Source organism: Columba livia, chromosome 1, assembly GCF_036013475.1.
Source record: "Columba livia isolate bColLiv1 breed racing homer chromosome 1, bColLiv1.pat.W.v2, whole genome shotgun sequence".
NCBI classification, from domain to species: Eukaryota; Metazoa; Chordata; class Aves; order Columbiformes; family Columbidae; genus Columba; species Columba livia.
Window position 1 is genome coordinate 143,972,296 of NC_088602.1, and position 59,288 is coordinate 144,031,583.

At 40.4% G+C, this 59,288-nt stretch overlaps 1 protein-coding gene across 3 annotated transcripts; it reads left to right on the forward strand.

Moving 5' to 3' along the window:
* Window positions 1-857: 857 nt before the first annotated feature.
* DYRK4 (dual specificity tyrosine phosphorylation regulated kinase 4) lies at window positions 858-27,856 on the forward strand. Of its 3 annotated transcripts, none has more exons than XM_005503036.3 (14): window positions 858-1,211; window positions 5,061-5,144; window positions 6,438-6,587; window positions 11,692-11,821; window positions 13,004-13,167; window positions 13,573-13,709; window positions 14,550-14,690; window positions 16,722-16,860; window positions 19,236-19,317; window positions 21,065-21,237; window positions 22,373-22,433; window positions 23,008-23,137; window positions 26,759-26,913; window positions 27,367-27,856. In XM_005503036.3, the coding sequence occupies exons 1-14, from the start codon at window positions 1,188-1,190 to the stop codon at window positions 27,603-27,605; spliced, it is 1,809 nt and encodes a 602-aa protein (XP_005503093.1). In that variant the 5' UTR covers window positions 858-1,187; the 3' UTR covers window positions 27,606-27,856. The 3 variants fall into 3 exon arrangements, with proteins under 3 accessions (XP_005503093.1, XP_064890734.1, XP_064890727.1); XM_065034662.1 differs by lacking the exon at window positions 858-1,211 and adding an exon at window positions 1,853-1,912; XM_065034655.1 differs by lacking the exon at window positions 858-1,211 and adding an exon at window positions 2,125-2,442.
* The last annotated feature ends 31,432 nt before the right edge of the window (window positions 27,857-59,288 follow it).

The window sequence follows — 59,288 nt, forward strand, 5'->3', positions numbered from 1 at the left end:
GAAAATGGAGAGTTTCTTTTGTATGTAAGGGGTGATATTGGGGAGGATTTGTTGAATAGAGAGTTGCCAAGCTTGGGAGAAAGGAAAAGTGGGAGTGATGGAAATGGGAGTGATGTGCCTTTGAGGACAGTGCACCTCGGCGATTATATTAGGCAAGGGCAAGGGCATTGCTTGCACTGCCATGAGTGCAAAAGAAAAGCTGCTAGTCCTTTGACCACACTGTGAAAAGTGGTGCTCATTCCAGGAGCATCATTAAAAGTGGTAGCCTTCTAGAATAGCTTCTGTGGGTGAGCATCTATTTCTTCTTTGAAAACCCTGGTTTCTGAGTGAAAGTAGAACTATTCTGGGTTGTTGACAGATTTAAGACCAGCAGGGAACATGCCATTGCTTGGCTGTATGAAGGAGGTTGTAATTCTGGTTTTAGATATTTAGATATTCCCTTAAGATGGTTGGGGGGATACGGGTGCCTCCATCAGTGTTCCAACACAGGCATACAGGCACAACACCCAGAAGAGGAAAAGGAAGGACAGGATGGCAGATGAGTTCTGTCTCACTATCCACACAAAAATGAGAGATTCAGTATCTCACAAGGCAGAGGAGCTCTGCACTGATGCCAACAAGAGCCACAGACCAAGGGACCACACTTTGGTCTTCAGTAAATGAAACAATGTCCAATGAGAAATCAATCCTTGAGGTATTAATTTATTTTCATTTTTCAGGCTGGCAGTCTTGGTGAGTAGATTTTACTTACTGTATAGCAAGGTTGCTGTGACAATTTTTGAAAAAATACAAGTTCAAGTGATTTTTGGTTTCACAAGCACATGAGCTCAGTGAGAAAGAACAGACTGAGACAGCAAGGAGAACAGCCAATCCTGTTATATTTGTCTTTCTTATTACTGACTTGCCATGATAAATATGGAAAATTATATTTGGCTAGAAGGAGGCTGAGAAAGGGAACAGATGGCCACCAAAAGAATACTAGAGCAGCTAATAGTCACTGGCATATTTCCGGGATAAAAATTTAAATCTGAAGCCAAGTAGAGGGGTTATCCATTTTTTTTCTGATCAGGGAACTGTGTATGAAACTGATCCTGCTACGCTCTGACTAGATGAAGGTGGGCTTCCTGAAATGCATTCACCGAATGGAATAAGCAACCTCTATCCTGCAGTAAACGGCTCTTGCAGTTATGCTGACAGAAATAGTTGACAAGGTGGGGAAAATGTTTATGTTCCTACTGTATTTTGCGTGAGTGAGAGTGCGTTTGCTATGGCTTTTTAATATATAGCGTGATTTAACACCTACATTGCAGTCTCTCTGTGTTCTACAGGCTTTATTCAGTTTTGATAGAGGACAGAGAGAAGAAAGTGGCCATTTATATGAGGAGACAAAGGAGTCTATATTTTACATAGTTGTGTGGTTTATAGTTTCTAAAATTCTAGTACATTTCTGATTTCTTTGGTAAAGTAGAAACTGAAAAAAATAAGCTGACATTTCAGGAATTATAAAAATGTGTCACAATTTCTGATTTTGCAGAATGCTGTATGCTCAGTGCCTAAAACTCCTTATGACTGCAGACTAGGCAGTAAATGAGGACATTGTTCTGTTTGTTGAGTGATAACTGGAATTATCAAGGTAATGACCAGTAATATGTGATTTGAAGGGTTGGAAGAGCAGGAGATGATAGTTTGGGGTTGAAGTGCAATATTGGAACTGTAGGACAGGCCAAGTGCTATAGGAGTTGGACAGCCAGGGGTGAAATGGAGTGGAATAGTAAGAGTTGCTGCAGTTTTTCTTTAGGATGCATCCACCAGAATTAAACCAGTCACAAGAGCTTAGTTGTAGTTCCCATACTAGATATACAGGGCTATGCTGGAGCAGCAGCTGATGGGTCATCTGGATCATTATTATCAAGTAAGTTACTGTGCAGACTAATTGATTAATGCACCTGCTCCCCATTCAGCCACTGGCAGGACTGTTATAGGTACAGATGAGTTTTTCCATGGATAAAAGATTATGCTATTTACTTATTTGTGAGGAATGTTATGAGGATGATAAATTATTGATTTTAAGGGGTTTTGAATTAATTACCCAAAGAGTCCTGAAGAACTATAAGCCCTTGATAAGCAGGTTTTGAGAGAGACAAAGAGAATCACAGATTTCCATTATTAAAACAAGGCACAGCTATGGGCTGATGGACTGACTTTGCTTTTGCAGAGTAAAAGGAGAAATGTCCATCTCAAAATCTTGCTAATCCTTCCCCAGTGAAGGGACATCAGATAGATTCTGAATTCTGGCAGCACATTTTCATGCTCACTTACCTGCTTCCTTAGTTCTTGCTGTGTTTTAAAGACATTTTGTGAATGGTTCATGCTCTCTTAATAAATACAATATATTTTGAAATACAATGCCATTTTGGAGTGAAGACTCTGCAGTCTCTACAGGTATGTACTGTTTCTTTGGTTTTCAGTGATAGCTGTTTCTTTCTAAAATCCTGTCTTCATAATGACTCGTATTTACAAAAGCACAAAGTGGTCAAGAAACTGTCTTTAAATGGAGTGTAATGTTTTAATCAGCTCCAGAAACTGAAAAATGAAACTAGGTGGGAGTAAAATACACATGAGTTGTGAGAAAAAGTATATAATGCATTAAAATTAATAGTCCTATTAGGAGCTCAGTTGATATATCTAATAGAGTTATGAATGTGGATCACAGACTCATCTTTGTAACAAACAGGATTCTCCCTTGAAATGCAGAAATGTAGTTTGCATGTGAAGTGTTTGTCTGTAAAAATAGTCTGGTACTGGGTTTTCTGTAGGTCATCTATGCAAATTCACACTGAAGGATAGTGACCACAAGGATATTTGGTGCACTGGGCAAAGTATCTCATGCTCTAGGACATTCATATGTAGGATGCAGTAATCCAGTTATTCTCTTCTGGGGACATTTGTTGTGGTGACCCTGGAAATGTTTTGTTTTTACAGCACATAATCCCTTATCCCTGGCTAGCTGATCTCCAGTTCCAAAGATGGGAATTACTATGTCCTGCAAAGTCTTACTACCTTTCCCTTTGCTGGTATTCTCCTCTGCTCCACAGATATCAATAACCTTTCATCTCAGACTGTACTCAATCAGCATAATAAAGCTAAACCCAGAGCTGTTCTCAGCTTGCTGTGATTATGAAGTTTACCCTTTAAGCTTTCAGAAAGCTTTACTCATTTGTGTGGGTTTTTTTTTCTCCAACTTTTCAAGGAAAAGAAAGAGAAGATACCTGCAATGGACACTAACAAGCACAGTTGTCCGAAGGGCAGTTTCTAGCTGATCCGCCCAGTGTTAGTGGTGTCTTCATGGTTGATGGTGAGACAGTTGAACCTGCATGTCAAAGAGCAGCATTTCCCTCATGTGATTAAGTAGATTTGCAAAACGAGTTTTCTCTCCACACTTAGTTTGGAAGTGTCTTCTAGAGGTCTCTAACCTCATCTCCAAGGATGAACACCCCACAGCCTCCCTGAACACCAATTCCATACTTAGAAAGCAGGATGTGTCACAGCCATTGTACATGAGTCTTCAGCTTAATTTGCACCTTTGCAGCAATGCTGCTGTGCCCTGGATATATTGAGATCACTGTATGTACACAGACCAGTTTGTACACAAGCATCCCTCGCCTGCTACAGCTCCTATATATATATATATGTATATGCAGTGTATCAGCACAGATGCAGCAGTCTAATCTGAGTTGTCCCTTCTTCTTTCAGGATCAGACAGAGGCTCTTTCAGTGTGGCTAGGCTGCATCTTGGCAGATGTTTTATGACACTAGCCAGCACAAAACACATTAAGCATATTCTTCCAGCATGTAAACATCTTTTCATGTGGACTAACGGAAGTTCATAACAAAAGCCTTTAAAAATTGATGCCCTGGCAGTTATACTGGCACCGGATAGGCTAAAAGTCATTGCAAAGAGCAAAGACTTTATCATCAGCAGGTGCTCTGCCCATGAAAGACTGCATGGCAGGTACAGGCCATGGCTGCACAACAGATAAACAAAAACACCCTGCTGCTTTATTTAAGTATTTTTAATCTGCGGCTCACATCCATAAGATAATTTTGACTGCAAATTTGTTATTTTGAAAGTCTAAATTAAAGTTCCCTGCTTCAAGTTCCTCTGCTTCTAAAGAAAATATTGCTGTTATACAACTTCAGAACACCAATAGTGGAGCTGATGTGTCTACATGGATAAAGGTGTTTTTTATTTGCTGTGAGTGGAATGACATTGCCTCAGAGCCCAGGGACAAGGGAGCATTTTTGACCAAGCCCAGTGGGGTTTACACCAGCCTCTAGAGCAGAGCTGCAATCTGCTTTAGTCACACAGTTTTCAGTATCTTAAATTATCATAAAGATTTCTGCAATTCACTGCAGTCTGTTATTGGACAGAAATGTACAGTGCTACTTATCGTGTTTATCTTTATAAAAAAGCTGCCAAAAGCAGCAGCAAAAACTTAAAAATGATGCGCTGCTGAGCACTTTCCCCATGTTTCTTTTTTTTGTATTTGTTGCTGATATTATCTGTCCATTGGAACCAGTGGATTTTTTTCTATATCTCAGTAAATTTAAACATTGATTTGTGTTTTTATAAAATTTTTACCACAAGTTGAATCGGTTTAATGCTGCTATTAACAGTGGAAGGGCTCACAGTCCACCTTGTGACACAGTTTCAAGCTGCCTTTCCAAGCAGACCCACTATCTGCTTTCAAGCATATATTTAGGGGTTGCAAAGCCCCCCCCTTCCCCTCCGCTGACCACATGGACATATCAAGCCTGCCGAGAGGCATAACAGGGAAAGCAAGCTGTCTTTGCACCTGCCCACAAAACAGCTGTTCAACTGGGAAAGGAATTGCTGGAGCACAGAGCGTTATCAGCAGCTTTTGTGGTCCTCTCTCACATACTGTGTTGGCACAGGCATTGCCACAAAGGAAAGAAACACAGAAACCATACAGATATTTTAGGAGTTTTTATTTTTTCCCCAGAATAATTTTTATTAAAGCATCGTTTAATGTTTGCAGTCTTCCCATGTGGATGCATTTTCTCAGTCTCAACTGACTGTTCAAGAGAGAGATCATCTGGGATCTAACAGAGTCTTCCATCAGGTATGTGACTCTTCAGCTGACTTTAAAAATATCTGAATGCTTGTTTTCTAAAAGGCCCCTTATGATAAACAAATCTGAGCAGAGGGGAGTCCTTTATTCCCTGCCCTCTTCCATTTCTTCTGTAGCTGTATGACTGTCCCAAGTGCCTGTTCAATAGCATTTGAGGCATTTCTTTTGCCTGGCCACTTTTGTTTCTTGCAGCTTTGATGAAAAGTCCACTGGAATCTCAGTTCTAAGGTTTTAAAGATTTTCTTACAGTATTGGAAAGGAAAACTTACTCATTCAGGTTGGCTGGATTGAGAGCTTTGTTTCTTTGCTTTTTGAGAAAAGACCAAACCTCTCCTTTGTTGTCAAAAGCTTCACAAATATGTTTCTGTCCTTCCCCAATGACAAAAATTTCACAGGCTTATATGGGTTATAGCCTTAACTCTCTGGATCTTGTTCTGCATTTGATAGTGCATAGTTGAACTATTTCAGATGTGTTTTAAATAATTTCTTATTATTTGCCAAAGAAATAGTCTACCTCAAAAATTGGTACTAAGAGTTAGATTTCTCTCACTTTAGATATCCAAGAGCATCCTTAAATAACTGACTTTAAAGAATGAGTGGTATAGAAATGTTTTGCAAATAATAAATGGGAGAAGTCTAAAGGAAGGACTACTAAACCTGAAGTTTTCAAATGAATTTATCTTTCAGTAAATTTTGCACAGAGCTTGTCTTTTCCTCACTAACAAAGAATACAACAAAGGGGCCTGGTCGAACTGAACTCCATGGGAAATGAGGGGAAAGGAAATATTGAGACCTCAGTGCAGGGAAGACCCTCCCACTGTCTTCCCACCCGGTGTTTGGCAGCAGTCCAGTTCCAATTTCTCTTCTACCACTGGGAATAGCTAATGGCTGTCATTTACTCTTCATGCCTGCTTACTGTCCTACATATGCTTGTTTTTCCCACTTTGAAGAGTCCTGCTGCCTGGAACAGCTCTTCAGTTTCCAAGCCCAACCACCTTTTCCAGCTGAAGGAGTCACTGCTCTGATGCTGGGTGGAGATGCTCTTGTGGGGAAACTTTCATGCCCTAAAACGTGCCAGGCTGCCCAATGCCTGGACAACCTCTCCCTGCCCATTAGTACAACTGGGAGCTGCCAGGGAGTATCTGCTCTTTTCCCCTTAGCCATTATGTGTCAGAAGTGAACCATGCACATTTTCAAGGTTTTAAATCCCTCCGGTTTTCGAAGGTGTTACACCAAGTTCCTTTGTACGTCCTTATATAATATTTACTTATGCTTTCTGTTTAGAAAATCAGTCGCAGTGTTCTTTCCCTCCCACATCTGGAAGGTCAAGCAAAGCATGGTTTGGTTGCAGACACTGCACACCCTCCCCCCTTTGAAAGCAGCCTTCCTCAGCTAACAAATAAGAGCTTGCAGAATGTCCTCCCTTCTTTTCAGGTGAGTTATAAAGCTCTTACACATCTTGTGTTTGACTGGTTAATCAGCCTCTCTCTAAGTACTGCTACGAGAGTGTCAGTGGCAAAGCGTCACGTGTGTGTGGGAAGAGAGAAATAATTTAGTGTCAACATATGCATCAGTTTCTGTTTTCAGCAATAGTTAAAGAGAAGAAAAAAAAAAAGGAAGAACTATAAAGAGTCAAATAGATAAATTGCTTACCAGCATGGTTGTGTGTATCTCCAAATATTTTAATGGACATCCAGCATCACAGGAAGTTTTTAAATTCTTCTTCACTTTTGGAATTCCTTCTTTCTAATTTTTTTCACAAATCCCATGTACATTCACTGTCTGTACTGTTCTTCATTTGCTTCTTGTCTCCCCAACAAATCTGGGACCTGCACTATTCACCACCACTACTCCCATCATTCCTTTTTTCACCTTGCCTCTGCTTCAATGAAGTCCTTTTATTGAGGGACTTGATAGCCTCTGTAGGGCTCCAATATGAAGTCTTTTCAGACCTCTTGCTGAAAGTCTCCACACAATGCATTTTGTTTTGGAAGTCAGGAGTCTTCTGAAATACTATGACTTTGAAATTGGCAGCTCGCCACCACTACAAATTATTTGATTTAGTTAGGGTGGTCTGTATGATTGAGCAAAGCTACAAGATGCAAAATAGCACTAGTGATGAAGTGGAATGGGTTAGTCTCCGAAGTTATTTAAATTTTCTCTAAAGCTTCATTCTGTGGCCTTCATAAATCCAACCTGCACTCAATCACTACAAAAGCCAGTGATTAAGTTTTGCATCTGAAAATGAACCATCTTTCCATTTTATTTTCTAATAAAATATTGGAGCCAAGGATTTTACAGAGTTTTTATTATTATTTAAATGTAAAATGTATAATTAATACTAATAATTAATATTATTAATAAATTTTTTAATAATATCAATAATAAATGTATTAATAATAAATTTATTTATTATTTAAATGTAAATTCTATAAGAAGCTGTGTAAACACCAGTAAGAAAGCCTTTTGCTTGGCTTAGGAATGCCAGGGGACAATAAATATTTCAATCTAGAAAGTGTAATTATGTGCTGTCTGCTTTGAAGACCTTATTTGTTTACCCTTCCTTAGAAATAACACAGCATTGCTGAATTGAGAGAGTGTGTGTTGGAGCGGGCGGAGTGCAGTTCACAAGCTGGGGCTCAGCAGGAGTGCAGCAGGACTGACCTGTATCAGCACAGTCCTGCACGTGACCTGTTCAAGTGGTGCTGCTGATACCTGTTTGCCCTGCTTTTGTAGCAGTTAATACTGAAAAAAAAATATATAAAATAAAGTAGAAAGGTTACGTGCAAGTGTGGAAAGATTATTTTATTTTAAAACAAGCCCATTTTCACTTGCAGTAACACATTATTAATCCAAAACTCACAAGCACCATGAGGCATGTATCCAAGTGGCACCAGGCAGGACTTCGTGTAAGGACATGGTGGACTAGAACTGCCCACTGGTCAGTCCATATTACATCATCAGCATTCTTCTTTTCTTGGCAACCATGCACTGATTTTTGAATATAGCTTTTGTACCCTCCTGACACTGACAGAGACTGATCTTTCGTGTCTCCATCCTGTCCCACTTCTGTGAGTCATCAGGGCTTTCACAAACAATGAGGAATTATAAATAAATTTAGGAATAACTTGGGTTGGAAGGGACCTCTGGAAGACATCTAGCCCAACCTCCCACTGCCAGCAGTGCAAAATTGGAGCAGGTTACTCTGGGCCTTGTCCAGTTGGGTTCTGAATATCTCGAAGGATGGAGAGTCCACGTCTTCCCAGGGCAACCTGTTGCAGTAGCAAACCACTCTCATAGTAAAAATGTTTCTCATAATATCTAATCAACATTTCCTTTGTTGCAACTTGCATCCATTAGCCACATACACATCTTATCCTAGGACCATGCACCTCTGAGAAGAGTCTGGCTTTGCTTTCTCTATGCCATCCTGTAAAGCAACTAGACAGCCATAAGATCATTCTCTGCAGGCCAAATGAATATATTTCCTGCAGCCTCTCCTTGAACATTATGTGTTCCAGGCCCCTGGACCATTCCTTGAACTCTTCCCTGAATTCACTCCAATTGGTCACTATCTTTTCTTGTACTAGGAGACACCAGACTAGAAACAGTACTCCCAGTGTGGCCTATCAAATGCTGAAATGGGGGGAGGAGGGGGCACTTCTCCCGCCCTGCTGGCTATCCTCTTGCTGACTAAGCCCAGGATGGGTTTGGCCACCTTTGCTACAAGGACACACTGCTCCCTCATGTTCAGATTGTTGCCAGGCCCTTCCCTGCAAAGCTACATCCTTTCAGTTGTCCCCCAGGCTGTCCTGTTGGACAGGCATATTCTGTTCCAGGTGAGTGATGTAGTATTTGACTGTGTTCAACTTTAGAAGATGCATATAGCCTGTTTTTCCAACCTGCTGAAGTCCCTTTGGATGTCAGCCCTGCTATGGTCTGCAGATTTGAGAGGGTGAACTCATGCGTAGTCCAGGTCATTAATAAAGACACAAAACTGTACTGGCCTTAATATTGATCTCTGAGGGATGCCACCAGTAACCAATGCCAGTCATTGGAACCCAACCATCCAGCCAATTTTCCACTCACATTATGATACATTTATGTAGTTCATATCTCACTTTTTACATTTCAAGCATACTGTGGGAGACTGTCACAGGTCTTGCTGAAGTCAAAGTATATAACATCCACTCATTTTCTCTCATTGGCCAGGCCAATCACATCACCAGAGAAAGCAGTCAAGTTGTTCAGACACTATTTGCTTGCAACTTATGTTGGCAAATCCATACTGGCTGTTCCAAATTAACTTGTCTTTCATTTGGTTGGAAATGGCTTCCAAGAGGAACTGTTCCATAGTCCAACCAGGGACTGAAGTAAAGCTGACCAGCCTGTAGTTCCCTGAAGCTTCCTTCTTGCCCTTTTTGACCATAGATGTGATGTTTACCTTTTCCAAATGGTCAGAAACTGCTTCCAATTGCCATTGACTTTCAAAGATGACAGTGAGGTGCCTTGCAATGACATTGGCCAGCTCCTTCCACACCCTCAGGTGCATCCCATCTTGTCCTGCAGACTTAGGTATATCCAGCTACTTAAGTGGTCCCTAATTATGTTCCTCTACTGCAGGTAAGGCTTCTCCACACAGATGCTGCTTCTAGATTCCAGGACTTCAGAGGCCTGAGGGCAAAACTCACCAATGAAAATCATTGGGTACCTTGGTCTTTTCCAAATCCTTGCTTATCAGGTCCCACATTCCACTGGGCAGTGGATTCACATTTCCCTTACCCTTTTTTTGCTGGTGATGTTCTTACAGAAACTGTTCTCATTGACTTTCACATCCCTTAGTACCTGCAGTTCCAGCTGAGCTTTGACTTTCCTAAACGTGCCTGCATGTTCAGGTAGTGTCTTTTACATGTACACCGGATAATCCGTCCCTGCTTCCACATTTTTTTTGCTCTTTACTCTGTGCCTTGTCAGAAGTTCCCTTTTCATCCATGCAATGTTTACTCAACTTTCTGCATGTTGGAATGGACTATTCTTGTGCTTTAAGGAGACTGACTTTGAAAATCAGTGAGTTTTCCTGATTTACTTTACTCTCCAGGGCAGTCTTCCATGGGTTTATGATGAAAAGATCCCTGAACAAGACAAAAGTTGCTTTCTTTGAATATCAGGGTTTGTAGTTCTACTGCTTGTCTCACTTCTCTGAGGATTTTAAATTCCACAATCACATGGTCACTGCAACCAAAGCTGCCCTTCCCTGACCTTCACATCCTCAACCAGTTGTTCCTTGCATGTGAATATCAGGTCCAGCAGCACATCTCAGATCACCCGCATTAAGAACACAGTTCAGAAACCTCCCAGAATGATTTTGCCACTTCAACAGTATTGAGGTGACTCAATTACCCCATGAATATCAGGGCCTTTAGGTAATGATGACTCTTCCCTAATGTACCTAATTAAACACTGCTCTCACGAAGTTAGCAAAGCTGTTTGCAGACACTCTTGCCTGCTTCATCAGATGGATCCTGTTCATGCTCAGCAGTTCTTGTTCCTCATCCTACATTCATAGAAGCCATAGCCCTCTCTGAAGCTTCAGCCAGGTATTGATCCATTGGATGCAGTGTCTCCAGCTGAGTCTTTTCTCCTCAATGAAGGGACTGATGAGAACATGGCCTGGGCCCTCACACACTACACCCTTATCCCAGAACACACTGTCTTCTGTCACCTTCTCTGGCTTTCTTTTATCTCCGACCCTCCATCATCTCTTCATGGTTGGATTTTGTAGCCTGTTCTTTGTTTTCCAATTCTGGGAGCCCTGAGAATTGACGTTTGCTGCGATCTCGATGACATGATGATACAGGTGACATCTATATATCCTTTCTTCTGCAATTTGTTCCTTCAAGTGCTTCCATACCCACACAGGCCAATTCATTTCCCATTCATGCCAATCTTGATGTTTCTGTTACAAACGTGCATGTGCAGACCCAAGTTGGTGTCCCTGCAGTTCTGTGGGCTGCACAAGCCATCTCACAGATTCTAGCACAACTCTCCAGTGGATGTGCCAAATAAAATGTGAGATGGTTGATACCCATTAGATTATCTTTCCTGCCCTCTCTACTAGGAAGACCATACTCAGACACTACCCTAGCTCATGTGAGTTACTGCAATTTAATCAAACCACAGCACTTTGTAGCATTTCTATAAAGTGAGTGCCCATGTATTGAATGAACCTGAAAGATTAACTTCCTTTTCTTATTTAGAAATTTATCTTTCCATCATCTGATAGCCTCTAGTGCTATTGGCAGAATTTGCTCTCTGGGTAAGTAGGGCTTTCTAGTCCCCAAGCACATTTGTTCTGTCTTGTCACAAGGTTGACACTCAGCAAATCCAAAATAAATATTTTTCAGCTTTGTCTTTGTGTTGTAGCATTTTTAATATGTTTTTGTATATATTTGTATAATTGCAAATCAGCTGACTGTTCATGAAAATATCTGAAAGCAAAATTTACAAATTTACTCTTGTTTTTTTTTTGGCTTGGCAGGAAAACAGAACTCAAGGCAATTTTTCCCAGTTTAACCTTCCAGACATTCTTTCTGAAAGTGATACCACAGTCCAGACAAAACCATCAGAACTGGAAAGCACCAGCATCAAACTGCCTATGACAGCTTCAGGTAGAATACAACAGAGCATGCTCAAAAGGCTGGAGTGATAGGCTGTCTGCCTAGACAGGGAGCGTGTGCAGTCAGGATACTCAGTGACCAGAGGTCCCATGCTAAATGGTTACTGAAACATTTAGTAAACAATTTGGAGGAATGGAATATGGATAGGATCGTTGATTTCTCAAAATCCTGCTTAGGGATCTAAGCAATAGGGGAATTAATAGACTGACACAAATATATAAATGAGAGAAGTTTGCATTATACAAAAGAATGTATATTTGTCTGACTCATGACAGGTCATGTAAGTGACAGCAATATTCTCTTACGGTGATAAGACACTTTCCCCGCTTGCTTGTAGCTGTGTCACATTTTCTCTATGTGAGCTAAATTGCATTTTGGGAGTTCTCAGATCTAGAAAGTTTCTGGCAGAGTTAATTTATTTTTAGAAGGAGTATAGGGAAAAAAAAAGTAACGGCCTTTTGCTGTGAAATGATTTAGCATCCCTGCATTAGTGGGTGAAGATCTGCCACTGTGTAACAAAACACCCACATGCATGCCTAGAGAACACGTTGATTTGTAGTGCTACTGTCTGATTATTTATCTAGATTTAAATTATGTAAGTGGAGGTGTTAGGATAGCTGAAATGTTTCTGTGCGGGAAGAATCTGAACTAGGAGAACAGTAGATTTGGGCCCCATTTAATTCCTAACCTCATGCATCTGAATTTGACATTTTCTAACAGAAAAACAGGTATTTGAAAGCTTTGGTAAACTAAAGCTTACTGCAATTATATAAATATGACAATCAAATTAATGAAAACATACAATTTTTAACATGTAAGCTATGAAGCTTGCTGAAGCAGACAACTGATGGGATTTTCAGAAACATTGAATTAACTGACTTTCCTCAGAATCAAATAGTTTTTACCTAATCTTAGAAGTCTTGCTGACAGATGATGAACGCTTTGTTGAATATGATACTATAAGTCAGTAAAAGAAACATAAATTTGTGCAAAATGTCAACATTGTAGAATCATAGGAATGTTGGTTGGAAGGGACCTCTAACAGTCAGCTACTCAACCTCCTGCTCAAAGGGGCATCCTCTACTGTAAAATGTGCAGTTGTAAAAGCAATTTGCCATCAGGTTTCTGACATTTTATTGATTTTTGGTTTTATATTCTTTTTTTCTGATTTAGAAGCTTTGAAAAATTTTAGAAACCAGTTAACAGTCTATGAGCAAAAAGAAATTTTAAATTATACAGAGCTATGGTTTCTTGGGCTGGAAGCTAAAAAGATTGAAGGTTTGCCTGAAACCCAGAATAATAATTGTTATGATGATGAGCATGGTTCCTACTTAAAGGTAAGTGGAAAAATTATGGTATTCATTTTCAGCTCATTAAGTTTGTAGTGACTGTCTGCCAACCCTTAAATGATCTATGTGAGATAAATGTTGTTTCTAGAAGATAAATATTCACATAGTGAAAACATCAGTACCAATCACTTTAAAACTCAGAAGAGAATCCTAAAGACAGACCCACTTTGCATCTCATTCAGGACTGATCCAAGGTAGGTGGATTCATGAAGCATGCACTTGTTATTTTCTCTGTCACCCTTGTTTAATATACTTGCTATCAAGTACATGAACTGCACACTTGCTATCAGTCCAGCATCTTTCATAGACGGCAAACTCACACACACACAAGCTACTTTAAAACCTGATCTTTGTCATATTACCTGGACCTGAACTACTTGTTTTCTTTCAAAGGTTTTACATGACCACATTGCGTACCGATATGAAGTGCTGGAAGTGATTGGGAAAGGGTCATTTGGGCAGGTGGCTAAATGCTTGGATCATAAAACCAACGAATTGGTGGCACTGAAAATAATAAGGAATAAGAAAAGGTAAGACCACTGTTGACTTTAAATCAGTACAATCAGCTCTTTGTTATATAGGCAGTGACAATCTGGGATAATGTGAACAAAGCAAAATAAAACTACCTGTACATCAGGCTTTCATTAAGCACAGTGAGAACAGAGTGAACAAAGATGATGTCAGGGACTCAGAATTGGCCTGAGTGTGGTGCACACACAGTCTGTGAAAGCAGGCACAGTTTTTCCAGACTTAGAAGGAGGTCTCTTTGACACAGCTAATGCACAGCCCAGGTAACCAGCCCTGCATGACTGAGACTGGCTATGGTCCTAAGCAACCTCTTCTCTTTATGTGACCAGTTATAAATTTTTAATTGAGTTTAGCTTGAACGAGAGTCAACGGAGCAGATGAGAATGATACTGTTGAGTCCAAGAACAGCTGTATTCCAAGTTATAGCTGTTCAGTTTTCCCCCTCAATGAAAACTGAAGGTAAAGATGATCTTCAAAACTCACTGTCTTACTGTGGGAGGTGTGAAATATGGTCCCATCAGAGTAAACAGAAGCATTCCTATGGACTTTGAAAGCACTAGGATTTTACTTTGGAAGCTCCTTTGAAACTGTTTTTCATTAAAGCATTTTTTCAGACAAGTCAAAATAACTACTCTTAAATGCTATGTCAGGCCAGTACATTTAGACTAGGAAACAACCATAATGAATCAAAGCTACATTAGTTAACAGGGGTGAATGGTAAGTTTTTGATCATTGTTCCATATGTTGAGTTTACACTAAGATTGTGGTGTTTGTAGCATTTGTAGAAATACAAATGCTAGATTGAGTTAATGTTGCCAGTCCCGTGTCCTGTGATATTTCAGATTTCACAGCCAGGCTTTGGTAGAAGTAAAGATCCTTGATGCTCTCCTGAAGAAGGACAAAGATGATACTCACAATATCATTCACATGAAGGAATACTTCTACTTTCGCAATCACTTCTGTATTTCCTTTGAACTGCTGGGGTGAAGTATATATTTTCTTTTACACAAATCTTAAGGAGTATTGTAGATTTTGTGCCTTACAAGCTTTAATTTTTATGTCTTCTTCGGAAGAATTTGTAGCTTTTAATGTTACAAGAAACTAATACTTTCTAAATACAAACTGCATAACTGAACCTTTGATCACCAAAGGTGAATGGAAAAAGGCCCATTCAAACTTCACACAGACCTGATCCATCCCTTTTTTTCTGTGGTGTGCACTGAAGTCTTCTTCCCTGAGAGACCTATGGAGAAAAGAGGAAAACAATGAATTCAGGACTGGTAAACTTCAGGGTATATAAATACAAATAATATTAAGTAATTTTAAAATATAGCTGCTTCTTGCTTTCTGTGAACCTGTGATGCAGGACACATCTTGGGAGGAAATTTGGAGAAATTTTAGAGAAGGTAGGTTATTTTATTCACCAGTCTCCTTGCAATCAGGGCATCAATTGGGAATTATGGAGGTTACCTATAGCTCCCTATCCCTTAAAGTAGAGCTCTCACTGGTGCACACGTTATAACCCTTGTTGAAGATTCATCCTCGAATGGAAGGCTCGGTATCAAGGAGACCTAAATTAATTGTGTTGCTGCATGTGAGTGTGTCGGTCAGACACACAGAGCTAAGAGTTGACTCCTTCTCTTCAGGGAAGACACAGACCAGTCTTTTCAGAAGGCTGCTCTGGAAGCTTGTAGGAAAATGTTCGTAGGATAGACACTATATTCAGCTCTTCACAGAAGAGCTGGAGACTGGTTGCCATATAAAAATATTTTTTTTTGTGAAATTTTTATTTAATCTAAAATACAGTGAAAACTCATTAATTAATGAACTTTCTTCTCCATCAAGTCTGGTAACTTGCTTCTGAAGGAAAGGGCCTTGCTGGACTACGGTGGTGTACAAGCGGAGAAGGCAGAAAGCTACACTTGTTTATGTCCTTGCAGATACATGTGGTCCCGCTGAGGACACCTCTTGAGAAGATATTGCTGAGGACATGCTTATGCATCACTTCCATAGCCACCATCTCTGTGGCCATTTCCTCCTCTGAAGAGTGACCACACATGAAGCACTCAATACTTGTCAGGGTGCAGGCCAGGCTGGGGGCTCCCTGAGGCTCTGGTGCTGGGAGCTATGGGAGCTCCCTCAAGTCCATCAGGACAGGGTCTGACAGGCAGGAGCAGGGTAGCCAGGGGGCACTGGGGCAGCGCAGACCTGGATACAGGGATGGGACAAGGCTGGGTTGAGACACGGGCTTGCAGGTGGACTGCCTTGGTGGGGCCCATAATAGGGCTGTGGGGAGCTGGAGACCAGCACTGCTGTGGCATTGCTGGGGCAGGCGATGATGGCCCCAAGGGGGCTGACATGGGGTCCTGGGCCTTGGGTATGTGGAGGGGCTCCAGGGTAGGCTGGGCAGGAACATCCGGGCTGGTGGTGCCCTCGGGGTCTCAGGGTAGGGCTCACATGTTGCCAGCCACACTTGAGAGAAGTTAGCAACATCATTTAATGCACTACAGGGAGGAGCCAAGTTACAATGGTGACAGCAGGAATATAAAAACCTAACGGAAGCTGAATTTCTGTGGGTATTCATCCAGAATGTTTTAATGCTGATTAAGGACTTTGTAGACAAAAAGGATTTACACGAGGTGGCAAAGACAAATGAGAATGAAAGGAAACTGAAGAAAATCTGTTTCTCCCAGTTCTTTGATGATTGTTGTTCTGCATGAAATACAGCACAGCTGCATAATATAGCACAAAGTTTAGCAAGCAAGCAAGCCCACTGACATTATGCCTTCTTTAGATCTGGAGGCTCAGGGAAATGTTTGTGCATACTACATGCAGAAGAGCATTCTCAAGGAGGAAAATAGCTAAGTCATTTTCTTCTGCATGAGTCCTCTCTCATGTAGGAAGACAGGCTAAATGCCCTCTTAATGCACTGTAAACTCATCATGCCTTTAAAAATAAGTTCCCTAATCTCTTTTCTGCTTTCTGTGTTCTCTTCTACCCTGCAACCTTCACAGAATAAATTTGTATGAGCTGATAAAAAAGAATAATTTCCAAGGTTTCAGTTTGTCTTTAATTCGACACTTCACTCAATGTGTGCTGAGATGTTTACAAGTGCTCTACCAGGAAAGAATCATTCACTGTGATCTGAAGCCTGTAAGTACAGTCATTTAATAACCTGTTATTCTGTACAGAATACATTATCTTAATCTCATTTTTATTGATCAAGAGGAACTCTCAGAAGAATCCTTAAGCTCAATAGGGTATTTATACAGAAACGAGTTTATTTCTGACTGTATTAGTACTAGAGTTGAGTGATTCTTTCCACTGATTCAGTTCATCCACTGCAATATCATATGAGATCATGTGGTTGCCAAAATGTATGCAAATACGAATAAAATTAAGTTATTGACTTTTTGCTGAGAGAAACAAAAAAGTACCCGTGAAATTAAGTATTTCAATATGAGGGACATTATAATGCAAAGAGATATTCACAAAGCAGTCTGTTTCAGGTTATCCCATTAAGTCTATTTAATTTTGTATGCATAATTATAAAATTAAGTAGCTTAATAAATGACAAAGCAGTTCTATAGTATTTTAGGGTGTTCACCTGTTTCTGGAGGAACATCTGTGATCCAATTCCTGCTGCTCTATCTGCTAGGCATTCATGCTAGGTGAAACATTTCCATTCTCCTTAAACCCCAATCTTAAACTTTTGCAATTTTCTGAGATTTCTGAAGTATTTTAATTCTATTTTCATTTCAGGCAGGCTTTTGTCTTGATTTCTTTTTCAAAACTGCAAATGAATCAATAGATAAATAAACAAATAAGCTCTCAAGTAAAAATGCTAAGGATTAAATTCTCCTCTCTCTTTGCTTAATGTATCTTGACTCAGAAGTCAGAAGAGTCATATAGTCTTTACCCATTGTCTTGCCAACATTTTTGCAAGACGAATTTGCAGTGAGAAGCGAGGCTTGCAAGATAACCAAAATATCTTAATCAGAAACATTTTAGTCCAATGGGAAGTCTCTTTCCAGACAGCCACTGACAAAGAGTGAGGTTGACAAATCAATGAGCGTAGCCTGTATTTAAATGGAATAACATATTATTGAACGTTTAGTGAGTTAACTAAAAGATAATTTCATTCTCATTCTACAATTGTACAGTTTCATGAATTTAATTTATGTTGCCTGAAACTCACATCTGTTATTCCATCTGCATCCTATGATATTTCTCAACATAAAGTAGTATATGGAGTTTCTCTGGACTTCATGCTTGGTAATCACTGCTCCCAGGCTCTGGTTTTGCAGTTAATCAGCTCCCTTGCATTGTGGAAGATTCAGTTTTAGAGACAGAGTCCTACCATGAGCATGATGAGATAGCTAGCTGCAGAGAGAGGATACTTCTTCCTATGACAGAATGAAGAACAGCTGGGAAGTGAAAGTCAGTCCTTTACTTTTATCAGTAGCAGCTTCTCTCTCCTATCATGCACAACATTTCCTTACGAGTCCACTAATTACCGAGGAAACTACTTTGTCATTATTTGGCATCAACCTGAGAACTACTCACAGAATCCCAGAATGTTAGGGATTGGAAGGGACCTCAAGAGATTATCTAGTCCAATCCCCCTGCCAGAGTAGGAACACTTAGATGAGGCTACACTGGAAGGTGTCCTCAGTCCTTCTAAGCTTTTATGTATAATCACTTTAAAACTAGTTGATAAAGGTAGCCATCTCTCTGCTGAGAAGTGGCGAAGACTGTATGATCAGAAAAGAAATCAAAGGAAATCCTTCATTTACACAGATTTTTAACGAGGATGAAATTCAGCTTGTCAGAAGAGAGCTAATAGCCTATGTTTACTCATCCATGTGAATATTCCTGAGCTAGCTCTTTAAGAGTTTAAGAGTTGCTTCTCCAGCTGGAGCTGTAGGCACACAGTGCTGTACTCACCTGCACCCACCTCATCACCCATAGAACCCTACCATTTCTGTCCATCACTGCCTTGGGATCTCCACATCCCACTGTTGGAAGGCAGAGCATGGTGTGCTTACAGAGTCTGGAGATCACTGAAAGCAGTAGAGGGAAGAACTGTGAAGTACGACCCATTTGTGGGGCAGGGGCTTTCTGTGGTTACAGAAGAATGGTTCTCGTTAATTTAGCACAGCAAGCAACCAGATGGAGTTTACCTTTTGCTAGATTAACCACAGTGAATTTGAGGGAGCTCACTGCACACACAACAAGCTTTCTCAGTGTGCAGTGGCTGGGACTGTACGTGAGGGATACCAGTGTCCATGTCCAGTTAACCTTCAAACCGGGTAACTTTACAAATCTCCCCTTTGCTTTGGTTAATTGTGCATTAACAGATAGCTAGTCATGTTAGTAAATAAGTTTCCAAGGAAGTTGTACTTCGAAGCTTTTACTACATGGATAAGTGTAAAACCAATGTGTTATGCATTGTTTGTTTTCCAAAATGTTCACTTACCTAATGTGGTGTTAAAACCCTTTTTCCCCTGTGATTTTTTCCTCTTTAGGAGAACATATTATTACACAACAAAGGCCAAGGTTCAGTTAAAGTTATTGATTTTGGATCAAGCTGCTATGAACACCAAAGAGGTTTGCAGAAAAGTCAAGTTGATGTAATTTTCTTAATAAGCTTTCTTAATTTAAAAGAATGGGGAAAAACTTTCTTTGGTTGAGCTAATATAGTGATTTATGCCCCTAATTAGAATCTGATTAACTGTTCAGCCACTGGTGGTGGAACAAACACTGGTAGGAGACAAGTAAGCTATTACCGTGCTTTTTCTTTGTCCCAAACCTGATCAGCTCCTCTACTCCTTTTGAAATCAGAATTGCATTTGCAAGAGTGGTTAGCTGAAATAGGCCTATGAGGATAATCCCAATACTTAACAAGGAGTTTATCAGGTCCAGAGAGCCTTTCTCAACAAGATTGTTAAACTATAATTGGTACTTTTTGGATGAGTGCAATGTGGGGAATAGGAACTATGCATTTAGTTTAGAAAGTTTAAGTTCTGTCTTATTTTATTCTTATCAAATATTGAAGTAGAATATGCAGGAGATAACAGAACAAACTTTGTAAAGGAGAAATGAATGCATAGAAATTCACCTAGTAATAAATCTTGACATAATACACATATTGTAAAGCAAGAATGATATCCTAATCAGGAATGCAAATATGACCTGTTAAAAAAAAGAAAAATAAGTAAAGAAATCTGCACTGCATTTTATTAACTTAGAAAAACAAAACTAGTCTGAAATGGCTCATATTTTTCCTATGAAAGATTGGTATTTAGATTGAACCAAACCAGTCCATCTGTATTTTGGGATTCAAATTTATATCCCAGTGTTATAGGAGTGTGTAATTATTTTAGGTTGGCCCATTGAGTAAAAAGTAATCAGAGAAGTCGCCTGAAATATTTGCAGAGTAACAACTTGAAACATGAAACAGGTGAAAGATGGAGCATGACTGAGGAGACTCGATCAGCTGAGACAAGAATTGGTACAACCCTCAAAGTGGTAGAGGATTAGAGAATAGAAAACAAGAGGTCAGCTGTTTATTTGTGACAAGAATGACAAAAAGCAGACAACAATTATGCAGTTGGTCAAATCCACAAGGGCGCAGATTGCCACCATGGTACTCTAACTGTACAGATTTGGTTTAGTGACATATTGTGCAGTGCCTAATTTTCAGGGCATTTTCTTTCCAGAAAGTTGTTGAACATGTGGAGATACAAAGAAGTGCAGAAATATAAGCAAAGTAACATCAGAAAGATAGGAATAAAAAAATAACAGAGCTTGCATTATGTAATTGTGTTCAATTGTCTGAATGACAAGAGGTAAAAGAATCAGTCTACTCACTATGATGAGGCTCAGTCTTGGAATGTTTTGATGTCTGGTATGGGGCTATAATGCATTAATATGGAAATAAGTAGGCAGTAGGAGATATTCCCTAGGTGTTAGTGAAATCAGTATTTCATACAGCACAAGCCTGTGAAAGTGAAGAACTGTTGATTGATGCAAGGTGAAGATCTTCAAATAGGAAAATGGACATGAAGTAAGCTGAATCACAGCATTAGTAGAACAATTTCTTTCAGTGAAACTTGTAGAACAATTTCCAAATAGAATAGCGGAAAGCATATCAACTGTTGATTTTAGGATGGGGTTAGAAAAGGTTTTCAGAGCCTATGTAAGCAATCCCTTAATGTCACTTAATCAATAGAGTAGATATGTGATGCTCTGTGATGCCTGAACATGTATTTCACTTTTCTGTAATATCTTAAATCCACATTTCTATCCCAGTTATGATATTTTGCCTCTTGTCTAATTTTCTGTTTTGATATAGTGTACACCTATGTTCAGAGCCGGTTTTATCGCTCACCCGAAGTGATTCTTGGTCATCCTTATGCTATGGCTGTTGATATGTGGAGCTTAGGCTGTATCATAGCCGAGCTTTACACAGGCTACCCACTGTTTCCGGGGGAAAATGAAGTTGACCAACTTGCTTGCATCATGGAGGTAATTTTTGTGTTTATCTTCGGAACTGCATACTCATTTGATAAACTACACTGCCAGAAACAAAGAGAAATCTCAAAAATACGGTTGGCTATGGGCTGGCCTTTTAGAGGGAAGTTTATTACAGTCAAAGGGCTCTTTGAGAGGATGACCTCTAACACAAACCTGTTATTTCCATTTCATGTGCCGAATGCCTCTTTGTACACTCACTGTCTGGCTTCTGAAGGAAAAATATAATTATTTGGTCAGAATTTGTATGGAGAAGTTAGAGCAGAAGAACCACATCCACTCATAACAAAACAATCTGCTCATAACAGGCTCATATTTTTGCAGAAATCAAATATGTTTGGGTCAAATCAGATCTCCTTAGTCCAGACTCCTGCTGAAAGAGATATTTTTGCTAACATTTGATTAGTCAGCCATGTCTTTCTGTCACAAAACTTGAAAACCTCAAAAGCTTGAGTAGAAACTCTCTGGGTGACCTGCTCAGCTGCTGCTGTACTCTTCTTGTGATAAAGTTTTTCCTAATAGTCACCCTGAACTTCTCAAGCCATAATTTGTGGATGTTGCCCATTCTTACACTGTATGCCCCTGCCAAGGAGTTTGGCTCTGTCATCTTTGTAACTGTTTTCCAAAGAGTTTTAGGAATGTACCATCCCATCTCCTACCTCAGCTCACCCTCCTGGTGCAAATGTTAGAAGTGGTACAAAACTGACCCACTGTAAGTCAGTTACTTAGTTCCTCCATACTGATCTACAACCTGATGTCGAACTCAGCCCCAAGTTCTGATCCTTCTAGTGCCATGTTAGTTTGTAGAAGATTGTTCAAAGACAATATCTCTCCATATGGCCACCTACATGTGTCATTAACAGAGATGTTTGTTCTTAGAGTCTTCTGTGGTACTGAAGAAGCCAGTGTCATTCCTTATAGTTCACATTTTCTGTATACAGATCTCTCTAATCCATCAATTCCTTCCACAAAAAATGGCACAAGAGGAAACGGTTTGTAGACATTTCACAATAAATTGCTACGTTCAACTTCTTTTCTAATGGGCGAGGGTAAAATACCCCATCTCTCCTGACAGTTGCTATGTATGTTTGTGAAATGTAACTCCATGAATTTGATTTCTGTCTTGAAGGTATTGGGTCTTCCACCAGCTGATTTTATCCAGGCTGCATCAAGAAAGCGAACGTTCTTTGGTAACTGCTTCTGATTGTTTGTCCTTGCAGGATTCCTTCCTTCTAGTTAACCACTAGTTCATGTCATTGGTAGAGAGTAGGGTCAGAGACCCTTAGCTCCTTCTTAGTTGACAAAACTTCTCTCAGAAAGATGTATTGAAAATAAATGGGTGGGTAACATGAAGCCTATAAATGAACCTGGTGGTGTGCTTTTTGTGGTTTATGGGCCTCTCCTTGCCAAAGTGAAAGGGAAAGGATTGGGAAATCCATTCCACTGTTACTCATTGAAAATATTATTGCTATAAGGAATGCAGTGGGCTTTGGGAACTAATTCAGATTATGTTCTTTCCCCTGGGTATAATTTGGTTTGGGAAATCACACAAAATTAACAAAAAAAAAAAAAAAAAATCAGGGTAGGATGCAGTGTCTAGAATATAACAAATATTGTTTGTCACAAAACTGGCAGACTACCAATTCAATCCAACAGAACAAAACTGGAGTTAGTGGGTTTTGTTAGTACTGGTTTTGCAACTCTCTTAACCATATAGTGAGGATTTTTAACATAATTCTCTGAGCACATCTTTATTTTTTTAAGATTCCAAAGGTTTTCCTAAATCCATAACTAACAGCAAGGGAAAGAAGAGATGCCCAGACTCCAAGGATCTAAGCACAGTGCTGAAAACCCATGATGCTGGTTTCTTGGACTTTCTGAAAGGATGTCTAATGTAAGTTCATAGTTTTGACTTACATGCAGCTGGCTAGTTTTAACTTTGCTAACATTGTCTTGTACTTAAAGGCTGGGTGTTTTTTTTTTTTTGTGGGGTGTTTTCGGGTTTTGGGGCTTTTCTTGGTTGTTATTTTTTGTTGTTTGTTTATTCCTAATGGTAGCATTTGGGTAACTATTATTATTGACAGCTTACTGCAGAGAGAAATCATTGCACAAAAAGACTAATAGGCTTAGTGCAATGTACAAAAGAAAGTTGACATCATCATATCTAAAAGCAGATCTTCATCTTCTGATGCTGGAGACTAAACTCTAGAAGCAAAGATTTTTTACCCATTAAGGCCTTTGTATTAAATTCTTTCTACGTTATCTAAGACAAAGGTTCATTCAGATAACACAGGTAATATTAATGCACTGTCCCAAGGCAATGCGTGTCTGGAGATCAAAGTTGGGTTTATACTTACATCTAACTCCCACTCTGGTGGGAAGAAAATCTTCCGTTTTCCTTCAGGAGTTCTCTTGAGAGCTGACTTAGCTGGCTTGAATGTCTTTATATTTTCAGTGCTAGGCCTTGGAAATGCCAATCAGGTGATAGGCTGTGGTATATGTATGAAAACAGTTCTGCTTCTTTGGATATCTGCTTACAAAGACCTTGCTCTCTGCCTGCATATTCCTTTGGGTGAGATTAGATTCTTTAGCTCCAATATCCCATACACCTCCCCCTCAGCAAAGCATAAAGAGGCAAGGTACTTTCAGACATATCTCCACCCCAGAATTAATGGTATTTTTTGCTTGCTTCTTGCCTGTGGTGGCTGATGAAGAGAACTACTGAGCACAGTTACCAGCATGTTACCTAATAGTTTGTGTGCTGATTTAAGCCCTTTTCTCCTTATTATAGTTGTACTTATTTTTCGTTGTCAGCAGCCATGTTGCACATTTCAAGAATTATTTGATAGACTGTATTTTTCTGTTCTTTTGATTGGAATGAATTTTTCTAAATCACTGGAGCTCAGAATGCAAGAGTCTAATGTCTCAGATCCTGTCATTTCTAGGATAAACTGTTGACTTTACTCCAGTCAAGGATTTTGTTACTGAATACCTAGTATGGCAAGTGGTCTGCAGCTATTTTCTTAAAGGAAATTGATGATTTTGTAAACTGCAAAGTGCAAATAACTTGTAACTGTTGACAGGCTTCACAAAAGGTAGAAATCCCACAGATTCTCTATGCCAGGAACTTTTAACCTAGTATCACAGAATAATTTATGTTGGAAGTGACCCCTGGAAGTCATCTAGCACACCCTCCCACTCAAAGCAGAGCAAAGTGGGAGCGGGTTGCTTAGGATCTTGTATGGGTGGGTTCTGAGTATCTCCAAGAAGGGAGATCCACAGCCAATAGTGAACCACACTGACAGTGAGAGTGTCAGTGGAAGTGTCTGTGTGTTTGTGTGGGGCAAGAGAGACATGATTTAATGTCACCAGCGTTATCTGTTATCACAAAGTAAATGGGGCTTTTTAATAGATTAAGTATTGTGAGAGAAGCAAACTATTTCATGGCTCAAACTTCATCATGTGTCTTTTCCAAGGCAGTCGGGTTACTGAATGTTTTATAGAGGGAGAGCCCATGGACCCAGCTGATATGGGGTGTCATTTTGCTAATAGGTCTTTTTGCTTGGGAGATGGTTACTAATGAGGTTTTACCTATCCATCAAACTAAAAGACTGAGTATGCAAGAAGAAACTTTTGTCTGGTTGCCTGAAATACTGATGTCTTGCATAGGTGCAGTAACACTTTTGGGGTCAGCTTGAATCCTAAATTGTGCTATGTAATGGCAGCAGAAACTGATCCCACACCTTCCCTAGTATTACCTGTATCTTATGCAAGGCTAGTATTTTGTGTCTTCTTTAGCACTGATTGTAACTTCCTTTCTAGCAGTTTGGTAGTAATTTCCAAACGAAATCCGAGCTAACTTGTGGTTACAGTAAAAAAAAAAAAAAAAATTAAAATCATCTCTATCTGTTTCACAAGGAGGTTGCTTTTAATATTCTCTGTTTGCTAAATCTGTATGAGTCATTGATCCATTTTGGTTTGCTGGCTGAATCAGAACATTTAGAAAATAATTTCAGTGAAGCGAAAAGACCCTGTAAACTAGTCATTTCAGGCCATGCAGGAAAAAAAAATGTCATATGTTAGACTTGTTTAAATTTTCAAAGGAATGAAGCAAGGTTTGGAACGAAAACCCTTTTGAGACAAAAAGAATTGAACTATTTTGTCTTTTTCAGTTGCCAATCTGTGTCTGTTCAAAGCAGCCTGCTACATTTGCCATGACTTCACAAATAGTTTTGTTTAACTTGTATACACCTGTTTTGTGTATGAAAACATCAGACCAAAAAAATTCAGTCAGATTTTGTGATTACAAGAATCTGGGTTTTTTCCTACATTATTTCTGTACAGTTCTGGACGGCACTGAGATTAGACAAATCAGAACAAAATAATCTGCAACTGATACAGAGATTAGCAACACAGATATTAGGATTGATATGTATGCAGTATGACTGGTAAGATATGTGTGTTCGAACACTGGAAGAAACAGCAGAAGAAGGTTTGAAAGAACGGCCTGCATTTGGAGCAGAAGACACTGGTCCCGCCTGTGAAATCGGGGAACGTGTTGTCCATGTCACAGCCAGGACACCTGTGCTTTGATGAGACCACAACAGTGAAAAATCTCAAAGCTCACAGCAATTGCATGGCAACAAGGTTGCAGAATATCACATGCACCATTAATTTTCCTGTTAGCCCAAAAGGAAAACAAACATATATCCCAAAATACAAGGAAAACCAGACCACAGGTAGCTACCTTGCCTAACATTTATGGAAACTGAATTTAGCAAAGTTCTGATCTGAAGAACCACGCTCAAACAGCAGGTGACTCCTAGAGGATATAGATCTGTCTAAAGGCATCATCACCAATCATGAACAACTTCAGAGATGTTATGAGGACTCAGTAGCTGACAGCTCTTGTCCTCTATGTGACACACAAGTGATCTTGGCCAGAACACTTGGTACTTGTGAGTATGCAGCTGTGAGAACTGAGTGAATTAAACCTGTGAGAGGATAAAGTCGATGTAGAGATTTAAAAAAAAAAAAAAAATTATAAAAAAATTTCACTTCCATAATAAGATCTCACATGTTTTGTTACACTAAGTCTGTACAGTAGTTCCAGGTGCAGTTAAATTAGGGAAGATGTATTTTCATTAATTACCCTATGTCTCATTTGTGTTCCCTTTCTTGGAGCTTGTATAGACAGAACATGAAAAGCTTGAAACAAATATTGCGTAGGATCCCTGCCCTAATAACACTGTGAATTACATATCTTTGTGTTTAAAAATGGTTTGATGCTGCAGAGGGTTTCATTAGCATAGCACACAGTGCCGAAGTAAATAAAAAAGTTTAGAAGGATGGAGAAGATTAGATAAGATTTTTCCTTGTTTTCAGTTAAAATTCTTCTGTTTCAAACAGTGTCGTCATGACATGATTTTTGGGAGACAATATTGAATCTTTTTGCTTAAACTGACTTTCAGCTAGAGCTACTGTTAAATAACTATTTGTCTACCACGGTTTTAAGGTGGGAACCTGCCTTACGCATGACTCCCGATGAAGCAATGAAGCATGCATGGATTCAGGAACCAAAAATATATAGAGCAAAACAGAAAACACAGTCTTCAAGGAATCTGAGTGATGTCTCTTTCTCTACACCAGAAAAGAAAAAAGAGAATATTGGTAAGCATGTGTTACCTGAAGAAATAAGTGTATTTGTGTCAGTGTTTGGTATTTCTTTGTATTTAATATCATCTGTTTGAAGTAAGGTGAGGTGATAGAACACAGCGTGCAGATATGGGATGGTTGCTGGAACGTGGTGGATAAAGCCACTATTTCTCCCTTCTGTAGAAACCCATTACTTATGTTTTGTAGTGGCTGCCAGCAAGAAGACTGGCAGTACTAAAGATGGACACAGAAAGATCTTTTCCCTCCTGACAGCAACATAGTTCTGGTAACTGACACCACACCATAGTGCACTTCACTTTCAGAGCAAAAGAATGCACCAATGGTGGTTGTAAGATCCCAGAGAAAATATTCAACTGATTTTTTTTGTGAATTTATGGTGATCATGTGTTTATCTACAGCTAAGAGTCTGCAGTCTTACTCTATCATTTTATTTATTTATTATTATAGAAAATATCTGGAACGACACAGCTGATGAAGTGAGAAGTGAACTGGCTGAAAGACTGACTCCCACTGGGTCCTCTGCTGGCACAATAGAAAATGATGTGCAGAATACAAGGAAACATGTTATTCCAGAGAAACATTTGGAGACTCAAATGCTGGAAAAAGCTATAAAAAGTGATCAGGCAGAATGCAGTGGTGAAACAGCTCTTCCAAAAAATTCTTTTTTTTTTCCACCAATTAAGTAATACACAGCACAAGCAATGAGCAGTTCAGTTGCATACCTGGTGTATTTTGTAGATATTGTTTGTACTCAGGAATATAAGCTGTATCTGTCTGTACCTGGGCTGTGCACATTGTAAGTATATTTAATGTTCATTTTACCCTGAAATAGTCCAGGCAACCAAAACAGAATTTGAAAACCATTCTTTTTCCTCATCCATAATCTTGTTGTGATCAGAGATCCTTCACAACCAGCAGCAATAAAATGGAGACTGTAGAGGTGGAGAGTGGCTTATTCTTGATGTTATAACAGGCTTTTGAATTTCAGATTTTCCTGGAGCTAAAATAACAAATGCATTGCTTGAAGAATCTGAATCCTTTCACTTACATCAGCATAAATCAGGAATAACTCATGGATAGGGTTACTGAATTTAATTCTGTGTAAAAATTAAGAGAACTCACACCTAGCATCTTCACTTTCCTCCTTCTCTATCTCTTTTTGTAGTGAAGCACTAAAAGGAAGCCATTATCACACCTTCTTAGCAGATTTAGAAATGTAAATTATGTTCTTTAGCTCTTTAGCAGCAACAGAGTGATATTCTGCAGGGACTCCACACAGTATTCATATCAACAAGAAGGATGGATTAAAGCGCTTTTGATTCAGAAAAATTGTCCTCCGTGGGAAGTTTAACTTAATACTCTGAAAAAAAGCAAACCAAACCAAAACAGATTTCTATGACCCCTATGATTTACATGTTTAATTAACTTAAGCATTTATCTCTTGGACAATAGACTGTATTTTCGTTGCATCTGTAAAGCACTCACCTCATCGTGACTCTTTACTGTGGCTTATAGATAGTACCACAACATGAAAGGAAATAATGAGGAAATTGTACTACAAAATGCAGCTGCTACAGTAACAGTGATATTGCAGTAATCCCAAGAGAAACAAGTGTTCGTAGGTGTTAAGAGACACCATAGCAGCAAACTCCCGCAGTCTCTGTGCAAAGGGAAAACCCAAAGGATGCGAAAATGTTCCTCATGCACTTCTAATGTAACAGTGAGTAAACAAACCATAATGTACAGAGGTGACTGCATGACAAAAGGCCTGTAGCAGGTGGACTCTCCCTCTGAATGGAACGTTAATGGTAACAGTAATTTTAGGGAAAATGGACTGCACAGTACAGTGTGAGCATTCTCTTTGCTTCAGGTAAATCCTGGGACTTATGAAGAAACACCTGGAAGATGAGTGACCCAAGCAAGGCAATAGCCCAATATTGAGTGTAATTGAGCAGTGAATTACAAGGGTATTTTGGCAGACAAATACCATCCTGCTGTGATGCAGACATTCCTGACAAGCAGACCATCTTGCAGTAGCAGAATTGTCTGTATCGCTGGCTTCAGGGAGACTCCTCTGCAGCTGAACCCTCCTGGAGACTATGACAACCTCCCATTCATCACCAGAATGATGCACTGGGAAAAGTGAGTTCTGTCATGCACCACGATTTGGAACTTGGACAGAATGCCCAGAGTGGGTGAGCATCTTGCAGAATGTGGGCAGAGCCCTTATCACATTTCACTGAGGAGTCCCACCCCTGGTGGGAGCTGAATGAAGGAATTAGACTCATCATCAGTATTAGGGAATATTCAGATAGGTTTTTGCAGATATTTGGAAAATCTTTTGGCTGTTTGCAAGTGACACAGAAGATAAGAAGAAGAGGGTTTATGTCTAAGTGCAAGGGTTCAATGTGGACTAAGAAGAGCAAGAGTGCTTATCCTGATACCTCTTAACATAAAAGGTTAGATCCTTATATCCTTAGAACTATAATTTGGACTGTTTCCATTTGGCTGCTATTCGTTCTCCATCTCTGTTGTGATATATTCACCTGATTGCTTAGGCTGCTCAAAGTTAAAATATCTGTTTTCTCATAACTGTGCACTTCTGTGTTTGTCTGCTCTATCTCAGATGCAAAGTTTGGCATCAATTATACCAAGCCGCTCTTGATAGTATTTCTTAGTCCTAATGAAGCTGTGAACTTAATTTGATTTATGGGCTCATGTGCTGGAGCCGCGTTTTCTTCACAGTTACTACATTTCAATAGCTTTTACTAGTAAGCAGCACCATATTACATCTCATGTCAAATGCTCATGGGTTTTTCAAGGCATTCATAGAGTTGACAGAAAAGTAATGAAGCCACCTGAAACTGCAATTCAGTTTGATTATCCTTCTATTCACAAAGGGCAGATGGATGGCATTTTACTGTGGCTAGCTGCCTGTCAGGTATTTCCTGTCTTCCCTTCTTTGCTATTCTTTCTTAATTCCTTCAGCCTCCACAGTGATTTTCAGCTTCAAAATTTTTCATAATAAGGGCTTTTTAAGATAACTGTTGGATTTTTTTAGAGACGACAGAAATAAACAGAACTGACTTGGCAGAAAGATCTAGCCCTCAGATATCATCACTGCTTTCACATTCCTCTGCAGAAACAAGTAGATTCATCAGATACAGGTAGCATCCTCTTCTCTGTGCTGTAAGAGAACAGCTTTTAAAATGTTGAGAACAATTCTTTAACTCCTGCTCTGGTTGTGCTATTCTCAGACTGGAAATGGAGCAGACTCATATGGAAAAGAGACATTGAGTAATTTACTTGGTTGAACAGCCCAAAGCATGCATCACGTTTTGTTTCTGTTTGATATAGTACTACCTTTTAGTCACATTTACCAAAAAAACGAGGTGGCTGCTTTCTTATCTGCCTCTGCACATGATTCTGCCTGTCTTCCAGTTGGTGTCCTCTGCTCTCATTAGCTCTTCAGCATCTTAACACATATTAGTTGAGGTAGGCAGAGGAACAGTGTTCTCAAAAGTACTTGCTTCTCTATGCTACAGTTGACAGAGGAGTGAGACCCTACCAGTGTTACCAGTTAAAGACAAACAGGAGAACATGGTTTTGTTCAGCTCTGCTGGCCCACTGAGCAGCACGTGAGCACTTGCTGCCCAGGGAGCACCTTCACGTTTCTGCATCATTGTGAGGATTTGTCGCCCCTTGCCCAGGAGCTGGGCCAAACAAAAGCCCACAGACAATGTAGGGCATAGAAAGAGCTGGGCATTTTACAGCAGAAATAACTGATTTGGGGTGTAAGGGTAGAAGAGGCACCACACCAAGGAGGGAAATCATGTCACTGAGTTGAAGAGAAGTTGCAGGAACAAGTACTGTTGCAACAGTGAGTATTTACAGGTTGTAGGGTACAAAACTGTAGGAAATCAAGCTGTGAGAACACAAAGGCTCGTTGAGCAAACTGTTATACCTATTCTGTCTTTGAACATCCCAGTATTAAAATGTTGTTTGTAAAAGCTGATAATAACGCATACTCCTAGGCCCTGCTACCTTTCTGGAATTTAATGCATTTGGTAAAAATTGCACTTCCCCTTCTAGAGGCTGCCTAACTATAATTGCTATCAGTCAATTGCACAGTGACTTCTGCAGTCCATAACCAAGCCATGGGAATCCTAACAATTGTGCCATGGTCTTCCTCATGACGGATCCTGAAGTTAGCACTTTTATTTAGGGTCGATAATGGTCTCATCTGCAACCGTCTCGAAGCACCACCATCCCAATTCGCATAACACCGAGGTGCAGCTGTTTGTGGGGTGTTGTGTCTGCACTGGTTTCAGCTCCTTCGCTACTGTTCCAGTGCCATCTAGTGTCACTACAGGTTACCTGTATCCAATTTTGAAAGCATTGCTAATGGCTCTTCTTTACCCGCCCCGCTATGAAAGAATAACAGCAACTCCACCAAATACATCTCACGGAACAATGTGCAAAAGCAGTGGGGTCTTTGTTTATATCTAGGATGTTGTATCTTGACCTAGGATTTCAGGGTTATGCCTCAACCCAAATAACAACAACAAAAAAAGCAACCTATGTTATTCAAGGGCACAGTTGAGTCATGAGATTGCAGCAGTATGTCTGTACTAGATCACAGAATCACTGGACAAAAAAGGAATGAGTTTAGCAACTGCTTCACTGAATCAATATAGCTAAGAAGCTCTCAGAACAAAGTACAAGAAACCTAAGCAGAGATTTCGCAGCTTGCTCCCCCAAACCTTGTTTTGCATTGTTTTGATTTCACAATGCACATGTAACACACTGTGACTCCTGTAACACCTGTGTGAGTAAGCAGGGATCATCTACCCTGGGGCAAGGTGCTAACCAGAAGTATAAATTATTTGTGATGCTGTTTTTTCCCTGTGTATCAAATCTTTACTCTCTATTGATGAGAAAACGAAAAAATCCAGTTGATGTTTGTCAGACTGGATAGAGTAATGTCATTTGAATTTTTCAGTCTGCAGGGAACCTTGACAGAGAAGTTGAGAGATTGGTCATGCTGTTCCCTTTTTTTACAAAAAAGAATTCTTGTAGTAAAATTATTGGTAGGCTAAAAAAATTGAAGAGTTACAGTAAGTTGTGATGGGAAAAATCTAGGAAGATTGAAGCTCTTAGAAGTAAATCTTTCCTAAGTGTGCACTCTGTAAGCTCGTGCTCCAAGGATATTACTTGCATGCTGTGAGAACCAATCACTTGTTTAACAGTACTATTGAACAGACAAAGCACTAAAATTTGTTTCTAATGAAACATCCAGTATGGTCTTTTACTTGATTGAAGCTTTTTTGTGTCTGCACTGGTAATCACATTGCAATGTACTGTATGGGATGGATGTAATGTAGATTATACACAGGGAATTAGATTGCACAATAAATTTAAAAAATTTTAAAAAAAATGTGTTACAGTCACTCTTTATCATTTAAGTGCATCAAAACTGCTAGTGCTTCAGATACAGAAGGTTAACCATTGACTGAATTCTTGCTTCTGCTAGGAAGAAACAAGCAATACTGATCAAGGGTTTCTTCAGGGGCATCCTATGTGTTTGTGTGGGAGGTAGGTTGGTCTCTGCTTCCTGGGTCATGGCTGGATTCATGTGGTAGGGGACACTTTCCACTCTCACCATTTCACACTTATTTTCAAACAACCTATTAGTTTCCTTTCATGATCCTTCTGCTAGAAATTAATCTCTAGTTTTACTGCTTGCCCAGTTCTGTGACCTCCATCAGTAGTGATCCTCCTAATTACTCCTGGTCTTTTTACTGTAGGCAGTAAAAAGGTTTATTGGCAGGTATAAATTTCTGTGGCCATAGAAGAGTATGTGCCCTCCTGTTTCTTACATAAGACAGCAAAAAACAATTTGTCAAACTGACCACTGGTCGTCTTTGACCCTCTATCTTTCCCCATGCTCTTAGCTTTAGAATGACAAGTCTGTCAGCAAAATGGCTATGTAGACACTGTATTGTTTATGTCTATTCCAAAAGACCTTTATCCATAACCTATGATGCCTCTGCCTTCAACAGTACTTCTGTCATCCCCATGAAGCTTGGGAAGGGAAAGGAAACAAAAGATCTACAGTCCTACAATTCCCTCTTCTTTAAATATCCCTCACATTCCCCTGTACTGTCTCTTGCCCTCCTAGCCCACTTCGCCAATTACTTAATATAAAGATGACCTCTCTGTCCTCAAATCTTTGTTCAGAGCATCCAAGATTTTCAGCCTGTGAAGAGAGAGGGTACTTTTCACAGGTACGGTGGAATGAATACAGGAACGGGAATGTTTGTGCAACACTGCAATGGCAAAACAAGCCAATAGCAGTGAAAGAGCCGAGAAATGATGTTAAGGAAAGGTGAAATTCTTCCACAAGGCAGCCCATTAAAAGAAAATCTCTGCCAGGACCCTTCACAGTATCACAGCATCACAGTATGTTTGGGATTGGAAGGGACCTCAAAAGACCATCTAGTCTAATCCCCCTGCTGGAGCAGGAACACCTAGATGAGGTCGCACAGGAACATGTCCAGGTGGGTTTTGAATGTCTCCAGAGAAGGAGACTCCACACCCACCCTGGGCAGCCTGTTCCAGTGCTCTGGCACCCTCACTGAGAAGAAGTTTTTTCTCAAATTTAAGTGGAACCTCTTGTGTTCCAGCTCGATCCCATTACCCCTTGTCCTATCATTGTTTGCCACCAAGAAGAGCCTGGCTCCATCCTCTTGGCACTCACCCTTTATATATTTATAAGCATTAATAAGGTCAACCCTCAGTCTCCTCCAAACTAAAGAGACCCAGCTCCCTCAGCCTTTCTTCAAAAGGGAGGTGCTCCACTCCCTTAATCATCTTCGTTGCCCTACGCTGGACCCTCTCTAGCAGTTCCCTGTCCTTCTTGAACTGAGGGGCCCAGAACTGGACACAATATTCCAGATGGGGTCTCACCAGGGCAGAGTAGAGGGGAAGGAGAACCTCTCTCGATCTACTAACCACCCCCCTTCTAATACACCCCAGGATGTCATTGGCCTTCCTGTCCACAAGGGCACAGTGCTGGCTCATGGTCATCCTGTTGTCCACCAGGACCCTCAGGTTCCTTTCCCCTACACTGCTCTCTAATATGTAATTTCCCAACCTATACTGGAACATGGGGTTGTTCCTGCCCAGATGCAGGACTCTACACTTTCCCTTGTTAATTTTCCTCAGGTTATTCCCCGCCCAACTCTCCAGCCTGTCCAGGTCCTGCTGGATGGTAGCACAGCCTTCTGGCATGTCAGCCACTCCTCCCAGCTTAGTGTCATCAGCAAACTTGCTGACAGTACACTCTGTTCCCTCGTCTAAATTGTTAATGAATATATTGAATAATATTGGCCCCAGTACTGACCCCTGAGGCACTCCACTAGATACTGGCCTCCAACTAGACTCCGCACCATTGACTACCACTCTCTGGCTTCTCTCCTTAAGCCAGTTTGCAACCCACCTCACTAGTCTATTGTCTAGACCACACCTCTTCAACTTAGCTGTGAGGATGCTGTGGGAGACTGTGTCAAAGGCTTTACTGAAGTCAAGGTAGACCACATCCACCGCTCTGCCATCATCCATCCACCTTGTTACATTCTCGTAAAAGGCTATGAGGCTGGTCAAGCATGACTTACTTTTGGTAAAGCCATGCTGACTGCCCCTAATAACCAGTAAGCAGTAATGCTTAACACTTGGATAAAATCAAGGACAAAGAAAGAAAATGGTAATTTAAACAGCAATATTTAGTTTTGTTCCTACCACCTATCACAGCGGAAGTGTTAAAATTACCATAGGTAGGCTTCCTTAAGTATCCTTACACATAAACACAGCTCTTTTTAAAATGCTGCCTTTTTCATTTTGGTGAGATAGAAATCCGTTGTCTGACCTTTTTATTGTCACTACAGGCATGAATCTGTTGCCTTAACATATCCATAAATTGCTATTTCAGATGGTCTTGTAACTGAAGATTACAAGATTACAACAGAAGATGATAACTCACAGAGTTGACAGAGATGAGATGGGTATGGCAAGAAACCCATGACCTCCTGGAGCAGCAGGTGAAGACACTTGAAATATAAGTGGGTGACTCAAGTGATACTAGACAGCTGTGTGAGGGTCACATAATTCAGGGCTTTACTGACACTTTATGGATAGGGATGCACCTGTAGATGTTTAGAGCTCTATATACCCAGGCAAATTGCTCTCAAATTAAATCCTGCCCTAAAGGTCTCATAGCTAGTCTTCAGCAAGAATCTGAGGGTTTTCATGCTAAGTTTGAGTTTGGGGGGGGGGGATTAGAACTAAATGTACCAAAATGAGTGATTAGCTTTTTGCTTAAAAGAAAAAAAGAGAGAGACGAGGAATTTAGGAATTTAAAGGGTATAGAGATGCTGCACTTCAGATTCATTCTGTGCCACTTAAGTAATTTTTTAAAATGTTTGATCTAAGTTAGTCTGGGCTCTCTCTGCCACTGATCATGAAGGGAATGTAAATAAATCCCTTTGACTGAATATGCATTTTTGACAGCTTGTATTCTGTGAAGTGAAGGTTGCATTTCTTTCCACACTTGTATAACAAGACTCTGTGACTTTTTCTTTGGAAAAATTGAGTGTTTTGTTTAAAACTGGCCTAAAACAACAAGCAAAGGTGTTAAATAACCTCGACAAAAGGACAAATATTGTGAAGTGAAATACTGACATGGCTTCAACTGGTTGTAACCGGAATCTTATGCTTCCCAGCCTCCACCGCAACCGGGAGTTATTGAGCTGGGGAGAAAAGAGGGCTGGATTTGGCTGCGTGTCAGGGACATGTGTGCCTCCAGTGAAGGGCTTCGGCAGTGGAGCCTTCAGGGTCATTTCAAAAGTGTTTGGTGTAACACTTTCATTCTTCTTATGTATTGGGTCTGTTGTACATCGTCGTAATCTCCAAAGAAAAAACACAGTGAAACATCCACCACAGCTTTCCTTTTCACTCTCTGTGTCGCTGCTGCCTGAGGCAGATCCTCAGAGATGCCGCAGCACCCTTGGTTCTGACTCTTCTCTTTCTTCTCACACTTGGCTCCTGTGTGTGTATTTAGTTTTTTTTTTTTTTAAATAAGTGGTTTTTATCTTCTTTAGTCAGGTTGTCTATAACTGTATAATTTTCTTTGGCACATTGCTCACTGCCAATCTGTAGTATATTCCTCTTCCTGGATATCATTTTAGGTGGCTTTTAATTTTACATGGTTAGTACATGGATTGCATTTTAATACATGTGCAGCGATATAAGGCGTATGATGTGGGGTGAATACCTGTGTGTGGTTGATAAGAAGGTATGAAGGAAATTTTCCAACTAAACACTCCTGTTACAGATGGACACAGCATGTTTCCTGTTGCATTTGGCACTGATGACACCATTCAGTTCTTTAAAGGTGGAAGATTTTCCAAATCTCTTTTCTTCTGAATGTGTGTCAGGTCATATACAGGGTTACAAAAGGATATATTAAGAATAGCACCCATAGATTTGCCCCGAGGTTGGATGGTTACGAATGTAACAGCATATGGGAAAACATGGGCGGGTATCTAGAGAATTTCTCACCTCCAATGGTTTGTTGACTCCTGAACAACTGCAGGACCCTGATGAGGTGATAGAATATTTAAAAGGAAAATGCTCTGGGTATTCCTAAGAAGCCAGAGTTGTCTTTACATGAGAGCTGGTGCCCAGTGGAGCAAGCTACAATTTCCAGTGAAATGCGGCTGCACGCCGGACCTTTTTGAAGCCGGAGTGAAGAGAAGCTGATAAATTAATGCGTACCGCGATTAAGTTACAAAGAATGTACCCACCATTAACCAATGACATGATAAATGCTTCTTAACCACCTGCAAAATGAGGGGACATTTTTCAAGTTTTAAATCCTCCTGCATGACAAGATGAAGATTAAAGATTAAGTAATACATTGTTTAGAAGCAAGATGCTTAGCTTATATTTAACTAGAAATTAGTAGATGTATTGTAAGTACTCTACTAATTATTACTTATGTGTGTACCGATTGCGCTTGCTCGAAGAGCTGCCAACGTGGAAAGGTCGATCAGCAGACAAATGAAAAGACCCTCAAAAGCCCCCACAGGAGGCTGCAGTACCTGCAAAAGGATGCTAGATGACAGCAAAGACCGTCAGATAACTAACTTCATACTGCACTTATGTTTACGCAACTATTTGTTAGTATAGATGTATGTTAAAAATTTCCAAAAATTGTAAAGAATATGCAATAATTGTGTGAATGTAAGCAATGCAAGAGTATCCTGTCACTGAACACATGGTGGAGAACCCCCAGTGCTAACCCAGAGCTGCTAATAAAGCATGTCTGCTTAACAGTATAATTGACTTTGCTGTTAAGTATACATTTTTGTTTCAGGAGAAAAATTCTGGTGTTCGTCATGGGTGACACATGTGGCTCAGACACTGCTGGCTCGAGGTGGCACCTGGTGGCATGATCTGCAATTTTTGGTGAAATGCAGCTCCTTGTTGGCACTTTTTGAAGCCAGAGAAAATTCCAGGGCTCGTCCTGGGTGAGACAGACAGCATGGGTATTGCTGGCTCATGCCGCCAGCTACCAGCTCTGGTGAAAAGATGAATTATTTGTCTTTTCAACAGAACCGGTGCCTGTTGGCATGGGCTACAATTTTCAGTGAAATGCGGCTGCTTGCCACAAATTTTTGAAGCCAGAGAAAACTCCAGGGTTTGTCCCGGGTGACCCACATGTCTCAGGTGCTGCTGGCTCATCACCCCGAGTGCCAATGGCAGGAGCTACAATTTTCTTCCAAATATGGCTACTTGCTGGAATTTTTAAAGCTGGAGAAAAAGTGTAGGGCTCCTCCTGGGTGAGCAACACAGCTTGGCTGATGCTGGTGGCTGCTGGCACAAGCTACAATTTTTGGCCAAATGTGGCTGATTGCTTGAACTTTTTGAAGCCAGAGACAAATTCCAGGGTTTGTCTGGTGCGAGCCACGTGTGTCAGGCACTGCCTGCTTGTACTGCTGGGAGCCAGTAGCACGAGCTACAGTTTTCTGTGAAATACATCTGCTTGATGTAACTTTTTGAAGCCGGAGAAAAAGTGCAGGACTCATCCTGGCTGACCTCTGTCATGTCTTTGTTCCATGTGCATCATCAGAGCCCAGAGAATGCTGTAAGTGCCAAAGTCCCAGCAGTGAGATGTTTTGTGGACAGTCACCTAAGGAAGAGACAGAGACTGTCTTTGATTAAGCCCTGACATCCACAGGTTGAGTGCTGCTGACTGATACAAATGATGGGACCAAGAATGAAAGGTCTCAGTTAACTCTCCTGAGGCCCCGAACCATACTATAATCGTGGCACAGAGACAGTATGTATCTTGCTCTTAGTCACTCGAAATGGGGCTGGTTTAATTGCTTCTCAGAAGTGTGTTTTCCATTAAGAAGCTTTATACAATTTTCTGAGTCAGTGAAGGTGACACATGGAAAAACAGCCTGGCAAGTCCTTCCTTCTGGACATTTCTGTGACAGGGCACAGTGAGCACTGCATGAAACCTCAGAGCAAAGTGATGAAAACGAGGAAGTTCTGTTAGTGCTCTTGTACACAGAAATATATGGAACTCTGGTGTGAACATTATATTCCTTCCAGGTATACGGGCAGTTGCGCAGGTATACTCTTTCCACCGAGACTGCACCATCAATTGTTGCTGTCCGCATAACAGCCGCATGGTATGTGTGGCTCTTTGAGCACTTACCCGGAGCATCTGATGGGGGTCCCGGTTGCTTGAAGACCCCTCCTCCTGCTTCTGGGCAATGTCACCTTGTCCTTGTTACATTGTATCAGAAGGTAGGGACTGCTGTGGTTCCCGCTGAGTTGAGTGTCTATAAACATAAAGCTTGAGAGGTAAAGTCCATCCCTATGTTACACTTTTATTGGCTTGTTACACAGTTTACTTGAAAACATATATTTCATAACCATTTGAGTGCTATTTGTTTCCTTTAGCCAGATTTCTCTTGATATTCGTCCAGCTCACTTGGCTTTTCTGTCTGATATCCACTTATGTTTGCAGTACATCACAAAGTGAAAAAATTTCCCCAAATGCATGCATCTTCTGTTTCTGAACATTACATTTTCAGTGAAAAATGTCACAATATTTGCCTTTGTTAACACTGGAATTCTTCTTTTCCAAAAGAACTAGCTCTGTTTCTTCTTCTGGATGAGACTGAGACCACAGTATCACATCTACTAATCATTCTGTTATGATTCAGGTGTTAATGGAATCAAGTGGATCTGAGACAAGTCTGAGAGGCGCAGTTCTTATTTTGAAGGATGGAGTAAAAATAAGGGCACTGGCCTTTATGTAGTGCAAATATGTCACCCTTAAATGAGAGGTCACTGAAGTGGATATTAAAGTAGAATAGGTGTTTGCTGGGAAAGCTCCAGACTATTTATGAAGTAGAGACCACCTAAGTCATAGCACGGGTGACCAAAGAGTTTGCCCCATGCCCCATGGCTGCCAGTCTGCCTGGCCAGGAATGCAGTTCACAATGTGTGTCCTTATCTTCTGGCTTGCCTCATCACTGATTTACAGCTTTCTGTCTAGTGACAAATCAAATTAACCTATGGATTCATTTCACATTTCAACTGTAACCTTGAACTGCTGCCCTACATTAGGCCTCAGTCACAGGTCTGGATCCTGTTATTAATTCACTTTCACATCTGTATCCCTAATGGCACATCAAAACTTATAGGAAAAGCTTCTTAAAGAATATAATAGATAGATACCTAGAATAAAAGGTAAAAAAAAAAAAAAAAAAAAAAGACAATATATGAAATACACATACAAATATATATAACATATAAAAGGTATTTTTAAGCACAGGGTTGAAGAGGTAACAAAAATGGAAACATAAGCTTGGAAATATAAGGTTAAATGGAGTTCAGCATTCTTATTGTTGGTATGTGTCCCATTGGGAAAAACATGCCATGCTGCAATACACAGCTGAGGAACATACAGGGCCATAGGAAGCAGTACAGAGTGGCCCACCCTAGTGGCAACTCCTCACTAAGGTTTTGTCTACTTCAAGACTGTAACAGAAAAGGGATCTCATACAGATTTTTGTTTGTTTCAAAATGAGTTAAGAGTCATTGAGCCATTGCATACCACAGTAAGATAATCTTCAACACCTTCATCAGTCAAAGTGGAGCTTATCTAATTTTCTTACTGAAAAATATGGCAGCAGCCTTAAAATGTAATTTTCAAGGAGCCCAAAAAACAGAATGGTCTGTGAGTTACAGAATACAAGTTAAAGTTATGATGGTAGCAAAACTTCAGAATTAATAAATTAGTTATACACAGACATACAAGTTAAAACAAAATATGGTCTCAGACCCATGTTTGTTTGCATTCTAAGTAGCAATTTTAAGACTGATAACATACCAGAGAGAAAGAAAATCTTGATTTGGAACAGCAAACATATTCTTAGCACTTGGCACAAAATGCAATAGTTGTGTTTGCTCCAAGTACTTTAAATATTTAGCTTTGAAGGAATACATGATGTTTCAATACATTCAGTTAAAAGGGACATGAAAATGTGTGTTATCTAATTCAGTACATAAACAATGATGAACAACTGTGTATGAGGAACCTTGAACCTCTTCTTTCTGTCCTGCTCTCTGCTTGGAAACCTTTCTGTAAATCTTTGTGAAAGCAGAGATCAGCTCTCAGTTTTTGTGGCAATACACACATCTTTGGGCCACCTGACCACACAGAGGTTCTCCCAGATCTGCATAACACTGCCTGTAATGTGGGTTCTCAGTACTAGTTCTATTAATTCAAATTACTTTGACTTCAGAGTTATTTAGAAGTTTCTTTCTTTTCAATAAAGCAAATAATTTACACTTACTTGTGCTGAGTGGAGAATTTGTGGCTAAAGGTTGCTATACGCTATGAAAAGCTTTTACTACAGGTTAAAGACTGGCAGTCACCAGATGTTATTCATATACTTGTAAGATGTTGGTCTTTGACAAATCCTTAGGAAAAGTCAGTTTTCACTGACCCCTGTTTGGCTAAGTTAGAGAAGCCATTCTTCCATTTCCCTCAAGTGGCACTCATTTTTATCTTGTTTTGTAAAGAATATACTGCTACTAATAAAATCACCAACAAACCTTGTACTTACGAGTGCAGTGTTTAGTTTGAAATTCCAGTTGTTATGTCATTCTGCTAATCTGGCCAGCAAGCCACTTCAGGTTGTAAGGCTACTTTCAACAAGCACTTTAGGTCAAAGAGTTACTCCAGGGAGACCTTTTTAAGTCTCAGATAAAAGAATTGAAACCCACAGTTTGGGCATGAATTAATATTTTATCTTCCTGCTTGGCCAGCACCAGGAACATAATTCATGTTTGAGAAGTGCAGTGTCTGCTTCAGAAATGCAAGCTCACTTCCCAGAGAAATCAAACAAACTCACTCTTGGCATAACAAAGAGAATTATCAAATCAAGAAACTGTGCTGGGAAAGGTAACTTTGCTGAAAGCACTGCCTTCTGAGTTTCAGTCCAGAGGACTACTCTCAAAGCAGTCTATCTGGCAATTTGCCCTGGTTTGTGTATCAACTTAATTATTGGTTACCTGGTAGCATTAATGTCAGTTGGGTCCTTGTCTCATAATGTGATGCTGCATGTCCACACAGGGACCCTCTGCGGCTGGAAGTCAGAGTACGTGAAAAGTCTTCCCCTAAGCAGATCTCATCTCAGGGTTTGAGCTTTAAAGTATGAGGCCCTCTAGAGCTTACAAGGACCATGTGAATTGACAACATTTGATAAATAATGTGTATAGACTAACTTAAATTATTTATTTGGCCACAAATATATTTAACTATTTGGGAAAGGGAGGTTGTTTGGCTTTTTTGCTCCCCCAATAGTAATCTATATTTTTCTTATCTACAAACTAACTGCTTATGGTGGAATAAAGTGGACGGTTTAACTGTGTATTTCCACTCTTGTTCCCCTTTTCCATTTTCACTGTGCAAGCACTCCTTAGGGCAATTTTACTTCCTTTTCTAGGAGGCAACTAACAACGATCATGTTCAAAATGTGAGGCTGTAACATATCAGCAAAGCCACCTATTGAGGCCACGGAAACCTGTGGAAAACCCTACAAATAACCCCTCTTTCTGCTGGCCTTCCCTCTTGCCTATACATTTTATGGTGATATGGGTACCACATAAACCATATGAAAGAAGATGTCTTTTTCCATCTGCTTTGACCTCACTTTCACTGATTTAAGTGGTTAGAAGAGTGCAAGCCACAGGGAAAACACAGCCTATGGCTTTCTGCAGAGCTGTGAAGGATGCAGCTGGGCTTCATTATCAGCCTCAGCCCTGGGGACAGATGATCCCACTGCCCTTAATGAGTCTATAAAAGATGCCTATCCCCCCTTGTGGGAGGGTGTCATGGAGACACCCTGAAGTTAGTTTTAGGTGGACAACGAGGTTCAAAACCAAATGTTTTTTCTGGTCAAAAAGGTGCAGCAAATTAACCACTAAGAAACAGGGTTTTAGCACTCCAATAACATACATACAGGTTCAAATATCAGTTGAAATTATTGAGGTGCAGCAAATAATAACAATAGAGATCCACAGTGTGCATACACATGGCTCACAAAAACAACGCCAGAGCCGTCCCTGGCTCCAGAAAACAAATACACGTGCTCATATTTAGGCATGGAACATTTTCACTTTGCCTAAGTGAGGAAAAACAACACTTGCAAATCCTGCGAGAAAATATTAAGTAGGTTATCGCTCACCCACACGGTGAGGTGAGGCAAACCCAGTCCCAGGAGATTACCTTAGGTAGCAATCACAGAATCACAGAATGTTAGGGATTGGAGGGGACCTCAAAAGATCATCTAGTCCAATCCCCCTGCTGGAGCAGGAACACCCAGATGAGGTTACATAGGAACGTGTCCAGGTGGGTTTTGAATGCCTCCAGAGTAGGAGACTCCACAACCTCCAAGGGCAGCCCGTTCCAGTGTTCTGTTACCCTGACTGAGAAGAAGTTTCTTCTCAAATTTAAGTGGAACCTCTTGTGTTCCAGTTTGTACCCATTACCCCTTGTCCTACCATTGGTTGTCACTGAGAAGAGCCTGGCTCCATCCTCATGACACTCACCCTTTATATATTTGTAAACATTAATAAGGTCACCCCTCAATCTCCTCTTCTCCTACCTAAGGGGAGGGCTCTCAACGACAGCATTTGGCCTATGCTCCAAGAGGACCATGCCAAACACATGCCTCGGTAGGGATCCCTCTTATATAGCTGTGTCAGATCTGACTGTGGGCATTCCAGAATCTTCTCTGCACCCCCACTCTGGCTGTGGGCACCCAGAAACTTCTTGGCTTCTTTGTGCCTCTGCGCCCCCTCCTCCTCTCTCTTAACAACCCTGGCCAATGGGCTCTGAGGTCAAACAAAAGAAGCTGTTACCCCCACTGCAGGAAAGCAGGGGGAGGATGTGTTGAAGGAGAGGTGGATGTGCCTGCACCTTCCATATCGAAGGAAGGGGAGGGGGGAGAGAGGGGAGCGTGCAACTGCCACAGAGGGAAGAGTTAAGTTGTTAGATGTAGGTGACTGCGTTTTTATCTTTTTCTTTTTCTTTTTTGTTTTGTTTGTAAGTAAATGGAAAGTTTTCAGATCTGTAGGACTTTAGTTTTATGGCTTTTGCTCTGCTATGGCAGAAAAGTGCATGTACTTCTTACTGTGTTGGATTTTCTGAGCCAGGTAACCTCATGCATAAAAGATGTAATATAAACTATGATGTTTGCTTACTTTAGAAAACAAACAAACAAAAGAGTTCTAGAAGTCTTTCTCTGCTCTCTGAGTAAATAACGAGCAAGTACTTCGTATCATAAATGTGCCTTAGTAATGCCTGATGTGGTTTGTGGTGTTACTCTGCCATTGCTCAAGTGGCCAAAATGCTTTTGTTTGGAATTGGGGGGAGTGCAGTGGGGAGGACATGTCTTAGGATTGTCAGGCCTGGAAATCTTCAGATCAAAGAACTGATCGCTATGCCTAATGTTACCTCCAACCAACACGTTACCTGCAAGTCCTTCTCTATTCGCAAACAACAGGTCCAGTGAAGCATCTTCCCTTGTTGGCTCACTAACCAGTTGTGTTGGGAAGTTGTCTTCCATGCACTCCAGGAACCTCCTTGACTGCTTCCTCTCTGCTGTGTTGTATTTCCAGCAGATATCTGGTAGGTTGAAGTCCCCCATAAGAACAAGGGCTAGGCATTGTGAGACTTCTCCCAGCTGCCTGCAAAATATTTTATCTGCCTCTTCATCCTGGTTGGGTTGTCTGTAACAGACTCCCACCAGGATGTCCACCTTGTTGATCTTCCCTTTGATTGTTACCTATAAACACTCAACCCTATTGTCACCTTCATGAAGCTCCAGACAAAGAAAACACTCCTGAACATACAGAGCCACCCTACCTCCTCTCCTTCCTTGCCTAACCCTTCTGAAGATTCGACAGCCACCCAACACAGCACTCCAGTTACAAGAGTCATCCCACCATGTTTCTGTGATGGCAACTACATCGTAGTTTTTCTGCTTCACAGTGGCTTCAAGCTCCTCCTGTTTGTTGTCCATGCTGTGTGCATTCGTATAGATGCACTTCAGCTGGGCTATTGATCCTGACACCTTTTTCTGGTGAGAAGTCCTAGTTCCTTTGTGGCCATTCTCAGGCATTTCTACAGTATCTGACACATCTGCAATGTTTCTCCTCTACTGCATGACACTCCATCCCTCACCTGCACTAAGAGAGCAGAAAAGCCTCGCTAATAGTCCATTCCTCAAATGTTGGCATGCTGCCCTTGGGTTTGCCTCTGCTGTGCCTGATTTTCTCCCCTTCCCCCTTCAAATCTAATTTAAAGCTCTTTTGATGAGCCCTGCTAATTTCTCCCCCAGGATTCTTTTCTCCCTTTGGGACAGTACATCTCCATTTGTTGATAGCAAGCCAGGTATCATGTAAACCAACCCAAGATCAAAACACCCACAATTTTGCTGGTGCTACCAGTAATTCTGCTGGTGATACCAGATGAATCTGGCCATGATACTGAGAAGAGAGAAGTAGCAAGGAGTTAACATCAGCATCATGTTCCTGTAGGCTTTTTTGCATGTAAAGATGGCTTATGTAAACATATTTTCATCACATCGTCCATTGGTAAACTTCACTTGTGAAGGCTCAGGCTTTTAGTTACATTAATTTGGGCTTCCTATGGTGACAGCATGAAGTGAAGGAAAAGGGACCGTATTTGAATAATGGTCTAATCAGGCCAGCAACAACTTCATAATTCCCACTGCTGAATGGCTTCTTTGTCAGTTCAGCACAGACGTTTGATTGTATCCTGGTTGCTTGGATTCTTTTTTATGTACAGTTAAGCTGGTGACATAAAAAAAAATGTAATAACATTATTTCATATTTATTCTAAATTCCTCCAAGGTGGTTTCAACCTTTCTAAAAATACAACTTACATGTGAGTTTTTACTAAGGAACATTTTTAATTCCTCTATTCCCTGACTAGAATAGGTCATTGTAATAATTCTCTGAACTTAGGAAGCCCATGACAAGATCTGGCAGTGCTGGGGAGCAGACAGAAAACTCTTTAGAGGAAAAAAGGTATTTACAGTATGGGAACCTATCCTTCCTTCCACTAGGATTGTCATGGGCCAGTAGGTGATGTGCACTGGCTGCACCATGTACCTCTTGTTCTTCTCTCTTTCTCCTGGCAGTAGACATTCTACTGGCCACTTTCCCAGTCCAAGCTGTTCAACTTGAGACTGCTCCAAACCACAAAATTGGATCCAATTTTAATTTCCAAAAGCTTGGGATAGGGTTTTCATGCTGTATGTAGTTAGAACGTTGCTTCTTATAACAAAACCTTCTTTCAAATATCTGGAATATAGAAAATATTGCTGACAAGTCCACAAATGACATTATTTCAATCATTTTTCTTTGTATTTTCAGTCTAGCCCAAACTCCCAAGATGAACTGACATATAACTCTGCTGGTACTTGCCTCCTTTGACTTAGAGCTGGATTTATCACTTAACTTCCTCAGGAACCTTGGAAACGCCCTGGCTTTTAATTTTCAACAGATCAGTTCTAAGGCAGATCATTTCTCCTTTATGCCCCTTCTCTCTAGGAAATCTCCCCTCTTTCTAGTGACAAGTTCTGCTTGCATACCAAGTTGCTGGCAATTTTTCTTCATTTTTATCATTTTCCAGAAAGGAAAATGTAGGTGACCTTATTTCAGTTCCTAAAAGTTTTTGCAAGCCAAAGCACATTGTGTAAGAAAGCTTTTCCCTGCTCTGCACTGGTGACAGCATCTGTTTTCTGAACCTGGATCTAGTTGGTGCTAGGCTGTGTTATGGATGAATTGCATAGGCAGTTGTCTGTCTCTGTCCTTAAAACCACATAATTTTTAAGAAATAACCCACAGTATTTTTTTTGGCTGGAGTTTGCCAGACTGTCTTGAGATTTTAGTTTTGCCAGATATTACTATCACAATCAGTGAAATTTGTCACTGCATTTATTTCCCTCTGTAAAGAAAGCAATCTCAGGGTCCATGCATTTCTAAAGACTGAACCTTATGAAGGATTTGTGCTGAAAAGTCTATGCTGAATTTTTATGCCATATGGGCACTTTTATGACACCACATATCCACACTTAATCCTTTGTGCTATTTAGTGCTGTTCTGTGCCATTCCCTAGACTTCCTCAGAGAACATAAGTTATAGTATTTCCTTTATGTTCTTCTATCAAGAGATACACTCCTGCCAAATATCTTGCTTGCTGACTAGACCTTTTTCCTCTGGATCCATGTTTCTTCCACATACTGGTTCTTTGAGTCATATCCATCTATAGATGAGTAGAGGAAAGAAAAAAGGCTGAACAGCAACACTGCAACTGTTCCCCTACAAGGCCCTGAGATGATTAAAGCTAATTGGAAAGCATTCTCTCCCTTTGTCTCATCACCTCAGTGAATGTGGATGCTCTGAAGCATGGCCAGGAGCTGGCACCACAAGTATCAGTAGGCCTTGAGCCACTTTGAGGGAGCCAGCAAAGGAAGATGCTGGAGGAGCAACTCAGAAGAAGCTTCTAGAGGCATTGCTCTAAAGCACATGCAGTGAAACTCTTGAAAACAGGGACACAAACAGGGAAACTGTGACCAGACACTGATGGACAACTGTCCTTTAAAATGAGACCAGTCCCATTATAGCCTCTCTTTCATACTGTTCTAATGCTTCCTGAGTGTTCAGGTCAGACTGAGTTATAAAAACACTGTGTGTCTGGTACTGTGTATTCAGGAAGGAGAGAAGCATCGTAAAAATCCTCTTGCTAACTTCAGCAGCCAGTCCAAATCAGGAGCTGGGATAAGGAAAGAATCTGACAGAAAGCTGTGAACAAGCTATGTATTTAAACTCAAATAGACTTTAGTGGGAGTCTAGACAAGGAAGAGGATCTGGATTTGGCCCAAGCTATTTAAATGATGCAAGACAGCTTGGTCAGTTTCTCAACTTTTAGCTAGACAATCTCTTTAGATTTAACCCAACTTCATCAAAAGGTCTTTCTCTCTCTGCTGAGAAGCCTGTTAATGGGAAATGGGAGAGTGAAAAACACTTTGGGGATGTGTTCTCATCAAAATGATCAGTGATTTTGATTCTGATTAGCCAACCTCTAACACACACTAGAAGCAGTGTCCGTTCTTGGATATATTTGCAACTTGTTTAGACAAGACCTGAGCCACCTGCTCTTCTACCTGGCTCTGCTTTGAGCAGGCTGAACTAGATTATCTCCAAGGATCTCCAACCTTAATTTTTCTGCAATTCTATGAATCTAGTGTTTCAAGAAGGTTCTAGAACACTGTTAGTCATTCTTTAAATGTTTTTCACAAAATTAAAACATGATGACTACACTATTTCAGAGCCTGTTCCAGGCATCAGTACTCATAATACCAGTAAATACCAGTTTCACATAACCATTTTAAAATTAACTAAGATGGCCACATATAAAGCATGTATTTTAAAGAATATGGTCACATTTAAAGGCCATTCTGAGGCTTGTCTGGCTTCAGCTCTTCTATGTACTTCTTTTAGTTGTAAGAAACAGATGATACTAGTAATAATTTCCCTGTTGTTTATTGACTTATTCACTGTTCCTTTCAGCAAAAATGAGACAAGCAGTGACAAAAATTATTTTGGTCATGCAGCAATGACATTTTATCTTCTTACCCTGAAATGTTACTAAGCAAGTATCTCAGTCTTACAAATGTTCCTCAGAGTTCATGCATGTGTAATTCTCTGATTTCAGTTGCAATGCCAACGTGCTGGGTGTTCGGTCTGCAGGATCAAAGACTTGGGACAGTAATGAGTTGTGTGACAAATGAGAATGAGTGTCAAAACTGTTTACATGACTTTGGGCTGAACTTGCTAAGTAATTTAGCCATCTAAACATGCAGAGGAAGACCAAAGATAATTTTTGAATGCTCCTCTACTGGTCAAGAACAAGAAACCAAGTTTTTAAATGTCAAAGTCTGCAAAACAGTGTTGACACATTCAAGTGAAATTTAGACACCTGTGTCTGAAATTTACATCCTGATTATCTGCTAACTGTTTGAAACTCCAATAGAGTTTCCTGGCAAGCGGGTGTTAAGGTACATACTGCACAGTAGATTCAATTGGTTCTTTCTGTTGAAGGTTTGCTTTTGCTTGGAGTAACTGAACTGTCTTGGGACTAAAGAAAGATATCACATGTGATTCCCCCACTGAGTTAAAGGAGGCAAAGTGCATCCACAGAAGAAAAAATGGTTTTCCTGCCTAAAAGAACGAATGCTGAATTATTTTCATTACTTTATAAAGGAATAACTACCTCATCAAATTTGCCTTAAGACTGGTATGAAACTATTCACACTCAGCTAGATGAGGTGAAAACAAGGAACGTAACAAGTCACTAATTGCTAAAATTTCTCTTCGTGCATTCTTGGGCCCATAAGTGATGTTTCCTTTACTGGGAACTGCATGAAAATGCCACTACTCACCAGGAAGAACGAACTCACAAATGGAAAACATAACACTAGGCTTGGTCATCAGCCCAGTATAACAAAAACTCTTCTCATCAACACAGTCCTTCTTCCTAGCTCAGAAATGAACCATCTCATATTTTTTTTTTTTTTACATAAACAGGTTTACTGTTTCTTAAAAGGTATTTCAGAGCCTCAAAGGCAGCAATAATGTAGTTTCACAATTACTCTTATGATGAGGGTCAATACTGGAGCATCTGTTCAGCTGAGGCACAAGAAGATTAATCCTTGTCCTCTTACCTACCAGTATGCCACCTTTTCCATGCTCTAGCATATCTGTGAATCTTCATGTTGAGGTAGTTTTCCATAGTGGTTGTAGCTCTGCCCTGTGTCTGTGTTCATCCTGTGCTGCTGAATAATCTGAGGATAATGACGTATTAGAGCCAGGGCAACATATTTGAAATCATGTCTATAGTCCCAGTCCAGAGCCTTGACTACCACAAAATAACTATTTCCCCAAATTGTAGATAACCTCGGTGCAGTTTATTTGTGTTAAACATACACCTTAACTGAGGATAGATTGCTACTAAGTTTCCTTAGCATTTTTTTGGCTTTCATTTACACTTTTTACTTATTGAAAAATACAAACTAAACTACCATAGAGGTCCTAGTATATCAGAAATGCATGGTAAATTATCTCTCTGCTTAAATGCTGTTAGTAATTACAATGCAATAATTAAAAAGAAAACGCAGGCTTTTTGTGTGTATGCTACCCAATTATAAGAGCAGTTAATCAACCTAAGAGATTAAACATAAAGCATTTGCAAATTAAACCATGTATATGGAAGGGAGAAAAGCATAAAATGCAGCAATGCTTGCTGCCATTTCCTTACTGAACCATTTCAAAGCTTAACTTGCCTGTGTCTGGGTCAGCAATCAAAGCAAACACTAAAACACTCAACAGCTAAGTTATCCAAATAAACAACATGAATCCAGATCCAGCCTTTTGCTCGCCTACATGAGCTTGTGCTTAAGACAAACCCGAAACATTTGCGTCCCAGAACAGCCCTAACATTTAGACACTCTTTTTCTAGGAAACCTTAGCAGTCTTGGGTTGAAGATAATGGACAAAAGTGAGAATGCTCTTTCAAAAAAAGTATGTGATTGTTTATCATTTTATTCTTTCCTGGATCAAATCACTGCAGTCTTGTTAATGAGAAACAGTTTTATGAAGTGAATTAATCTCAATGGCACCATCTGAAAGCACAGTAGTTGTGGTTAAGGCCTGCTTTGCTTTGCATAGCCATAAAAGCAGTACAAAGCTGGTGTAAGATATTCTTCATATGCAGTGGCAGAGCCAAAGGCACAGAGTATGAATTTCTGTGAACCCAACAGGTTTTGTGGTATTGAGTTAATCCTTTAATTGTATTACCTGTGCACATTTACTCATACAACTGTGCTCTTCATCTTGGTGTCCTCTTTAAATCTTAATTTCAAATTAACACTCATAGGGCTATGAAACTTCCATCTAAACATCAATTTTCCTCAATTTCAGAAATACTGACAAGTTTTTCATTGTGTAACCTGTTTGACATGCACAAGTTTGACACTGCCAGGGATTCTGATAGATGATATGTTCCTGTTATCTTTAGTGCTACTTTATTTTGGCAAGAACTTTTGGTTACCTGGAGAATGTACAGGGTATCTGTAACAATGAGGACAATAAATTTTGGAACAAATTTAGAAGAGCCCTGGCAAATTCACTCTAAATTTGCATACTTTCTCCAAGACATGAAAGCTTCCCAAAGGTATAGGTCAAACACATCTTTGCTCAGTGAAGCAAGTACAGAAATGACTTGATCCAAATTTGTGACTGGTGTTTTGCTGTCGCTCAGTTTTTATGACTTTCACAGTTCCTTTTGACGTTTTGATAGAATGATTGAATTCCAGGCATGAAGATGGCCATTGTAGCACTGAATTCCAAGCATGAAGATGGCCATTGTATCACTTTTATTTCTGGTCCCCATCCAAAGATATCTTCTCTTACCACTCAGTAGTTTTGCAGCATCTGTGGAGATGTACAGGGAGCAGTGGGGAATACAGCAGCAGTGTTGTGTGACTGTGTTAAAAGTGCTTGCATACCGGCATCTCATACAGCAGGCTGTACTTACAACAACCAATATTTGGTTGCACAGCAGTGCGGAGGGCATCCTAGAATACTTAGCGTTGCAGCAATGGATATGTGTCATCCAGCTGTAAAGCACCATGAGTCAACTGGAAGCACAACACTTGTCAATTAAGAATGGAAACATTTGAGTACTATTCAAAGTTTTGTTTTCTTTTTAATGGTTTACCTTTTAGCTAGTTTTTAGGTCTTTCTTTCCTTTTATTTCAGATTTAAAGCTTCAAAAGCCTCAACAAATCTCATCTGTAGCCAAATCCACACTTTTTTCCTGTTTTTATTCAGCCACAAGAAATACAGGGTAATTTCTTGTCTCCTTTAAGTGTTTATGAAAGAAATTATGTGAATTTGCAAATTTAGCAGAACAGATTTTTTGTGGTCCAAATGTCCAGAATGTAGGTCATATTTTATGACTAAGAAAGTATTTCCGATTAAGCAATTTCACATTTTAATTTTGGTATTTATTAGAAATACTTTCTAAAAAGTTGCTTCTTGTTTTCAGAAAGTGTGTTTATGGAGACGTCCAAAATAATAATTCAAATAACTTTTCTTCTTTTCAATTTTTTTTTTTTTTTTTTTCCCCATGGCTTCAAACTGATGTCTTACACCTCACTTAAACTTTGACATAGGAGAAACACAACTTGTTCCTCCTGTTTCAAGAAAAAAGCTAGAAGACGTCTTGGTACAAAAACTGAAACAAACTTTAAGGAAGTTTTACAGTCTGGCACTACCAGAAGGTGGGAAACTCAGCATTCAAATAAAATGTGAACCTCAGCTCCCTCTGCGCTTAAATTCAAAGTCCAACCTCTTTCTTCTGTTTGATCAGGCTTTGAAAATTTCAGAAAAAAGCACAACATTTTCATGACTTTTTTCTCCATTTTTGGTAATTGGACTCAGATATTTTTCTGGCAGAGCACAGACTTTGCTGAATGGACCCATTTCTGCAGCACTCCATGGCCCTCAGCCCTGTGCTGTGTTGGTGGAGACAGGAGCAGCCACAGCCCCATGGCCACTGGGCAGCCTCCTGGGCCATCTGGGAGGTTTGCCCACCCGTGGACAAGGTCTAGTCCCATGCCCATATCACTCCTTGGATACAGGCAGCACAAGCCCTAGGAAGGAGCGAAAGAGGTTGCAAATGCTGTGGGTTGCTGTGTGAAGTTTTCTTGTCCTCTAGTGTCACAAGTTTCAAGTCTCTGCTGACCAACGTCAGACCTCAGATCTTAGAAGCAGCTATTGAAGGTGGTACTTGGGTAGCAACAACAGCATATTGATCTGTACTCAGCAAATATTTTCTTTCTTCTGATTTTATGTAGCCCTCACATATTTAGAGAGACTGTTAGATGGGCTTTCACCCGGCAGGCAGAAATTTAGTCTTGCAATAAGTCATATGGTGAAATTTTTGTTTCAGAAAAGAAGAATTCTTTGCCTGCAATTGTGGGCCAAAGCATTTTAAATACAAAAATAAATATTTATGAAAAAAAAACAACAGCTGGATTAATAGTATACCCAAATGTATTACAAAAGTGTTTTTTTTGTCATGTCTTTGAAGCATGCTTTATGACCATCTATACAGAAAGCGCTCGAGGCTCAGGCTAATGATTATAAGGCTTTAAAGAATATGAGATTTTCTCAAGACAATTTAAACCAAGTGCAATTCATGTCAAACAGAAGCATACCTTCCTATTTAGCACAGACACTAAACATCAAGGGTCTCATTTTCTCACCCCAAACTGCTAATTAAAGAAAAAAACCCAATAATTAAAAAAAAAATATATATATATATATATATATACATGTAATGCTGTCTTGTTAAGAACAAACACTTTGTTTAAATAGGATTCATCACTTTCATGCCCAGTTTGAGATCCTGAAAATTTAATTTCTGTGTGGAAGGAAGAAGTGTGCTGATCAGTTTGTTTTGACCCCTGGGTGTGCAATTCTGTGTTAGGTTAATACAGGTGTCAGCACCCCTCGGAAGCACCCATGGTCCTAACTCCAATTCTCTCATGGGGAGGTAGTCTAGGGTGCTTTCCCAGCAGGTTGCAGGAAAACTATTTTGCCCTTTGTGAGGATGGGAGTGGAAAGTGAACTGTTGGGAAGAGGCTTGAGGGGCTGCAGATGTCCTTCTACACTCATATAGGATGGTCTGACCCCTCAGAGCAAGGAGAGGGGATGCCAGTCCAAGCCCAAACACATTCCAGGATACGACCACCAGGCACAGAAATCTGCTACTGCAGGTCAGAGGTTGCCCCATATTCAAGCCTGCTTTAACTGTGCAGAGGAGATTCAGGCTAAGATACAACCACAAGCTAGATAAAACATATTTTTCCTTTCTGCGTTATGATGGTGAAAACTAATTTTTAAAGTATGTGGTCATTATGAACCTGACCAAGAGCTGGTTGGGTGTATTCCTAATTAATTCAATAACCTTGGGTGGTGTCTCAAACATTTTTTTTTCTGCCAATGGGGTCAACTCCTTCCTCTGTGATGATGCATGTGCCTGTGAGAGAGAGTGAGTATTGAGAAGGCATTGGCATGTATGATTTCTCTGCCTCTCCTGAAATTCAGTAGTGCTTCAGCAGACTATTTAGCAAGCCACAGAAAACCACAGAGAGTAGGCACTTGTGGATATTATAATTAGGAATAAACTAATGAAAGCATTTGGACAAGGAGGGAGGCAGAGAAAACAACCACAGGTATACCGTTCAAAGCCACCAACTTGGCATACAGCACTTGGCTCCCAAATCTCTTCTGCTTCTGCCATTCCCCTACCCCAAGTGCTGATACCAGAAGGAAACAAGACACTAGGTCACTATGTCACGGTAAGAGGGCTGTGGGACAAGGAAGTAGAGAGAGGTAAGAACAACAGGCAGAGCAACAATAGCTGATGGAGAGAACGTAAATCCTTGTGGCTTTGTGGCTGCTAGTGGGTCAACACACTGGGAGAAGCAGTCTCTGCTTCAGCATCTCAATGTCCTATCTCCTTTCTGGCACTTGAACACCAAACATGACGTTCCTCCCCATTCAGCTATCCATAAAGACCTAAGAGCTCTGTTGCAAATAGTCTACTGTGATTAAAATGGGGGTCCTGAAATATGCACTGGCCACTTGCCTGAAAGGGTTTTTCAAGCCCTTGTTTTACTAGGAGAAAGTTAGAATAACGTCAGAGCTATTATCTCCCTGGGACACGTGCTTGAACCCATTTATCTGCTAAGTTTCTTTCAGCTTTCCAACTAAAGACAGCAGGACATGCACATCTCCCGAGGAAGGGGGTGGAGGTTATTGTCACAGAGGCAGTAACCCACAAAATCTGCAAAGCTGCCTTCATCTTTTCCCTTTGCTGTCTGATGTTTGAGAAAATTAGCTCAGCTGTTGGCGTTTTCCATTAGGCTTACTGTGAAAATAAAAATAAAAAAGGAAGATAGTGACTGAAAGAGAGAGAGAGAAAAGGAATCAACAGTCTTTATTATATACTTTCAAAAGGATTATGTGTAGTCCCCCCCCCCCCTTTTTTTTTCTGCTTCCCCAGTTTGTTAACATTTACATGTAATCTCACTTTGGTACTTAACAGCATCTGCTTCAGCATAATCTATCTCCTTCTCACATTTTGATTAAAAGGTGGCATAACCATTATATCCATCTGTTAAAGATACAGAGTCACATTTTACTTTTCCCTCAGCTCTACAGGCAATGGCCAGCACTATGTGAGAAGACAGAAGGACGTTTTAGAAAGAAAATGTACATTATTTTGGAACACTCAATGCACCCGGTCCTTTTGGTTTAGTTTAATGATCAAGAAGTTATACAAGTCATAAAAGGAGGATACCTAATAATGACCTTTATAGTGATATAGACTTTACTTTCAGAGATTAATGGTACATAGAAGTGGTCTCAAGATGACTGTGTCTGAATATTTTTTCCTACTTTTTAAAGTGCTGATTGGTTCCTAAACAGTCTGCTAGCACACACAGTGTACAACACTGTTACCACTGTAGTGGTACCTGCTTGTTTTCAGATAAAGTTTGCCACACAGGCTTTCAGTATCCAACCAGCCTTGCACCCCTTTGTTAGCAAAAGGCATGAGATCTGTCCTGGAGGGAAACCAGCTCCAGGCCTGCGAAGCTGAGGAGTTCACAGTTGTACCAGCCTGATCATCTGAATGGCCAGGAAGACAGACCAGCTGGGGGCCCAGAGCTGCACTTGGTACTGTGTGCTAAGATGTTTTTTTCTGTATTTTTTTCTCAACTCTAGCCATGCCCTGCAGTTTGGCTCAAACCTTTGCTTCCATGCTCTGACTGCGCGTGCATGTCAGAATGTTGACTCTTCCACATCTCTTCTCCTCTGCTCTCTTCTTCCTTTTACTGTTTGCCCTGGAGCACTGCACCAGTGGGGTTATTCCTCATCTCCCAGTACACATCTACACGCTCTCTTGACCACCTTATCTCTGCATGAGAGCACTGTAAGAGCTTTCCAGCCTCTGCTACATCACTTAATCCCACCATGTCAGTGGTGTTGCACAGATGTCCTACTGTGGGCTCATATGTGTGGGGACTTAGTGTAAACAGTGAGATGAGTCTGATGTGGTTTTGCCCAGCTCCCATCATACCTTCCTGTGATTCTGTTGATGACACCTAGCCTCTGAAGCCTGGAGGCCTGATGCATTTGTTTTTTGTGCAGTCTGGATAGCAAAGCCACTGCGCCCTCTCAATGCTGAGTTCTTCCAGGCAGATCCACATTATTAGAGACATTGATTTTTCTTGATGAAACCTAGTATCTGAAGCCTGGTTTAAAACCAGGATGTCACAGCCGTGTGGATGTATGAAAGAAGACAGACAGATAGGCATCCTGTTTTGCATTAGGCATTTACATGTTTCTCCAAAGAGGATATTCATAAAAAAAAAAAAATCTGTAGAGAAAAAACTATCGCTGCTTTCTGTGGAGCCTGACGTAATGATTTGGCTTCAAGAGAAGCCAAACTGGAAGCATTTCTTCAACTGTTTCCATAATCCTTTTAGGCTTTGTGAGCTCGACTAAAAGAAGTACTAAAACCAAGCTGTTCTTGGTATGGATTTTAGTACCCAAGCCTCACTTAATGAGGTTTATTAAGCCTAGTTCTGTTTATCATATCTGCTGTTACAGGGACACAATTAATGCTGAGTGGAAAAAATGTTCTGTGTTAAGACAAATCCAATACCTTTCAGAGAAGGAGAATGAGGTTTGACTTCACTCTTCTTTTGTTAAAGCAGTTCCACTTTCTGTAAGTAATTACTTGTTAAGAAGAAGGGTGAGGAGAGCTTTAACTAGGGTTATAACATTCTCATGGGATGCGGAGGAGCCAGGTTAATGCCTCAGTTAATATTGGTCATACAAGTGCAAACATCAGAGAGGTAAGGCCACTGTAGTGCAAGCAATTCTGTACTACCATGCTTGGCAGGTAAGAATGACACCTTTCCCTCTTGCTGAGGAAACTGCTCTAAGTAGTACATTCTCACCTTCCATATGCATATAGACACATGCATATATTCTTATATGTATAGCTCTTCAACAAAAAAAATAGAAGGCAAGATTTTGCTTTTATTTTCCCATTACATTTGCTTTCAAGTTTTTGTACCAAGCTGAGGATGGAAGTGAGAGCACTTGAGAAACCAACTCACACCCTTCCCGTCAACAAGAAAGTTAATTTGTGTTGTCACCTGTGCACTGTTCTGTACACAATCAAAATATCTTGGCAGTTTGGTCTTTTGGTGGTTTGTGGGATCTAGGCATAAGAGATGTGGCCTGTTTTGGAAGAGATTGGAGAAACGTGTCATGCAGCAGCACCGCAAGCTAGATTTTCCCCTGAGGCAATGTCTGACAGAATTGGCAGCTCATTTCTCCTGCCCTTGGATGTGAGCTACTTCTGAATCCCTCCCTTGTGCTAGGGCTGGTACTGAGCTAAATGCAGTCCTGGTGCCAATTATTGCAATTCCAATTAGCTGGAATATACATTAACTTTACAGGTTGTAGACCTCTCCAGTGAGGGAACCGCCTGCTGTATGCATCCATTATTTTTCTGGAGGAGAAGGAACTCTGTTGTGTGCCTATTACTCACACAATCTGTTTGGTTTTCTTTTGCTTTTTAGGAAACTGGAACTATTGAAAACAGTTTTTATAAAAGCTTTTGGCTAGTTTCATCACCATACTGTATTATTTTAGGTTGTTAAACAACGTGGCAGTGGGCGGGTGCAGCCTGCTAGGGATGAAGACATACCCCAGTGAGAGGCGGCTGCTTGAGCTGGGCAGGATGGCTGGGAAGTTTGCATCTACCTCTGTCCTGCCACGTATGTACACACCAGGAGTCAGGATGCCCTGTGAGCCTGAGCAGATAAAGTGCTGGCATCTGGGAAGGAAGTCTCTTGAAAGCTGCAATGGTTTAAAACAGCTGTGAGAACTCTTTTGAACCCAGGGCATTGCCCATGGTTTACACTCACCTTTGCTCCTTTATCCTGAAATAAATCTGCCATCCTGGACAGATTTTAGCTATAAGCATGAGTTGTTAAATCAATGAACTGTCCCTTCTATTGAAGCCTAAGATAGAATCTGGGGGTTTAAGATGCTATTCACTTTACAACTGTTTATCAAGAAAAGTCCTAGTTCACAAGTGGGAAAAGGGTGTCTTGAACAATCATCCAATACTTCATGTGTTCAGGGTATTGATTGTTACTTTAGTCTGTGCAGCCTAGGAGATTTAATTGGTTCTGACCTCTTTTTCTGCTCCAACCAGTGTGTTATTTTCTGTGCTGTCAGTAAAACTGAGTGTCTCAGCTTTTATCATTACAATCAAGTTGCTGTTTCACAAAAGGGGAGTAAGAGAAGGCCTGGAGAAGTGAGAAGCTAGTATCTGCCACTGCTCATGTGTGTCCTCACACCCTCCCACCACTGAAATAGGTGTCTCGATTTTTAACTTGGAGGAACTGGTAATTTTTTGCCCATGAAGACCAATAAACAAATCTGTGTGCTAAATATTTACATTGGTTTGGTCATTCAGGAATGAATCAAAATGTGACCTGTTGGAATAAAATAAAGTGAAAATTCCTTTCTCTAAAACCAGAGGCACAGTATGGTGGACTGATTTGACACCTGAAGCACCCCAGAACTTCAGTGGAGGTGAAAGCTCATGTGTGCTTGGTATCACACTGTTTCTGGCCAAAAGATTTTACAGTCTAAAGAGATAAACAGATGAGGAACAAGGATAACATTGTCTTCCCCTTTCATTACACAGGGAATCAAGGCAGAGAGAAGTCAATGGTTTACTCAAAGTTTGCTTTTTATGTGAAGCCTGCATCACACAGAGAAAGAAATAAAAAGGTCCCTGAATTCCTCTTGAAGACCTTTGCCACAAAGTTATTCTCATATTTGAAAACTTTGTTGCTTTAGAAAATGATTAATTGCTTCTATGGAGGTCTGACAACCAAGCATACTGGTAGCATAGAAAAGTAACACATCTGTGAAGATCTGCACATTCTCAGTGGATTTGAGGTATCAGGCACATGTCAGGCCTAGCTTTTTTTGAGGATGCTTTGACTCCCTGCATCCTCCCTACCTGAAAACTTGTTTAAAGGGCTGTCATGGTTTAACCCAAGCTAGCAATATAAACGTGACAACTGCTCGCTCACTCCACCCCCCTCTCGCCACCTCTGAATAGGGGAGAGAATCAAAAAGGAAGGGACATCTCGTGGATTGAGATAAACACAGTTTAACAGAATAACAAAATAATACTAATATTCCACTACTAATAATATATATAAAATGGAAATAGAATATAAAATAAAAGATACTGAATACGACTCTTCACGAACTCTGACCACATTGAGCAGCCAGTCCCAGGAAGCAGCACCTGATCCCAGAGAGAGAAAAGAGACAAAAAGGCAGAAAGGTCCAGAGGCCTCTGCAAAACGGCAGGATGGCAAAAGGCCAAACTAAAGAAAGTCCCAAACAGAACTCCCCCAAACTGGTCTCCACCCCAACTCCATGCAGACTCTAAGCCTAGCCAGAAGATCTGACTCTCCTTAAATATGAACCCTGATGTTAATGTGATGGAATGC

Excerpts from the sequence above, each read along its gene's own strand:
- DYRK4 (XM_065034655.1), top strand. The coding sequence starts at position 2,362 with ATGGTTCATGCTCTCTTAATAAATACAATATATTTTGAAATACAATGC. Across the intron at positions 13,168-13,572 it reads AGCATGGTTCCTACTTAAAG|GTTTTACATGACCACATTGC; the intron begins GTAAGTGGAAAA and ends TTTCTTTCAAAG. Across the intron at positions 26,914-27,366 it reads AAAGAAAAAAGAGAATATTG|AAAATATCTGGAACGACACA; the intron begins GTAAGCATGTGT and ends TTATTATTATAG.